This window comes from Agelaius tricolor, unplaced genomic scaffold, assembly GCF_023055355.1.
Source record: "Agelaius tricolor isolate 1412-34295 unplaced genomic scaffold, bAgeTri1.0.p SCAF_15, whole genome shotgun sequence".
Taxonomy (NCBI): Eukaryota; Metazoa; Chordata; class Aves; order Passeriformes; family Icteridae; genus Agelaius; species Agelaius tricolor.
In genome coordinates, this window is record NW_027269275.1 from 12,113,046 (window position 1) to 12,185,134 (window position 72,089).

A 72,089-nucleotide genomic window follows, 5' to 3' on the forward strand; every position below is an offset into this window, starting at 1 on the left:
GTTTTTCTTCCCCCCAGTTTTCATTTTATGCTTCACATTTACATAGGACTACACTCCACCACTTACCTCGAGAATCTAGTTGCTGTCAAACACAATAAAAGGAAAGGAAAGTGTCTGGAATCACAGAAGCTTTAGTGTTGAAAATTTTAATTTTATTTCTAGAAATGAATTTAAGCACTCAAAGCTTTCTTTGTCAGCCACAGATGAGAAACTGATAGGCTTTGAAGGCAAGCAAAAGTTTTTTTTTAATCGAATCTCTCGAGTAAATATTTATGTTAGATATAATAACAGATGTTATTTCACACCCCAAATTAAATACCAGCTAGTTATTAAACCTGGTGCCATGCCATGAGACTCCTGGGCACAGTTGCCCACAGTAGGGGCACTGTAATGAGGCTGAGCTCCAGGATGGCTCCTGAGCCCCAGTCAGGCTCTGCCATGGCCTCAGGAGTCCTTGAGCTCAAAGACAGATGTGCTCTGTGGGCAGGGAGGAGTCACCCACCCACAGCACACTGCTGCTGCTGCTGCAAAACGCCCTTGCCTTCAAAACACTGCTTTGTGTCTGGTTTGCAAGGACACAGAGCCTGGCACAGAGAGAAGGGGCCCAGCATGGGAAAGGGAAGGGACAGGACCCTCCATGCTCTGGGCAGCCCCCCCAGCTCAAAGCCACTGCATTTTGTGTGTGTGACACAGGTGACACAACCTGTGTGTGAGCACACCAGCCTGTGCTCTTTGGAGCCTTAGAGGTGCAAAGGCACAGCCCATGGATTTCATTTCTGAACACACAGCAACATTTACACACCTGAGGCACAACACAGACACATCCTGCACTGTGCAAAGGCATCCTAATCCTGGACAGGGGACACCAAGAGTGCAGCTCCAGCAGCAAAGGCTGCCAGAACCAACCCTGGGGGCTCCACCAGAGACCCCCCAGAGCAGGGCCAGGCAGGCTGGAGCTGCTCTGGAGCACACAGAGCTCAGCACCAGCTCCACCAGAGACCCCCCCAGAGCAGGGCCAGGCAGGCTGGAGCTCCTCTGGAGCTGCTCTGGAGCACAGGCACAGCACCAGCTCCACCAGCACATGGACACCCTGGTGTCAGTGGAGGTGACACCACCCTGCAGGAGGTGAGAGGGCAGGAACAGATGTCAATGCTACCTTTTTTTCTCTAAGAATCTTTTTTGGCTACTTGCACAATCACAAGAAGGCTTCAAAGCATGCCAAAGTGTGGGATGATGACACTTCATGGGTGAAAAGGCCCCACATTTCTCTTTTTCCTCTAATAACCACAGATGACAAACCTTTATCTTACCATCTTGCCCTGCTTTGTTGTGTCTTAATGCACATATTTAACAAGATTACTTAAGAGCGTGGCACAAGGGATGCCTAATAAGGCAAGAACATTAATTTTGAAAGTTCCACTTTATCTCTTATTACTGCAATATTCTTGCCTGCTGCCTTGGCAGAGCATGAGGGCTGTAAAGCAGCAGGGCTGGGTAGGGGGATTCCTTCACTCCCCTCAGAGCTGCCTCACTGCATGTCATTACAACACTCTGTTTTGGATAAGGCACTTGTGAGTCATTCCAAAATGGCAGAAGGAAAGGGAAAGTTTGGCTGCAACAGCCAAAGCAGCAGAGGGAAGGGATAAAGGAAACATTCTTGGAAATCATTTGTGCCCATAGCACAATGCAAGTACCCAGGCTGGTGAATGGAGCTGGGGCACGTTCCCTAACTGATGCCCAGGTGGGCAGAGTTTCTCTCTGGGAACACAGAGAAGTTGAAGCAATCACTCAGCACACAGAAACTCTGTCCAAGCCTGTAGCTGCTCGTGAACAATCCCACTGAACCTCAAGGTAACACCACATGCCCAGCATCAGGACAGATTCAAACACAACTTAGTAAGAGAGAATCACCACATCCATCTGTCCTGCCCACACTGGATATGGAGGGTGAGCAGCAGCCTTGCTGCAGTTCCTGCTGGAAAGGATCATGGAACCCCAGCAGCAGAAACACTGCAGGTACAGTCAGTCAGACAAGCAAGCAATGCTCACAATCCCCTCTCACTCCTGCAGTGCCATCAAGATGGGAGAATTTTCCAGCAAGATGATGCAATTCTAAAAGCACATTAGATCACAGATTGCCATGGTGCAAAATAAGGCACGCTCATGCTATTGGCAGACCATCATATTTTCCTGTGTTCATCAGGATAATAAAACAGAGTAAAGCTTCTCAAACACAAAATTAAGCCAAAACTCTTGCAAAAAGGGGATAGGAATAGTGCTGCATCTCACTATCTATCAATGAAGAATACAAGCATATATCTTCAAAGGAAAGACACATCCATAGTATGCTAAATACAATAAGTATTAATTAAATAATTATTAACAATCAAAATCTAATTTCTTTCTGTCACTTTCTGATATCTTAACTAAAGGCATATTTGCAATACTATTATAACAAGTTACAGTTCAAGCAATAGAGCTGCTTGCAATAATTCAGAAACATGTACACTTTCATATGAATATATCATGCCTAACTAATGAGATTGCTCATTTCATAACTTCAGTTCCATTTTTATTATTTCATAAAACTGGAAGTCCTTATCCATTTTATGAAAAACACCTTTGTGAAATTCATTAAATAAGCATAAAAAATTCATTAAACAAGTGAATTGCATTCATGGCTGCTTTGATGCAAATGCCCTTTAAGCAATGTAAAACTCCATATTGATTTAACCTTTCATGTTCTGATATTTCCATGTGGAGATATATATATAAATATATATATAAAAATCTTTATTCAAGGAATGAAATTAAGTGCTGATCCCTTGATCTCCAGCCAGGGTGAGGTAGATTGGTCAATTTGAATAGTCATTGCTGATCAGCAAACAGCTGAGTTTGTATTAAAACACAGCAGCAGCATTTCTGTATGTCTTTGCTGGCAAATAAATACACATAGAATATATTGGGCCAAATCAATATGATGCCTGAAATTCCCTCTGTAGCAGAAAGTCAACCCAATATTGGCTAAGTCCTGTGGGACTAGCTATAACAAGCTCAGGCTGGGGAGGCCAAGGGTGGATGAGCTGAGTCCCTGGTGAGCTGCTGGCTCTCATTGCCACTGCACACAGAGCAGGCAGCGAGCCCAGCTCTGGCTGAACCTCACCTGGGCCACGTGGGGGAACGGCCCAACCCAGGGAGCAGCTCTGTTTTCTTGGGGTCACTCTGTGCCCCTTCAGTGGTTTCAACAGTCACTTGTCTCACTAACTTTAAACTCCACTAAAACCACTAAAATCTTTTCCCAGGACTTAAGGCAGCGGGAAGAGTGAAAGAAATCACTGATCCCTTATCCAAGAGCCATTCTCTTCTCAGTGCTTCCAGTGCATTGGATAACAGAGAGGATAACAGGAAGATGCCTCTGCAACAAATACATCTGCTGCTGAAGATGTGCATCTGGTGAGACTCAGAATTGTCATGGAATAATGTACTTTTACTCCTCCAGTCATCCAAAAACTCCTGCTGATGAGAAGCAATCGTTTCCTCAAAAGACTCATGGTAGTCTAACTGCAGGAGCCTACAGGCTACCCAGGGCATTCCAAAATCACCACCCAGAGCTGGGGTTGGTGCTGGCTCTCAGCAGGGTGAGGCACTGACCTCCCACCCTGCCACAAGCCCCTTCTGGTGGGTGCTGAGCAGGAGGGCACCCTGCCCCCAAGGCTGCCAGCACTCCCAGCAGGGCACTGACTGCAGCAGGATCCCAAAATCCCTCCTGACCCAGGATCCTGAATCCACACCTGTGTGAGATGAGCAGGGACACTCACTGCTGGGCTGGTCCTTTCTGCTCTGCTTCATATCCACGAGGTTTAATGAGGAGAAATCAATCAAACAGTGCTCACATGGAGGGGGGGGGGGGGGGTAACAAAGCACCCTTAGAGCTTCCCAAGGTCCACATTGCCATGATGCCCCTCCTGAATCCTGGATGTGGCACTTGATGCCATGGTTTAGTTGTACTGTTAGGGCATGGGCTGGACTCAATGATCTTTAAGGTCTCTTCCAGCCTAGTAATTCTGGGAATCACCTTCTACAGCCCTTCCCTGCCTCATTTTCCTTCCCAAGTGCCTCTCCTGCACACTTCCTTTTCCCTCAGCTCATTTTTCCCCAGCAAACTGAGCCAGAAACAACCCCTATTTCCATTTCTAACCATTTAAATTATAAACAATAATTTTTACACACCAAAACAGGTCTTTAATTCTCATATTTCCCTCCAAAGTACACCCAGACATCCTTATTCTCAGTAAGCTGAGCCAAACAAAACAAATCAAGTCTCTAGACTAAGCTTTCCAAGGAGTTAAAAATAAGCCCCAGAGTATTAAAATAAACTTCAAAAAGGACAAAAAAAAAATCAGAAAACATTTTTAAAGTATCATCATTTTTAAAACTCCCCAATTCTTAAAAAATGTCCCAGAAGCTGCTGTTTCAAAAAGAAAAAAAGTTATGACTTTTTTCCCCAAAGAAAAAAGAAATCACATTGAAAATGAGCTTTGTAATAAAGGAGTTTCAGCCTTAAATCACAGAATTGCATAAGCCAGCACAGCATAAAGCTCCTTCCACTTCTATCATCACAACAGTGAACAAAAAAGAGAAATGAAAACATCCTCACTTCCCAACCCTCTGACACTCACTGCTCCTCAGCTGGCTGCCTCTGCACCAAAGGGCATCCATCTGCCACTGAACAAGCCCAAAATAGCATTTGAAGCCATTTAACTTAATCATTATTAGGTTTTAGTTCAGACCCTCCTTGACATCATTGGTCAACAAGAAGGCCTCCAGGTATCCTGCAGATTTTTAAGCATTGTCAAGATTTAAAGGGCACATTTCCACCTGCAGCAAGATTTAAAACTGGCTTTGTAATAATTAAAAGACAAAAAAAAAGGGGGGGAATAAAAACCTTGGGAGCTTTTTTCACAATTACTAATTTAACAGACAAACTATGTTTTATTGATAGTTCCAATAGTAAATTTGCCTTCCCTACACACTGCTGCTGATGCCTAAAATAAGATGTACAAGAAGAGAATCTTGTGCCAAAGACTTTTTTAGGATAATCCACAACAATTCAAGCAAGAATTGTTCAGAATTGCTCTTCAGCAGAGCCCCACCCTGCAAGGGCTGCCCCTTGCCCTTCTGGCTCAGAAAAGGAGCTCAGCATTTCTGCACATGTGCTGCCATCAGCCTCCCCACTCAGGCAGGCACAAACTCACACAAGTGCCAGTCCTGCAGGCTTAGTCAGAAACTAGATTTTAATTGAAGAGAGTAATTGGTCTGATAGCACCATGACTTAAAATTTTACTCTCTTGCTGCTATTGGAAATAGAGGAATAGCCTACAGAGAGCCTATAGCACAGACAGCTCATCCATCTGGAGCAAGATGAACTTGCAGGGATATCGAGTTAATCCTGTATATTTTGGGAAAAAATGTTATCTTTAAATTTTGCAGGTGAATGAGCAGATCTGAAGTGCCTGGAGGTCAGTGTGACAATTCCAGCTGCAAGTGTGCCCAGGAGCTTCCAAGAGCTCCGACCTGTGCAGTCCCTGTGCTGAAACATCACTCCCTGGTCAAACAGGCATTGCCAGAGATGCCAGCCTCCCTCCTGACACACACAACTGCAGCCCAAGTGCACATTCCCAGCTCAGCTGTCCTTGGAGAAGTTACTGCAGCTGCAATAACCAGGCTGCTGTTAATCTGCAAACGGGGCTTTCTGCAGCCTTTCCCTTGCATTTAAATCAGTTTCACTTGAGAGAAAAAAAAAAATCTGTTTTAGCTAGGCTAACTAATCAGTGATGTGTTTGGCTAGAAACCTGTTATGTTTTGCTACTTTATCATGTAGCTATTTTCATGTTCAAAAGCTAGTTAAATTATTTACGCTACACTTCATATATTGTGTACAACACTTGCCTTGACACGAACAGCAGCAACTGCAAAGCCAGTTTCCTTGAGCCAGTGCTCCAGAATAACAGAGTGCTGTGCTTTGCAGGGAACGACCCATCCAGAGCTTCAACTCGCATCCTTCCTCCCTCCCCCAGCAAAAAAAAAAAAATATAAAGATAATATAAATAAAAAATAAATTGGCTTCAAAGTCTCAAACAGCAATGTTAATTTAATTCTGGAGAATATTACAAAACACGGACTATAAAAGGAATAAGCTGAGCATTAGCTCAGTGTAAGAGCCTACCTACATCTAAAATTCACTGTGAATGATAAATTGCTTTCAGCCAATAACACCCAACATTATTTTAAGATGTATATTATAGGACATGTACTTCAAGAGGCTCTGTGAATATTTTATTATACCATCCCAATCATTTAGACTGTGTGATATACATCTCATTGTAGTTGCAATCCCTTTTAAGGTACAGTTTGATTTCCTCCCTGTCTTTTTATTTATTTAAATCACAACTGAGTTGAATTACCATTCCTTTGCTCATCAGCAACCAAATTGGGCAGAGTAAAGAAACCCTGAAACCTTGGGAAGTACTTCTGTGGCTGGAAAAACAAACCTCCTCAGGTGTCTCAGAAGCCTGAAATCACACTCTAGTGACCAAGGGAGCACACCCTGCTGCTCTGAGCCATCACCCAGCAGCATTTAAAGAAAACACAATTTTTTAAAAGTGAGTATTGCAGCAGGATGATGGGGTTCCTACAGCTCTGCTGCTACAAAAGCCAGCACCTATTTTCCTGAGATCCACTATGGGCACTGGCACACAGCAAGCCATTTCTGATGCTTTCCCCTGGCAGGGAATCAGCAGCCACCTCTGCAGACTGGAGTGGATTTTCAGAGCCACCCCACCTTGCACAGCATCCCAGCTGGTTCTGGCATCCCCCCAGTAAAGCAAGGGCTGCCCACAGTGACACGGGCAGGACCCACTCCAGCAATGCCATCTCCAGCAGATCCCATGGTGCCTTCCTGGCATGCCAGCAGAAAATGCCATGGGGCTGGACTCACACATTGCCACAGAGCTGCTGCCTAAGGAGCTCACAGCTCCATTCCCCTTCTCTGCATTTTGGTACATGGAAAACAATAACTTGCACATAAAGCAGAACAGGGGGTCACAGGCTGGGGAAGGAGATTATAACAAAGTCTTTGGGTATAATATTACTACACTTTCCACATTGATCAGTAAGCTCACAAGCTGCTGAGTGCCTTACTGTGTATTGTTATTAAAATTCAGTTAAAAGGCATTTTACTGAATCAGGTCAGGGCTGAGTGATCCCCCCAGTTCAAGCCTTGATATGGCATAGGTCTTGTGAATTGAGTCATAGATATCATGAAACATTACAAGTCAAATCAATATTTTATAGCCTCTGCACAGACCACAAGTCTGAAACTCTATCAGCATGGTGTTCTGAACAGAAGGATTTGCAGGAGCTAAAATAATTTACACTAATAAGGCACTGACCCATGCAGTCCTTAATGATCATTTAGCTTTGGCAATACATCTTAACCACTATTGAGCTGCTTGGGAGTTGTGGGGTTTTTTCAGCAGAAAACTCCTACATCAGATTAAGGACATGAGCAGTAACCCAACCACAAGGCTCAGTTTTGTTTCATGTAAATTCATTCCTATTATATAAACTGCTAAATTAAGAAATGAGGTATTTAAAACAAAGAGGTTAAAACACAGCCACAGAGACACAAACAAACATCATAGAAATCCTTAATTCCATTTCTTGCCTTGTTTGCTTATTGAAGTGCCATATGTTTCTGCAAGTGCTATGAAAATATCATAAGATCATAATTATATGGTTCGTTGAATTATAGAGTAAAGAAGCCACTTATTTACATTTTAATATGAACAGTAGTAATTGAAATGTCACATGCTTCTCTGTTCTTGACTCCAGAAAAATATTTATCTACCAACAGCTTGATGTGCTTTCAACAATGGCCTGGATTCATGAAAGGGACTGTTACTCACATCACTCTCTGCTTTAATTTATTTTTCCCTTATGAGTTACAAACTCAAGTGGGGCTCCTGAAGTCCACAGGCACTGACGTAGCCATGAAGACATTGTGATGTAAACAGGTACTAAGGATTGTTGCTCAGTTGGTGTTCAATAATTCTTTGACCTGTCAATATGTGAATTCCTGCAACAGCTTTAAGAATTCAATTTTAAATTGACCTCATTGAGCTGATGCAAAAAAACAACTGCAGAGGTATTAAAACTGATTAGCTCTTGTCAAAGTCCAATAGTGAGCACACCCAAGGCAAGATGATGTTGAGCACACACAGAGAGGGTTACAAAATTAAAATTGCAATACTTGAACCCAGTGAGGTCACTGCAGCCCTGGACACATCCTACTGTGCCAAATTCACTTATGAGACCTAAAGCTTGATCCTTACAGCACTACCAGTGTCAGCAGAAACAGGTTCAAGTCTTCTAAGCAAGCTGAAAAGAGGAGCAAAGGCCCAAACCAGGGCAAAGCAATTCACTGTGAAGAGCACATCACTCAGACCCACACAGCAGAGAGCAGCCAGCCTGGGAAGGCAAAGCCAACACCGTCAGGTCTTTTATTTTTGTTACATAAGAATAATTCTCATCATGAAAAGACTGAAGTTTGGGTCATTCTTTTGCTCATCTTTCTCCAGGAGGGCTCTTTCCCTGCACGGCCTGAGAAGCTCAGAGATTTCAGCAGCTCTGTTTAATAGCAAAAGTTAATAGTAAAGCTTTCCCTTAGCAGAAGCAATTTTAGGCTAATACTAAACCAATGAACCCAAGCCACCTGCTCTGGTCCCCTCTACCTGTCTCAAAACACTCTTTGTCTTCTAGTTTAATAATTAAATGTACCAATATCTTTCTTGAAGACTCTGAAAACAATTAGGCTGGCTGGAGTTTAGTGAGGGCAAGTAATATTTGCAGGGAAGCACTCAAGAGATGAGGAAAAAAAAAAAAGATCTGGGGGCATCAAACACTAACAAAACATCAACATCATCAAAAACCAGCACAGCCACCACTGCTGGGGCTCCAGGAACACTTGGTCATTAGTGACCAAGTCTGGCTTGTGAAGGATACTGGGGTTTAAATTTTCTGTTTCCTTGATGTCAAAGACCTGCCAGATGTCTCTCACTGCCACCCCTTATTCCCCAGGCTCCCATAAAACAGCTGCACCTCCTCACTTTGCCACACCAGGCAGGCTTGAAGGACAAATATGGGGCAAGTTAATGGCAAAAAGGAGTACAAGGGCAGACTACACTGATGCTATCCTAAAAAATAAACAAACATCCTTAGGCAGAGCAAGAACATTCCTCCCACAGCAGTTTGAAGCATTCCCTGTGGAGTTCACTCACCATGTCTACAAACAACATGGGTTTTCACTAGCTTTGAACAGTGCTTCCACACATGTGCCCATTAATACTACAGGCTGATTGTGTACAGTCCATATGTGGCATTTAGCCATTCATAAAGGAATTAATCTGACCCTAAACACTATTCATATTGTTTTCTTCCTATTCTGCTTTTTTTCAAAGGTTTAACTTCACTTGCTACTGTCCAGGGCTTTTTTAGAACCCATGACCAAATCAAAGGCACAGAGATAATAAAAAGGCAGTCATGGTGCTACCCAGTCCCAGCCTGGAACCTGGGAGAGCAACACACACCACCCTGCACAAGAATTGCCTGCAAACAGGAGCCACCTGGCCACAGAGGTGGGGGCAGCTGGACTGAGGCCATTTCCCACCTGTGCCCACAGCTGCAATGCCCAGGGCCCCGTGCAGCCCTGCCTGCCCCATCCCTCCCCAGCACAGCACACAGGGGAGGCCACCAGCCATCCCCACAGCCAAACCCCATAACAGGCTGCCACCAGCAGGAGGAGGAATGGGTAAAGATTTAGGCTGGACAGAAAAGTACAGGTAACACAATCTATGGGGCAATATTTTTACTGACTGATAAAAGACACAGAAAGCAGTGAGGACAAGCAAGCCAGGCAAGGACCTCATCATAAGGCAATTCCAACACTGCTGACTGCCCACTGCACATTTGCTCAGGCTTTTGCTAGCTCTGCATAATCAAAGAGGCACTGAGAGCTGATGCATGAGGAACAAACCAAGCAGAGGAACAAGTCTTTGTCCATCCTTCAGGGTTCAGCCTTTGGGAGCCTGAGCTGTGATGTGCAGTTGAAACTCTGGAGAGCAGCACCTCCCACGGTCACCCCACTGCCCCCAGGCAGAGCCACCACTCGCTGCCCCAGGATTTGGTGCCACTAATTCACCTTTCACTCCCAGAGAAAGAAAGATACACAAATATCTCCTCCACCACTACAGATCTCTGGTGCTAAACCCAGCCACTCAAAGACCAGCACAAATTTTACAAAGATGAGAAGACAAAACAAAATACAAAATAGCCATGGGAGCTGTAGCACTGCCTGGGTAGAGATTCAAACATCCCACAACACTATCTTAAACTCTTCCTTGAAAATAATAAACACTGCAGATCCCTATTCCATCTTTGTTACAATTTAGTATTCTTTGCTTCATTGCCCATTTACAAATCATGAAGAATTCATAGATGAATAATGGACTGAGAATAATATCTATGTATGTATATATATAAAAACATAAAACCCAGCACAAGCCAAGAACAGGATAAGCTCTTCCCAAGCTCTTTAGTCTTTAATAAATTAAAGACTAAAGCAGTAAAATTAAAATATCAAACCAATGTTGCTAGAGTGTCTAAAATCCTTTCCAGTAGCTCTGATGGGCAGTCATTACTCTATCCACAATAAAGCATGTCACTCCATTGTCCATAGAGCCCCCCTACAATATATAAATGAATTATTTTCTGGAGGTTTCCCCATTGTCTGAAGAGAATTTACAACACATTAAATTTAGCTCCTGTGTCTCCTTCAAGATGATATGCTAGTCCAGCTCCAGGCTGCTGTGTGCCTGGGGCAAGGGCAGAGGCAGCTCTCAGGAAACCCCCTCCTCTCTCTGCAGCCCCTGTGCCCATCCCTCCCTCCCCACTTGCAGGAAGGCCCTTGGGCAAGTGCTGCCTCTCCCAGGGCCAGCACAGGGGGACACCATGAGCACAGGGGGGACAGCACCACACTTCTCACCCACCTTGGCCAGTCCCGGTCCTGCAGCCATGTGCCTCGTGCTCCTCCTGCCAAGCACTCTTCACCCCAAACCACAGCCCAGCTCCTCCCTCCTGCTCCAGGTGTAACAAATCTCCTTAACAAACACCCCACAGCTGTGGTTCCTCCCTGTCCTAAAGGGGAGCTGCAAATAATCTCAGCCCTGAGTGATCTCCAGTTAAACTGTGGGGCAGCAGGGCCAGCACAGCCCCACCTGTGGCTGCAACCACCCACACCACAGCTGCACCTGGACATCTCTTCTAAAATCCACATTATTCATAAAACATGAATATGTACATGCTTCAAAGCATATACCTGAGGTTTTTACCCAACTAGGAGACAGGTCCCTGACCCTTCTCCTTCACTCCTTTCATTTTCTTCCATTTGCAGGACATTTGAAGTGACAATCTCTACCTGAGAGATGGGCACAACCGTGGAACCCAAATTCCATTTTCAAAAGTAAAGTAGGCCTCTGGCATACAAGCTGAGTGGATTTCCAGCAAACCTCATGGCCTTGAATGACTCATGGAATGAAGTCATGCCCACAACTGGTTTCCTGAAAAAATGTTTAAAAAAAAAAAGGTTGTTATCTTTATTTTAAAAATTTCACTGCTCATTACTACTTCCTAGTATTAATAATGGTGCCTTCTCATTGTAAAAGTCTATCAGTGAAGACAAATACCCTTTTATGAGTTAAACTGATTGGAATAACTTTTAAACAATTACTCAACTCCACTGAAATTTCTTTCAAGGGATTGAAGGTTTTTCCTGTATCAAATTATCTGAATTTCTCATGGATTATGCATTTTTCAAAAACTCACTCATTACAGATTAAAGAGAGAAAGGGAAGTTAGAAAGGACACAATAGAAAAAAAAAAAGATCAGTAAAGAAAAATATTTTAAATATTAATGACCAAAGGGGAAATGGAAACACATTAAAGGCAAATGTGAGAGCTTTTAAATATGTTATTAAAATTGATTTATAAATGAGACTCTTCTTTAACCACGTGCTTTAGCCTTCACTACTTATTTCATTCTGCTATCTCTCCAAGCATTGGTGCCACCAGTCAAAACTTATGGCATTAAGGAAAGATATCCAGAAAATAGTTAAGCTGGCAACAACTGTGGGCTGCTCAAACTGGAAGAGACGTCACTCTATTGAGAATCTCAGAATGAGATGAGCAAATCTTGCAGAACGTGTGTTCCAGGTGAGCCTGGGATGCAGCAGGGGCTGCCCTGCTCAGCCCCTGCAGCCCAGAGCCACCCCATGGGCAGTGGGCACAGCAAGGAGGGACTGGCCAGTGCACAAATGCAGAGACTAATGATTCACAAAGCCAGAAAAGGACATTTGCCATTTCTGATGCCCTTCTCCCTCTGCAGGGAAGGATATGAAATCCATCACTGCACACCAGCCCCGGACAGGTTCCGAGGGCTGATCCACCCCAGCAAACCAAACCATGGAAAAGTGTCTGCAGGTGGATGCTGAAGGACTGGAGAAGCTGTCCTGGGCAGCCTGGGTGTGAACCCTCACACAGCACTCAGCAGGCTGCAGGCCCCTCCTTCCATCCACACCAGAGCCCAAGTGCACAGAAATCCCCCCAGGAGCCTGCACTTTCAGGATCTATCTCCTGGCGTTTTTCAGCTTTGGAAAGAGTTCCAGTAATGCCCCACAGGGCTGGGACAGCTGCCTGCAGGTCACTGCTGCTGGCACATCAGAGTCCAAGGCACTGCAGCTCTGAGCTGCACAGGGGGCACCACACCAGCAGCAAGGAGCAGCATCTGAAGCCAAGTGACTCCTGGGTCACGACTTCATTAAAGGACAAAGCAGCAGAATGAGTATTGCCAAAATGGCCTGATTGACATAACAAAACTTGTGAAAATTATCCTTGAAAAGAACAAATTTTGTGCATGAATTTGTGTAAATGGACAGTATAAAAGTGCATATAACAGCATATGTTTAACAAATAGATTCTATTTCTTACATTTAAATTAAATATGAAAAATGTTTTCTCTTAAAGCTGCTATCTATCATAAACCCCCAAAACATTATAGGCGAAGACTCCAAACAGAAATTTAAAACATTACTGAGAACTACAGATCTTGGATTTTGTGTTGAGAATGGTCCACAAAACTCATTCTGCATGTCCTCATAAAATCCTTTTTTATAGCAGGTTATGAATCATCACATGATATCTTTAAATGGATGATCAATACAATATTTTCCCATAAAACGTTTGGTTTGAAATCCGATTTTAAGTGCATTAGAGTTTTTGTGCACTGAATTAGTAAGTGTCATAATAAATTGTCATCAAATATGAAAGAAATATAGCTTAGATTAATTGCCATATTTATTTATGAGCCTGTAAAATACACTGTGAAAGTCCTGGCACATTTTTGGGATACCAGCTTGAACTTTCAAGCAAGTTAAATGCATTAAACAAGACTGGAAGTAGATTTATTATTGGAATGTTTTTAATTGCAGTTTCAACCAGGCACAGGTATTAGAATGGCTGTGCCCTTAATGGCCATCTCACGTGTTTTTTCTTTAAAAATGATATACTTTCCATATTTTTATTGATTCCATAAGATTTATTGTAGATTAGTGCTGCTTGTGTGTGAGATTGCAAGTGGTCCCAGCTTCCCCAGAGCAGAGGGCTGCAGATGGCCCAGTGCTGTAGCCACTCCTCCCCAAAGCCCACAGCCCCCAGCACAAACTGAAATCTGCTCAAAGACCAGAGAAAAACCTGCATTACCTGAAGGAGACCAGCAGAAGAGTCCTCAGTGAACCACCCAGAGGGTCCTGTTCTGCACTCATTTCTACAAATGCATAATGGAGTTGATTCAGCCAGGATTTGGAGGGGCAGTCCAGCTGAGCCCTTTCTTTACCCAAATGTTAACTGATGAAGAGGCTCAACAGATTTGATGGGGTGGAATTGTTTTGGGTTGAGTATCTTCTGAGTTTGGAACAAATTATAAGCTCTTTATGTTTCTAACATAGTGTTTGTACAGCAAACACAACTGGGGTTTTGTAAATTGCAAATGAAAGTAAACAAGGAAGCAGTTCTGATATTCACATTTAATAGTGCACAGAAGTTGGTGAAGAATACCAACTTCTGGAAGAGAAGACACAGTTCCATGTAGCCAGCATACTAATTTTAAAATAAACCCTGGAAATGACAGCAAGGCAAAGTAGGTAATGGAATAAAACCTTTCACTGCCACAGGACAAAAATGACAAACTACACCTAAGGTGATGTTAAATTAAAACCCTACAGCTTAGCAGCCACATGACTCCTTCACACCAACTGCACACGACCTGATGCACAGGCCACAAGAGCACAGACACAGATGGGCAGTTAATGGTGAATCTTGCTCATGATGTGTCAGACCAGCTTCATCACAAAAAAAAAAAATTAATTTTTTTAAAATTGATTTTACTGGAAACTGAATCCACAGAGGGGTCAGACTGAATGAGAGCTGCCCTAAGTCTCCTGGCATAAATTAACCCACATCCCAGCAAAGCACAAACAAGTTCTCAGAGGGGAAGTTCTCACAGGTTTTGTGTAGATCTATCTTCGCTAGATGCATCCATACTTTACAGAATAATAACTACAGATAACCTGAAGAAAGCCAGTAAAGAAGTGCTCGACTACCCAGATGTAGAGCACTCTTTACAAAAGTGTTTTCTCATCAGCAAAGTAAGTTTTCAAAGATTGGGGTGATCACAAGTCAGTGATGGCCCCAGATCCAAGGAAAGTACCACCCCAGAGCCTGGGAAAGATTCATGTCCAGCTTCCACTCACTTGGCTGCCACTGGGCACAGAAGGGTTCAGAATAAAGCCCTGGGTCCCACCATCCTCCATCTCCAGTGACACTCAAACCCAGCTGTCAATTTTACAGCCATTCCCAAAATGTAATCACAGCAAACACAGTGATAATCTGAGATTCAGCAAACCCACTGATCATCATGGAAGTGATGATCATCATGGGAGCCAAGTGGAGCTGCCAGCCCTTGGAGAAGAGGCAGGAGGGTGAGGTGGCAGGGGGAGGCCACTGCAGAGGACTGAGAGGAAGAAGCAGCTCACTGTCACACAAAGGAGCCCACATAGAAATGGTGCTTAGGGACCCCTGTGAACATTATTACCTTTGTCTGTGCCTTGCTTTATTTCCAAATGATATCTTAAATTGTTCTCATTCAGCCATCCATCTCAATGAGAGGTTTTGGAGAAGAAAAGCAAAGCCCCAGCCTTGTATTTCTCTCACTCTGCACGTAACAAAAGTGTGTAGCTTCTTAGATTAATGACCCTACATACATAACTGTCCAGAAATTCACTGACAACTTTTTGGATGTCCCCTTTCAGAAGACAAGTATCCAAAGGCAAATTTATTCCTGATGTATTTCAAATGTGACAAAAACAAAATACTACTTTCAGGTTTAGCCTTCAGCCAAGAAGGTACCACCCATTACCTCAGCAATACCTCACCCCCTAAATCAGCTCTTGTCCCACACTTCACTGTGCCAGTTCTCCCCTCTCTCCTGAAAACAGTTCTTTCTATTTTCTGCTTGTATGTTAAGCAACTAAAATTTTTTATCCTCCATAAGATATTAATCCTTATATTGTCCCAATATGTTTCTACCCCTCATGCAGAAATCAGTCTTGAAAATAGCCACTGAGATAAGGATAGTACCAGCAAGCTTCACAATAAGCCATCATATACACTATTTTAGTTTGTCAAAACAATTAGTGTTCATTTTGGCTTTATTCAGTTAAATCTGCAGTGACTGATCAGTATAAATTATGTATTAGGCTGCCCAGCTGTACTTGTTTATTCATGCATGGACTTGAAGAATTTTCATTTTCTCAGTACAAAAAAGCAACAGCCAAAAAAATCCCCCTGTATTCTAAAATATAAAGACACTTTCTTCTCAGCCACATTTCTGCTCCATGTTTTTGAAGCTGCTTTCTTCTTCCCCTGCTTATTTCAATTAATCTATTATTTCATTTGCAGTTATCAGCAGCTGCATTTGCATCGGTGGGAAGCACATACTGTCACTTTCACCCCTTGCAATTACCTCCTGAGCAAAGCAGTATCAGAGCTAAACCAAATTATGTTGATGTTAAAGGCATCAAAAATCGCATTGTTGGCTGCATTTGAACTCCTGCCTCGCTCCAAGAAGAACTGCTTGTAGAAATGTTTACAGTTAAGCCTCGCAGTCCTCTCTTTCAAGAACAAAAGTTTGTGAATCAAGAGAGATCATTTTCTGGTTTTGCTCGTGTTTGTAGTCACACACTCCTCACCAGGACGACTGGGTGAAGGGAATGCACGTTGTGGGGGCGGGTGGGATGATATGCTTGCACGCAGGAGAGAGATGACACAGATTTAGAGAAAGAAAGATCTGCAGTGACCATGTACAGCATCACTTGTCTCTCTGAGACATGGTGTATGTGCAGAATGGAAATTGGGCTGCTGAAGCTGATTCCCTGCAATGACAAAAAATGGCAAATTGCACATTCCAACCCAAAGCTACCCTCTGCCAATCCGGGTTCAGGAACTTGTTAACAGGAGGTTTATGCCAATATTTACAAATCACAGAAAGATGTTTTGGCACCTTTGACATGCAGAGTAGGGTGGCTCAGTGATGGACAGGCAGAGTGAATGGTGGCAGTGCTCAGAACACAAAGAGACAGAGTTTGTGTCCTCCTAAAGAGCTGGGGAGCACAGCAGACCTTGTGTTTGTTACCGGGAATGCCATTCACTGTCCCAGGTTGTAAGGGCAATTAAAGGGGTCATCTGGACGACTCCTGAGCATGTCTAGAAAAAATGCTGCTGAAACCTCTCCATGGGGCAGAGTGCTGTAAGTGGAGAGAGCTGGCTTGGGAAAGGCCACTTCCCAAAGCTTGGCTCAGCTACAACATCCCTGACAGGTAACAGAATTGCTTTCATGTTGATTGTGCGTGATAAAGATTGGAAAATGCAATGTTTCATCTGCATGATCTCTGTTATAAAAATGCTTTTTTGTACAGTGAATTCTGTCCCAGTTTTAGTGCTTCAGCAAGGACAAGAGCCCTGCATGCAACCTGCCAGCACAAACACACTGCCAGCGACAGCTCCTTTGGGCTCTGAGCCGCAGGCAGGATGAGCACACAGCCACTCTTGTTGTTTCTTCCATCAAATAACATACAAAGCGTTCTGGTGAAAAGACTAAATTTTGCTGAATTAAGTGCTTTAGAACAAGTGGTTTTATTACTTTATAATTAGCATAATTTTCCCCATAGGGATTCTTGCAATTAAATAATTAGCAGTAATGTTACCCAAAGGTGTTCTTTAATGAATTTTAAGTTATTGCCCCTGTTAACGTCAATTGACAAGGCTCGGCTTTACAGCGCTCCGTCTCGCCGGGCTGCGGGCGAAACAGCGAGCTGTGACAGCCGGCCCTGAGCCCCGGGCCTCTCCGCTCGCCCCGGCGGGGCGGACGCGGCTCGGGCACCCCGCTCCCCTCGCGTCGTTCCGGCCCCGCGGGCAGCGGCCCCGACGGCGCGGGCAGCCGGCTCCGCACCCCTGCGGACCGCGGAGCCGCTCCGCCAGCGCGCAACTCCCGCAGGGGCCGGCGGGGCCCGTCGCGGCTGCGCTCGCTGGCTGCCGGCGGACACCGCCCGCACGGGCAGGGCAGGGCAGGGCAGGGCAGGGCAGGGCAGGGCAGGGCAGGGGCCGCCCGGCTCGGGCTGTGCAGGGGAGCGGCCCCCGGGCCGGGCCGGGCCGGGCCGGCGCGCATCGCTCGCGGATCGGCAGCGCCACCCGTCGGGGAGCGGCGCGGAGGCGGAGCGGAGCGGCTCCGGCGGGGCGGGCACGGGCACGGGCAAGGCTGCCAGGGCTGGCCGCTGGCTCCGCGGGACACGGCCCCGCCGTGCTCGGGACAAGTGCCGCCGGGCCGCCCCGGGCCGCGTTTTTCCTTGGTTTTCTTTTTCTTTATGAATTGCCACTGGCAATGCATCGCGCCCTGTCCGGCCCGGGAGCGCCTTGGCAGCTCCAGGCTCTTGCGGGGGGAAATCCCGGTTTACCTCCCGGTGATCTCGCCTCAAAGGCAAATTCGCAATATATAAGTCCCTGGTTAAACAAGGGCATTTCCATTTGTTAATTGATGCAATTACGCCGTGGCGGTAGCGGGCCGGCCGGGCTGCAGGCAGCATCCATCCATCCATCCATCACCGCCCCGCTGACCTGCCACCGCCCCGGCCCCCCCGCTCCCGGAGGGACCATCACGGGGCTAAGGGGGAACAAGGGGCCCAGCAGTCCTTGGAGAATGGGCTTCGGGCTGCTCTGCGGCCCGTGTTCTGTCCCGGCCCCGGCCCGGCCCCTGCCCAGGCAGGCAGCGCACGCTGTGCGGGGCGAGTTCTGACCCCGCTCCCGCGGCTCCGGGCCGCCGCGACGGGCAGCGACGCCGAGGCGGGGAGCAGGGCTCAGCGGCTTCGGTGCAGAACCGGGGCCGAGTTGTACAGCAGCGCCCGGCACTGAGGATGGGCGTGAGGCCAGCGAGAAGGGCCGGGGGGCTGCGTCGGCCGGGCCCCCGTCGAGAGCCGCTTCCCTGGGTGCGCCCGGCACCGCCGCTGCCACCGCCGCCCTTGCCCGGCGCTCGTCCTCCCCGCGGCCGGCCCAAAGCAGGGGCACGCTGGGGCTGGCGGGTGCCGCGATGTTCCTACTTGATATTTACTCCCCTTTGACAAATTTTGATCGTGTTTAAAAATAAAGGGAAAAGACACCAACCGCGAGGCACCCCCAGTCCCGCCTTTGACGTGCATCACACACAACACGGAACCAAGATGAAACAAGTGCGGGGAGCGGGCGCGGGGCGCTGCCTGCTCCTGCCCGCCGCTGCCTGCTGCTGCCGGCAGGGCCGTGACGTCAGCCCGCTCCTCGCCCACCGAGGAACGCTAAAGACCTATAGAGCAGAAAATAATACCGGCAAGCTCCGTATCTTGCAAGCCCTACGTGATTTTCCCCCCCTCTTTGAAAAAGCCCCCTTGCACTTAAACTCTCTATACATGTGGGGCGGCTTTTTAAACTCCCTCTATACAAACATATTTATTAAGAGCGATGGGAAGTGGGGGGTAGCCTATTTTTTTAATCCAGGCACCAACCTCCTCCCTCCCTCCCCCCCCCCCCCCGCCTCAGATGTCCGGCTGCTTTTCTTAAGTGCAATCATCTATAATTGAGAAAAAAAAAAAAGCCATACGTGGAAATGTGTGTGTGAGAAGGTGCATCTTGAAGCAGGGTTTAGTTACAATCGATCTTGGGGGGAAAATATTGCCTATGGTCCAAAAATAAGGAGCAACTATGTCCTTCTCTCAGTTCGGATACCCCTACAGCACCACTTCACAGGTAAGGCGAGTGAGCAGCACTCACTTTTGTTTAGATTCTGCTGCTGCTGTCCAGATGTCTTGTCCCCCCCTCCTTTTTTTTCTTCCCTTTCCCTTACTTAGAATATTTTTTTAAAAGGGCACATCTGGAGCCTTTTTTTAAAAAATGTGCGTGTGTGTTTATGTCTCGTTTGTGTTGTGTTAGGCTTAAACAAATAACTCGCAGTGTGCACAGCAAAGGCGTGTAGGAAACCGGTAATTCCCCCTCCTCCCCACCCTTCACCGTTCAGTTTTAAGTGCAACAAACAAATAAAAAAACATAAATCCCAGCTACGGCCGCTTCCCGAGCCCGCGGAGCGGCCGCGCTGCGCCGCGCAGCCCCCGCCGCACCGCTCCGCCCGGGCACCGCGGAGAGTGCGCGGGCAGCGGGAACCGCGCTCGGCGGGCTCGGGGCTTCACTCGCGTTTCTGCGGAACCGGGCTGTGCCGTTTCCTCCCTCCTTCCTCCACGGGTCGGTCCTTTTCCTGTGTTTTATTAGGATCTGTCGAGAGTTTTTTTTCCCCCATGCGATTTCCGAAGGACATCCCCCACTCACACCAAGGCACCCTGTATTAACTAAGTCGTTGCTATATCGTACTTCGAGTCACGATTTATTTGGGTAGAATTATTTATACACGATAATCACTGCAAGATGTGCCTCCCTCGCTTGGGAAGTTAGCTGTCCCCTTGAAGTTATTGAAATCACATGCCTTCGATTGCGTTGGCTGACATATTTACTGCTGTGTCTATTGTCAAATTAACTGTAATCGCAACTTTTTGCCTTTAAATCAATGCAGATGGACCGAGCGAGGGCGGGAAGGATGGAGCCTTACGGATCTTATACCTTTTTCGAGAGCAATTATTTCCTTAAAGTTTTGCCTGCTTGATTAATCGTGCCCCCTTCCCAAGAGCTCCTGCTTCCCATCCGGTTTATTTCCCGGTTTCTATAATTAGTTGCTCCAGCCCGCGTTTCCTATCCCCCTCCTCACCGCGCCCCCCCTCCGCGCACACACACAGGCGCGCACACGCTCCTAAATTCCCCCCGATGGGGCTGCCTCGACAGTCACTCGGCGCCGTCCCGCTCTCTCCTCTCCGCAGTTCTTCGTGCCCGCCAGCCCCAGCACGACCTGCTGCGAGGCCGCCCCCCGCTCCGGGCCGGATGCCTCCTCGGCGCCGGCCGCCGCCTCCCTGTGCTGCGCCCCGTACGAGAGCCGGCTGCTGGCGCCCGGCCGCGCCGAGCTCAATGCCGCGCTGGGCATGTACAGCGCCCCGTACGCCGCCGGCCAGGGCTACGGCAACTACCTGCCCTACGGCGCCGAGCCCGCCGCGCTCTACACCGCGCTGGTGAGTGCCCGGCAGCGCTCCGGAGGGGAGGACGGGGTGCAACAGGCGGGAGAAACTTCGTGGTTCGCGGTCGGTACCGCGGCGGGAGAGCGGGAGCGGCGCCGGCCCGTCGGGGGTGGGGGGCGCGGAGGGACGCGGCTGCCGCGGGGAGCCGGGGCTGCGGGGCTCTGCTGGACGCCAAACGCCGCCGCTTCCCTTACAGAACCCCCAGTATGAAATCAAAGACGGCGCCGGCACGTTGCACTCGGGAATCGCGCAGCCCGCTACCTACTACTCCTACGATCATTCCTTGGGGCAGTACCAGTACGACAGGTAAAACCCCTTTGATCAGCGCCCGGCAGCATTAGCATCCCCCTGCGAGGCGGCGGTCGACATCAAACGAGGGGGACGGGGGGGCTCCGACCTGACAAACGTTGTACAAAAGAAACGAGGCGCCCGGGAGCAGCAGACGGCGGAAACCAAAGTTGGGCGGCGATGTCAGGAGGGCAGGGGCAGGAAGGCAGGTGGGCAGGGGCCACACCGGCCTGCAGCGCGGCTGGGCCGGGCCGGGGGGTTCCTGCCGGACTCCCGCCCGGCCCCCTATCCCTAATCATCTCCCAGCAGGTACGGGACGGTGGATTTCGGTGGTTCAGCCAGACGCAAAAATGCAACGCGAGAGACGACGAGTACTCTCAAGACCTGGCTGTACGAGCACCGCAAAAACCCCTACCCCACCAAAGGAGAGAAAATCATGCTGGCTATCATCACTAAAATGACCCTGACGCAAGTGTCCACTTGGTTTGCTAACGCCAGACGGAGGCTTAAGAAAGAAAACAAAATGACCTGGTCTCCCAAGAACAAAGCCGGGGAAGAGAGGAAAGAAGAAACCCCAAGGGAAGAGGATGAATACAGTGCGGAAGGTGAAGGCAGAGGTAGGCGGGAGAGGCAGACGGGCGCCTCCAAGTAGGCTCGAAGTGACGGCCGCTTTCGAGGCCCCCCCAACTTCCCCGCACCCGCACTAACGCCCTGCCACCCCTTTTTTCCCCGTGTTTGTCCAAGCAGAGCAGAAGAGCTACAAGGAGGACAAGGACCTGCGGTTCAGCGACCTGGAGGAGGAGGAGGAAGAGGAGGAGGAGGAGGAGGCGGGGAAGCCGGAGAAGGGCCGGACCAGCTCCCTGCAGGAAGCCCCCAGCCTGGGCGCGGCGCTGCCCGAGGCTCCGCGGAGCGACTGCAGCCTGCCCGGCCCCTTCCACGCCTTTCCTTGTGCCAAGGCCCCCGCCGCGGACTTCGCCCCCGCCTCCTTGGCCGGCCCGCCGCCGCCCTACGCGCCCGCGGAGAAGCCGCGCATCTGGTCTCTGGCGCGCACCGCCGGGGCCAGCGCGGCGCGCAGGGGCAGCCCCGAGGGCCGCGGCGCGGAGGGAGGCGGCGGCGCGGCGGGGGAGCAGCCCCTGCCCGCCAAGGCCTTCCGGAGCTCCGCTTTCAACCTGCAGCCGCTCCCGCGGAGCTGCGCGTCCCACCGCGGCCTGGGGGAGCCGTGCCAGTTCGCGGCGGCGGGCGAAGGTACCCGCGGCGGCGGGGCCGCGGGGACGGGCGGGACCGCGGGCCGGGCCGGGACGCAGGGCGCGGCGTGAGCCCGCCCGCGCAGTGACAGCCCCGGTGTTCGGCCGTGCCCAGGTGTCAGGTGCAGACGCCGAGGCTTCCCCGCTCGAGGCGAGCGGGCAGGGGAGGGCGGCGGGAGCGGGCCGTGCCCACCGCGAGCCGCTTGTGTCTGTGCAGGCTTCGGGCGGGGCGCCAAGGGCGGCCCGGGAGGCACCGAGCTGGGTGGGACGTGCCTGGACAGGCTGCGGACGGCGTTCCGGCCCGTGCTGCGGAGGTGAGGTAGGTGACGGGCCGGCCTCCGGGGCCCCGCCTCGCACGAAGCGCACTCCAGCCCGCCTGGCCCTGGGACACCGCAGCGGCCCCGGCCTGAGAGCGCTGCGCCAAGGCCGCCGCCTTGCCCCGCTCCCGGAGCTCCCGTCCGGGCGGGGCAGCGACCCGCGGCCACTTAGCGCCAGCTCATCACCGCTTCTCCGTCCCGCAGGGCCGCCCGCCCCATCCTGGGCGCTGGCGACGGGGCTCCGGCTGCAAGGAAGCACTCGGCTTGACGGAACGAAAGAAACCTGTCCCCGGGCCGGCGGTGGCCTCGCGGCTCCGCCCTGCCCTGCCCTCGCCGGGGAAGGGCCGCCGCGGCACAACGTGCTGCGCACATGGGGCCGGGGGCCGCGGCAGGCGGAGCGGCCGCAGGACCGGCGCCTCCCCGCCGCTCGCCTGCCATGTGTTCAATATTGCCCATTGACGTCTTTGCAAAAAGGAAGAAAACGCCCTACCCTAATATTTTCTCTTTTCCCCCCACGTCGTGGTTTGTTTCTCCTTTTCCTCCCAAACCTGCGCTCTCTGCTCAGCGCCCTGCTCTGCCAAGGGGCACCAGTTCGCAGTCGCTCCGCGCCATCCCGGGGAGGAGAAGGAGGAGAAGCGGCGCAGGTTACGCCGGACTGTTTCTTTCCCGTCTCTGTACATAGATACCGCTGAAAGTATTTTTCGGAGTCTAATTAACACGGGTGAGCTGAACGCCACGAAGCCGTCAGTGACCTCGGAGCTCTCCAGCCAAGAGCCGGCACAGCCCGGGAGGAGCGGCCCCGGGCACCGCCACCCGCCCCGGGGCACGGCCGGGGCACCCCCGGGCAGCGGGTGGCGAAGTAGGACGTTGTTAGTGGGTCACCGCCGTCAGTCAGTCAAAAGAGCAGTGCTGCACTTTACAGGACAGACGAGAAAGGGAAACCGTATCTCTGCATTATTTCTGTTTAATTAAAAGTGTCATCAAACACTTTGTGTTCAGACTAATAAACCAAGCAGGGATGAGGAAAGAATGTTTCTTTGTTCCTGTCTCTAGAAGCAGTGGCAATAATTTAAATTAATAACTGTGGTAATTAAGAGGTCATCTATAGATCAACCCGATACCTGCTATTTCCAAGTTCACCGGGGTCAGCATTTACATTAAGTCATTTGTGGTCAATAGAGTCCAATGAATTCTGCCTTAATAAATCAGGGAAATCAATCTTGAATATCGAGTAGACTTCTATATGTTTACTAAAGGCTACTCAAGACGAGTGGGGCTGCATAACTGGGAGCCCCCTGGGTTTGCGACCGGAGAAGCAATTCGTAGTGGAAAGGAGGAGCTGCAGGTCAACGCAGGGAGATATGAGGGGGCTGCCCCCGGCCCTTACCGGGAGCAGAGGGCACTGTGAGAGAAGGCAAACTTAGTCGGGCTCTGGAGGATCGGGGGGGAAAGGGAGGGGGAGGTGAGTGCACACGAGGGCAGCGGGTGAGAGCGGTGCGGGGCCCGTCGGGAGCCCCGCCGCAGCTGCCCGGCCACGGGGCTTTCCCGCACTCCGGAGCAGCCCTGGACAAGAGGCGGTGCAGCAGCAGCAGTCTGTTGCAGTGACCCGAAGCTTAGAGAAGGGGAAATTAAGCTGCGAAAATATAAACATTATTTCAAGTCGGATTTGAAGGATTAGGGCTTGTAATAAAGAGTATTAGGCCCTTTCGAAGGGTTCTTGCAAGGCGACTTTTCCGCCCACCGGAGAGGACAGGTATTATCTGCCTTGGGAGCACATGTGCAGGATTCCCACGCGTGTCCGCACGGCAGAGCCAGGCCGGGCCTCCCTCCCGGCTGGGTCCCGTCCTGCCGGGGAGCGACCCGGCTTCCTCCGGTTCCGCTTCCCGGCGGCTTTGTTAGAGGCTCCCCGGGGAGGCAGCTCTGCATCGCCCTCCTGAGCTGCTCACGGGAGACGAAACCTGCACGGCCCCCTTGGCCAGGAGCTCCCCCGAGCTGCCGGCTCTGCCCCCGGCCCCGCAATCCCCCGGCTCTCTCTGCCCTGGCCGCCAAAGAGCCGCGAAGCCCGCGGGGGAGTTAATTAGGCGGATGCAGGCCTCGGGGTCCCTTATAGGCAGGCACGGAGGTAACCTGCAGGAGTCTTAAGACTTTTATTTTTTATTTATTACTTTTACTCCCCTTTTATGAAAGGTCAAGTGAGCGAGATGCAGATTATCCCGCCCGCTCAGGACTCCCCTGCAATCTGTCACGCCGGCAAGATATGTATCGCAAATCTCTCAAAATATAATCTCCGGGAATCATATTCCGAATACTGTTTTGATTAAAAACCAGAGCGGGGATTGATGGAGAACTAATACGGCCAGCAGAGCCTGCGTGCGCCCAGGCACAAAACTAAAATAACGGGCTCGCACGAACAGATTCAGCGCCTCCAATGCCATAATAAACGTATTTAAACCGTCCTTGTCTGAGCTTTGCTACGAGATGGGCTTTTTAATGCCCCTTCTCTGGGAATTGAACCCGGGTTGTCCGGCGGAGCGGGGGCAGCGGGGCTGTGCCAGGCGGGCTCGGGGAGATGGGGCGGGGGCGGGACGCGAGCCGGGCGCGCAAGGTGAAGCCCCCGCGGAGCCGGGGCACCGCAGCAGCGCTCACACACACCCCAGCCCCTGCCGGCACCCCCCTGCTCCGAAGGGCCGGGTCTCCCCCTCTCCGCAGCCCGCGGGGACGCGCTGGCAGCAGCCCCGCAGCCCCGCATCGCCCCCCAATTAGCGGCCGCGGGGGCGGGCGGGGGCGGCTCGCTGTCGCGTCCCCCGCTGGGGTGGGAAGTTTCTAAAACAAAGTCGCCGGGCTAATGGCCCCGGGCGGGAGCGGCGGGGCCGCGCACACTCCACTGCGCCCGCTCAAAGCCAGCGCGACCGCGGGGCCGCCGCCGCCTCCGCCGCGCTCGCTAATGAAGTTTTGTCAAAGACAATTACGGGCCCGGCGGGGGCAGGAGGCCGCGATGAAAAGGCGGCTTTGTGCGGCCGAGACGGCGCGGCTCCCCGGGCACCCCCGGCCCTTCCTGCGCCCCCGCGGTGACCCCCGCGCCCGGCCCCGCTCCCCGCGGGGACAGCGGCCCCGCTGCCCGGCCCCAGGTGAGCGCACGGACGGGCTGGAGCGCCCAGAGCTGCCGTCCCTCAGCCCGATCCACCAGGGACCGGAGCAAGCCCCGAAAAGCGAGGGCTGAGGCGGCGGGCAGCCGCTGCTTCCTCCACACACCCCTGGCTCAGGGTTTCTGCCCCCTCTCCCCCTCCTTTCCCACAGAGGGGCTGCTGCAGAGGATTCCTGCCTCTCAGCGTTGTTGCATTCAGCAATTGGGAGAATCCATCCCAAAACTGCCAAACGAGCTGACTAAATCTGTTTAAATATACACTGGAGAGACATGAAATTGGGGTCTTGGACTGCAGCTGCCTTCAGCTGCATCTGAGCCAGAGGAGGTGTGGGAGAGCGGGACAATAACCATCCTTCAGCACCTTCCCCAAACTGCCAGCACTGGCTGCTGTCCTCCATCTCAGGTCCTTGTCACCTCCCTTCCCTGCCATCCCCAGCCAACGTGGGTAGCACAAAACACACTGGCACTCTCCTGGAGAGGACAGGGAACCATTTCTGAGTCGTGAGAAAGTCTGGACAATACACGTGACCAGCTAGGTTGCTTCCCAACCTTTGAAGCACAGTCCTCCTTTTAGGAACACAAGAGAGGCAAACCCTTCCTTTGCTGCTGCACAAGCACATGAGGAGAATGACCCTGGCATTGAAATGGTCTACACCCCTCACCCCCAGCTGCCTGGTATTTGCCTGTTGTCCTGTTGCCTTACAGGTTCCCTATCCCACAATAAAGGGACAAATTTTACTGCCTTTGCAGCAACAAACCCCTTGAAGATCCCTTTTCAAAGGTGTCTACCACAGAAGTTTTAGCTTGATGTGGCTGTTGAGGTTATGGAGCAGTGGGTTGGAGAAATTAGTTCAAAATGATCTCAAAAACTTCACAAGCAGCTGCCCAGGCCAGGTGTCATTTCAGGATCAAAGCATCTGTTAGAGGAAAATTATTTTTGCCATTGTATTGCCTTTTTTTTTTTTTTTTACCTACTGTTCATCTGAAAATAAATTACAGGCTAGAACAGGTGGATAACATTCTGGAATGATTTATTTAATCTGGATTCTCTTTCAATCTACTTAGCAGGATGAATACTTTTTTTTTTTTAGCCTGAATCCAAAAGCCTGTCTTTTCATCTAAAGAAGAGAAAATACCCTAAAACACGGCTCTGCTGCTGTCAAGGTGTACTCCCCACTGCTGCTACTAAACCAGTGGTAATGTCTGCTGTGCTAAAGGGCCTGAGGGGAAACCTCAAGAAAACAGAGCCAATTTAATTTTTTTTTTTGATGTTGTTGTTCCTTGCCATCTTCCTAGTGCTTTAGATATTATTTCCCTTCCTGGGCAGTGTTTGGGTAATAAAAGAACTGACTGTAGTGTTCAATCACTACCCCTTACAAGGTAAGAGGACAGCTCTCTGACTTTCCCCTCCTGTTAGGACAGCTTTGTGTGGCCCTGGCTGGGAGTGGAGCTGGGATGGACACTCAGGAATCTTCTGCTGCAAACACCCATGGATCCACTGATACCAAACAAGGCCAGGAGCAATTCCTTCAGGCACATTCACACAAGGCTTCAGATCCTAGGTGAAACCTGCCTTCTTGAGAAGCCATGCTTTTGCTAAGAAGGGATTAGCAAAACCATTGCTCACTTACTTAGATGTGAATTTCTGATGTTTGGTTTGAGCTGGAAGAAGATGTTTTAAGGGGCAGATACTCTCAGGACCTACAAAATGCTGAAATTCATGGATTAATTCTCTGGATGGCTCAGTTTGGTACTCTAGTCCCACTGGATGGTAATGCACATGTGTAGAGGGGGAAAGGAGCTGGAAAAATGCTTTTAGATATGGGGAAGGTTACAGGATATTGAAGGGGTGGTAGGTAACACTGCCAGCATGTTTCCACCTCATGTGCCTGTCCACTTTAGTTTAATGGATTACATTAAGGTTTTAAACCTGCTTTAGCCCATCAGACTCAGGTATGTGCACCAGTAAAACCATTCAATTTTTGTTGGTTTGTTCCAGATTTTTTTCTTATTTTATTTTTTTTTTAATTCAGCACAGCTCCAAGTCTGAGTTTGCTGCTGGTCAAGTCCTGAGTTTGTGCTACGGCACCAACTCACTCATGGTGAGGTGTGTTTGGAAGAATTTCTGTTATAAGACAGCCAGGTTGGTGAACCTGCCAGCCCAGCCCCAGACTGCCTGGGCTGGAAGAGAAGGGGCTTGGAATGATTTTACCTGTCAGCCCTCCCAGCAAGGGTACTCTGAACCACACAGGCCCTCCAGAAAACCTGGCCCACGTGAACAGGCCTCCAGGGTAAATATGGCACATGCAAAAGCTGACTGCAGTTTTTAAATAAAAAATAATGTCACCTCCACTTGCCTAGGATGATTCATTCAAGTGGATCCACTTCTTAATTTCAAACACACAACATCGTTAATGTTCAACATCTAAAAGATGGCCTACACAGCCATCTGCTTGGTGGAACATCTTCACTTCATTGAACAGCTAGGAAACAAACAGTGATGGGAGCTCACAACCAGTCCCACTGCTGGTCACTAACAGAGACATTAAACATCCATATTGCCATGCTCAGGTTTTCCCTATGCAAACCACACGAGGCACGGGGAAAGAAATGGATTAGGGGCACAAGGAAATGAACAACAAGGAGCTCTGAGTCAGCAGCCTGCCAGGGATTCATGCTGCACACTTAAATCTTGTTTATCTGAGCACGTGCTTTGCAGCTCTGCAGCCACCATCTGCAGTTTACTCTGGGGAGCTCTGGCAGCCTGGTCACCAGCCCAGCTGGTGCAAGAACAACTGCTGCATGCCCTGCAGATGGGGAACTGCTGCATGCCCTGCAGGTGGGGAACTGCTGCATGCCCTGCAGATGGGGAACTGCTGCATGCCTGCAGATGGGGAACTGCTGCATGCACTGCAGGTGGGTCACTGCTGCATCCCTGCAGGTGAGGAACTGCTGCATGTCCTGCAGGTGGGTCACTGCTGCATGCACTGCAGGTGGGTCACTGCTGCATGCCCTGCAGGTGGGGAACTGCTGCATGTCCTGCAGGTGGGGAACTGCTGCATGCCCTGCAGGTGGGGAACTGCTGCATGCACTGCAGGTGGGGAATGCTGCATGTCCTGCAGGTGAGGAACTGCTGCATGCCCTGCAGGTGAGGAACTGCTGCATGCCCTGCAGGTGAGGAACTGATGCATGTCCTGCAGGTGGGGAACTGCTGCATGCCCTGCAGGTGGGGAACTGCTGCATGCCCTGCAGTGGGTCACTGCTGCATGCCCTGCAGGTGGGGAACTGCTGCATGCCCTGCAGTGGGTCACTGCTGCATGCCCTGCAGGTGGGTCTCTCACTGCTGGCAGACTCAGCCCTGCCAAGGCTCTCCTGCAGTGCCAGAGTAGCTGACCTTTCCTGGAGCTCAGTACTGAGTGTGGAGCACGAGTGTCCCTGACAGAGCAGCTGCAGGGCAGCTCCCCAGAGCGAGAAATGGGTCATTTATTAGACCCACAGGACCACAGGAGAAACAAAGCTCTTCTCAGAAGTGTTACTGGCATGAGAGCTGAGATCGTATTAAGAGTGGACCATTTGTGGAGCGTTTTATCAGCAACAAACCAGTTCCTAGCCCACAATCCCAACCCAGCAGTAATAAGGCAGGACAGCTGATTTTGCTTTGAATAACAAGTGAACAAGAGGAACAGAAGCAGAAACAACTGTTCCTGTGAGACATGTGGTACCAGTCCTGGCTGGGTACCAAGCCTGACCATTACCTAACCAACACCCAAGGCACCACTGTTCCAGGGCACTGTTTGATATTTATGAGATCTTTCCTTTGCATGTACAGAGAGATAACTCTAAAATGGCCCACAGCCATCTGGGGAATAAGGAGATGAATGAAGGAGTCTCTGTGAAACCCCAAAACCTGGACAGCCCACAATGGTAAAAATTGAAGTGCCAAAACTCTCCTCAGGCAGCAGCAGTTCTGCTGTCCCGCTATCCTCTGGGCATTTATTTGCCTGTTCCCTCACAAAGAAGGCCAAAACCTCTGTACAGTAGCCTTGCTGTCAGAGGGGAAGGTGGTTCCACCCACTCATAGATCCTTAGCTCCTTACTCTGCCATTACTGCTTTGACTTCAGGACCTTCAGCATAAGCAGTGTTTCTGTGCTGTTGCCATTTAAAAGCAGGCAAGGGGTGCAGTGTCCACGTTATGTCAGGCACACCAGCAGGTTCCTGCTTAGCAGAGCTTTGCACCCAACCCCAACATGCCATAACATCCATGGCTGCATGTGCAGGGACACCCTGCAGCACACACATCCACAGCAGCATGTAAAACTGATCACACACATCAAATTACTGACTTCTTGAGCAGATAACTGTATGCTAAATAGTTCTGTGAAACTTCAACATTCAGAGGAATCTAGATAATGGAGATAATGCAACAATAGCTGCCCTAGCTGAGGGAAAGGGAGCTTCTACAGGCAGGAATTCTGATTTCCAACTTCTCACCATCTGTCAGAGCAGAGCTGACACACCTTCTGCTTCTGTTTCATGATATCCTTAGTGAGTGCATCTCACTATATTCAGGGGCACATCGGCCTATCAAGAATTACAATTTACCTGTAGAAAAATCAATTGCCAGTAAAACTCTTCAAGTGTCTTCCAGAATTCAGAAATGTAACACATATTACTCTTCTTCCTGAGCTTTCCCATAAAATATCAGCTTACTCAGTATTCTGTGGCAGGAAATTAATAAAACTTGTCCTAGTTGCTCTCAATTACAGCAATAATATAACCTCATTTGCTCTTCATACACATTTAAAAATCAGGCTACAAATACAATTCAAGGTATTTCATAAATGGAGCAGATGTAATTACAGTGTGGGAGTGTAGTCTCAGGGACAATTGTACAATTCCAAAAGTTAATAACAAAGATTTCCTCTAGGTCACTTTTCACCCCAAATCCTAAGGCTCATTGTGGGCTGCACCACCTTTAGTTCACTCAGCATGCCATTGAGATCAGTTTAACTTACAAAGGTTGAAGAGTGATGTTTTAAGGGCTGAGGAGAACCAGGAGGCATCAATGACCTGGTGATCCCCATTTCCCTGCAGAACTGCAGGCTCTCTTTGTACAAAGATGCCCAAATCTGAATCCAAGGGCTCTCAGGAGCCTGATGCAGTGCTTGCCTCTCACTGCCCCCTTCTCTGCTGGCCCTCAGGTCAAACCTCTCACCTGCTGTAAGAGTGATTACAAATTAGCACCCCCTCATTATTAGTTAGGAAGTTCAGTGCACTGTAATGTGTCATGCACTCTGGTTTTCTGAGCTTCACTGATGCTGTGCTTGTCCCTGCTGAGAGAACCCCAGTGATGCCTGTGGGCTTTCCCTTGAGTGCTGTGGGGGTGTCACTGCAGTTACACTGCATAGACCTAAATTCCAGATCTGTGTTTTGCCTTGTGGCAGCCCAAACAGCCTGGTCATGGGTGCAGCAGTCTGTGAAGGGATCCTGAACATCATCTGTCACATGGTGAGTTCCCTCAGCCTCTCCCCAGAGAAAGCTCTGTGCACGCTGGGTTTTGTTCTTCAGAATAAAACTTTTGGCCTGATTTCTTATGGAAACAAAACTCCTATAATCACTGTGGGAGAAGGCAAACATCTGCCTGCCATTGCATAATTTCTTAAATTAACCAGCCTATCCCAGCAATCCCTGGCATGAGGACATGTGCACTCTGGCCTCCATCTCAAGTAAATGGAGAAAAAAGTTTCTCCCATTGACAACCAGAACAGTTTCAGAACTGTCTTTTTCTCTAGAGAAACCCAGAGCACCTATGCTCCCAAGTCAGGCCATATGCTCAAATGCCTGAAGCCCAGAGGGATTAATTCCAGCCTTGAGGTTGTATTTGTCCTCTGTGGTCACCCAAGCTGGTTAGAAATAAATGTTTGTTTCTTTTTCTCCCCAGAAACAATTGCTATGAGTGATCATGCAAAACAGCAGTGATGTGCACAATTGAAAACACAACCCAAAAGACAAAGATTTTTATACAAACTTGTGGTGGGTCAATACCAGGATAATTGTATATTTCAAAGGACTAAAATGATTTTTCAACAAGAATTGAGATCGAAAGTAGGGGAAAGACAGAGGAGAACAAGAAATGGAGTCCCTCAAAACCAGAAGGTGCAGTGAAATCTCTGCTAGAGCTCCCTTGTGTTCATTCAGCCTTCCAGCCAGGTATGCCAACATGCCCATAAAGCTCTGCTAGTGATGGCAATTAGTCCAAAGCCTGGGTCACAATTTTACCCATATAAAGCTGAGAGAAAACCTAGATATTTTCCTCCATAAGATGTCAGGAGAAGTTAGCCCAGCCTGCCAGCTCCCACCATGCTCACAGCAGGTTAGTGGCAGCCTGGCAGCTGGAGAAAGAAGCACTACAGAGAGGTCCTGCTTGGGGCATTGCAAATGGTTTGGGTTGTTTGCTCTGAGGTATGGTTTCAAGAGAGCTGCTTGGGTTTAGAAGTGATCTACCTGTTTATTATATTGATAAATGACACATTTTTCCTACTTGATTTGTTGGGGACTGAGTGACCTGGCAATAAAACTGACTTGATATTGCCACTTAACTCTTATTGATGTCTTTTCTGGTTTGCCTTTTATTTGCATAAATGAGAAACAGAAAGGGAGCATTATTCTTTAACAGAATCCCAGGGGATTCCCTGAGGAAGGCTGATGGATGTTGCAGACACACATCTCCCCAGGTATCAGAGCAGTCACAACTTCTGTCCCCTCCCTCCCACAGCCTCCTCTCAGTGACCCCTCAGCCCAAGGCAGAGCTGACAGCCAGCAGTGTTTGCTCAGCCACAGGTCTGACACTTTAACACCTGAGGTGTGTGGCCAGGAACAAGTGAGAGAACATTAAATTATAATTTTTGTAATGAACCGTTAAAAAACACGGGACCTATAAATACATAACTGCAAACCTAAATATACATCTATGCTTATAAATGGGCATTTTTATAAATTAAAATGTGATGCTTTCCTTTAATAGAAGAGGCAAGAAAATGTTTTGCTTTCAGAAAAGCAGAAAGACTGCAAGCACTCAAATATCACAGGGTTGCAACTTGGGGTTTTGTCTCACTCTTGCAAAGATTAAAACGATATTCTACAGCTGCATTTCACTTTACCATATCTTAAAATAAAACCAACCCAAAACTGAGGACCAATTTTTGTTGCTTAATTCCACAAGGAAAAAACACCAGTGAATACATTAACATCACCCTTGTGTAAGTGAGACTTACACCAGGAGGGGTCCTTGACAAGGTCAAAACAAAACCTTCAGTCTGTCTCAGAAACCCAGTCACCACCATAAAATTCTGGCAAATGACCCTTAATGCTCCAGAATTTAAACCACTTCACATTCAGATCCTAGTACTCACTCACATCTCTGCAAAAATCTTATGGAATTAAATAGAGGATGAAGATAGCAAATTAATTATCTTAATAATTGAGATCAATATTTTCCTATTCTTTGCACTGCACAGTAAATATAAATATTTACTATTTAATGTTAAATATATACACTTCTGTTTAATTTTATCAGACAGCTCCAAAGTCTTAAAAGAAATTACAAGTGTCTTTATAATTCATAAGATTTTTTCCCATAAGGCATTTCTTTTCCTTTTGTTTATGTTTGGGAAGGAAACATCAGTAGTACAAAGAAATGGTGCTGCACAGAAAAACCTACCCCAAAAGAGATCCTGCAAAACAACAGAAGAAATAAACACAACCAGGAGGAGAAAATTCTGCAAGGGGGTCCCTGGTGGACAGAAGTAAATGGGGTTTTATATAGAAAAACTCTTATATTTTTTAATAACCAGAAATCCTCTCTTTTACTGTTTCTTTCAATTTGAGTCCTCTCATCTAGGAATCCTCTTTTTGTTTTATGCCAGCATGTGAGGAAAGCTCATTGTTTGTCTTTGCCAGCTGCTGGAGTAGAATCCAGGCACACAGTCCTGCACTGCTGGTCCTGCACTCCTTGTGCTCCAAAGGTCACCTGGTTCCAAAATCAGACCCAGGATTTGAAAAAAAAGTATATAAAAACACCAAAGGAAATTAACCCCAAAGTATGTGCATGTCTTCCAAGGAAATTAACTTTTTCCCTGACCCATTTTTCTGTGTATGTGCATCATGTACTTATGGAACAGATGAGTAATGAGCATTGTGACCTATAAAAACAGCAGAAGACAGGAAGAAAAAAAAAACACCTCTGTATTTACTTTCACATTTATAAAATATTGGTATTTATGGATAAACCAGAATGGAAGGGACTGGGCCAATATGGAAGTTTTGGGTGTTTCTAACTCCCATCTTTGAAAAGTTTGCAATGAGTTCAAAAAGGTTTAGAAGACCTGAGCAGGCTCCCCCAGCCAGTTCACTGTACAAGCAGAAGCTGTCTCAGGATAGCAAGATAACCAGATTATTTTAATATTCTCCACCAATTTGCTCGATCCTTTTTGGAGACACCAAGCCCCATCAGACACTGATTTACCAAGAACAGATCCAGTGGACTCTTGCTCACCCCCACTTTTGTTTTTTCCTCCTTTTAAGAAAAAAGCCAAATCCCCAGAAGCCACTGGCTAACATGGAATAGATTTCCCCCTCACCAGGCAGCTGACACACAGCTGAACCCTCACTAACTGCGTTTTCCTGGGCACCAGAGCCCTCTGGGCTCAGAGGTGTCTCAGAACCTGCCAATCAGACAGTCTGTCTGTCCTCCACGGCAGCAGATTGTCCTGGTGACTAAACTACAGGCAGCCCATCAGCTCTCAGTCCCTCTAAGGCCTAAAATCCCTCCTAATTAATCTTCAACTGAGAAAGAGCAGCCACCCAGCAGCAGAGCAGCATGATTAGGAAACCAGCAGAATCCCTGGCTCCTTTTTGGGAACACATTTTGGAAGATTAAAGAGCACCATCCTCTCCAAAGAACCTGAGCAGAAAAGAGCAGGAGGCTATGGCTGCGCTCAGCCTGCCCTGCAGCAGGGAGGCAGGATTCTCTCTGCTGTGGCTTGGTGACACCAAGGGAGGTGTCATGAGCCTGCCCACCACGTGCAGGGCTGCATCCTGCAGCTGTCCTTTTGCTGTCCCCATGGCCTGTGTTGCTATGTGAGCTGGGTTAAAGCCAGCAAACATGCACTGCACTCCACACTGAGGGCTCCTGGAAGGACTTGGTTGGTTCAGATAAACCCAAAGGAGACAGAGGAAGCACAGTGCAGCCCAGCCAGGTACCACAGAAAATCTGGACAGGCTGCAGGTAAGGAAAATAGGAATATAAGGACTAATAATATAAGGACTAATAATATTGGAACAGAATTAAGGACTAGATCAGATGATCCACAGATAGTAAATTCTCCATTTCTCAACACCTCCAAAACAAAACTATGTCTTTCTAGAGGGCATATTCCAGCAGTTCCATCCAGCTACCACAGCATCATCTAGCCCACAATCTATACAGGGAGAAAAAGCAGAGAATCTGACTGTCCTTCCTTGCCTTGAAATGTCCATAAATGCCTTGAAATGTCTACTCTTTAGGAAATCAATTTCCCTTCATTCCAGGCTGTAAGTTTTTTTTAATTTTTTTTTTTTTGTTTCTTTGGTTTTGATGGGGTTCATATCTCAGTCAGGGACCTGAATGTATATTACAAAAAAGCAGCACCCTCTACTCATTTGAGTTCAGTAAAGACTACTCTAGGGGCAATTATTGCAGAGTATTTTCCACTGTTACCTCTGCATGCAATTTGATGGATAGTTCTGCAAGTGTTGTAGCACAAGCAAATAAATGGCAGGAATATCTGCATGAAGAGTGGTGCTCAAGCACAAAATGAAAAACCTGAAGGAAGGCAAATTCCAACTGCATAGTTTTGCCTATTTGCCCTGCAGTTATATTTAGCCATGCAGAGAAAAAAAAAAAAGATCTAAACCAATTGTTTACTGCTCAGACGACAGCCTATTAAAATCGCCCTTGTTACTACAGCAATAGTACATATTTACAGGGATTGGGGCTGATTTTGATCAGCCATACCAAGCCATGCCTCAACCCATTTCATACTGATTAGAGTCTGGTCATATTTTAAGTGTCTATGAAATTATGCAAATGGAATCTGTACCAGAAAATCAGATTGCCAGATAATTGACCATTAATCTTTGATAAAAGTTTAAAAAAATTAAAGCAATCAGAAATCAGCTTAGCGTACTGTCTCTTGGGCCTTATTTTGGTCTAGTAAGTCTGTACACTAAGCTGATTTCTGATTGCTTTAAGTTGTAAAAATTGCTTTTTAACCCACGGATATCAATGAGATTGCACCTGGTGTAAGTCGGGGCTGAATTTGATCCGCTGTGTGCCTTAATCACAGTATATTTTTGTTAAAACCCAGTATTTGTGTGGATCTGTAGATACTGATTTGTTCAAGCACACGATAATCTCCCCCTAAGCCCGTCAGAATACAGCAGGTTAATAATGCTGTAAGTAGAATCCAATTTATTCATAAAACACCGGAACGCTTTAACCAAACTGTTCTTTTGTGGCCAGCCCCCTCCCGCCTGGCTGCGGCAGACAAAGGCTCCTGCTGCAGCCGGTGGGAGCAGGGCAGGACAACAATGGCGTGGTGTCTGTCACCCCAGTGTCTGTCTGTCTGTCTGTCCGCTGGGCACAGGGTCCCTCTCCATCCTCTGCAGAGCACAGCCAAAGGCAGCTCCTTCCCAGCCCCGCAGTCCCTGGTACCTGCTTTGGGAGGAAACTCTTGTTCCACATCCATCACTGTTGTTTTGATAAGTGCCCCAACATTTTTGGTGGCAGCAGGAGTGCCTAATCCTGTGACAACATTCCAGCCCATTAACATTATCTCTTAATTAGCATATATAGCACTTGCTGGGTGTTTATCGGAATTCAATGAGCACATGCTGTAAAACTTCCTTTCCTCTGTGACCAACAAAGTAAAGAAAAATCCCACATGCTTTAGTCAAAAGTTAGATTTGCTTTGTACAGACTTGAGGAAAGCAAAGTCTTTTCTGTTTAAAGACTCCCCGTGCAAACTGTTCCCATGAACTTTGGAAAACTCCACCTATTTGATCTTCCCTTTGCCAGCATTAGGAGCCTTTGCCAGGAGTCACAGTTGTATCACATTCTGTGTCACCTCAGCACAGGGCAGAGATGATCTTACAGCCAAGGGCACCCCAGCCCAAGTATGAAAAAGGAAGAGAGAGTGACAGAGGGACAGACATCAGCCCTAATAAGGAAAAAATAAAACCATACTGGCCAAAATGACAGAACCATCCAAACCACTACAAAGGGATTCAAGCAGAAGGGGACAGCCAGGTTATCTCTGATTAAATCAGAACGAGGGTGGTTTATTATGGATCTTTGATTTTTCATTAAGCTGGATTTTAGGATATTAACTAAACGTGCATGTACAATTCTGTGCTGCTCATCTGTATGCAGAGGGCTGTTCACAAGCCAGGGGCACATCCCACCCTTCTCCCTTTTCTTACAAGGAATGGAGGCAGCTGGAAACAGCCACACAACAGAGGGGTCATTGCTCACTTCTTCAGGACATTTACTTATAAGCCCCATGACAACTCCTCTTTCTAGAACTCCTCTCTGCACTCCTGCTCATAAACAGGATTTCAGAGCTGGCAGGTTCCACAGCTGTCTGTGCTGCCATCCTCACAGGGCAGGTTCTTGATATGCATAAGTTACCCTTGCACAAACACATGCAGACTGCTGTGGAGGGCCCTCCATCATCCCTGGGGAGGGAAAGACCAGGCAGCCTGCAACACAGGCTTCAGATTCCTCCAAAATTAAAAGCCTTTGATAAAATTATTGGTTAAGATAATTAATAAAGTGAACAGATGACTGGGAAGGAGGTCCATCATTCAAGGTGCTCTGGGATTCCTAGGAAATAAACCACCCAGCATGCTTTAATTCAACTGAGAGACTGTGGGCACCACAGTGAAAACATAAACCCAAAATCTATGTCCTGCTTTACACAGGGGGCTAATCTAGATGCTCATAACATTTTCTCCCAGTATAATAAACTTTGCTGATGTGATGAAATTTTTTTAAGAAATAGAAATCCAATGACTTTCAGCTCCCAGGGATGTTGCATAAGAAGATTGCAACAAGCTGATATGGATCCAAATGTTATACTGTTGTTACAAATCTTATACTGCTGCTAGAGCTGTACCCAAGAACTCCATCACACCTAATCAGCACTGGTAAACTGTGGTGATGCATCCATACTCCTCTCCCAACCTCTTTTTAAAAGAATTTCACCATTACAGGCATTTCTGACCACATTTTCTCATGTGCACAATGAAGACTATTAGGAAAACCTCTGTCAAATACTCCTGCAACCTCAACGCCTTAGGGAGGCAACTGATTTCCAACCACTTTCTCCATTCCCATCGACATTACATTCATATCCCACTTCTGCTGGATTTCTCCTTCATGGAAATGCCTGCTCAACTTTACAGCACTTGGTCTATGCACATAATAAGAAGTGACTGTCTTGCTAATGATTTTCCAGTGCTTAGGTGACTAAAAGACAATATAAAGTGCAGAATGAGATGATCCAGTGAGAAAGAAGGCAGTTGAAAACTGAGGTTCCTTCATCCCTTCATCCTCTGGCACACAGCAAGGATCTACCGGATAGTTTCTGCTGGCCATATGAAAACTAAAGTTATGAGTACATGGGAGTGTCCATGCACAGAGCATAAAAATCCATCTCCAAATGCTCAGACATGGCAAAAATAACTCTCTAGATGTGGATGGAAGTGTTATCACACACACAGAGTCAAGGCTGTTTCTCCTCAGGCATCTCTTGTCCTGTTCCAGGGCCTGGCCTCATCTGGCTTGACACAGCAACTTGCACAAGCTGCCCTCTGTGGTCAGCCATTGTCCTCCAAGTGTTCCACTGTGCAATTCATGATTCTGCTCTTCCAGGTATTTTATCAAGGGAAAAAAGCCCTCATCTAGAACTGCTTCCTACTGACAAAGCACTGCAGGAGCACTGAGGTGCGGATTAAGACGGTTCAAAATGTGCTTCAAGATTGTCAGGGAAGCATTCCTGGATTAGCAATGTGCTTTGATCTGAATGCTTCAAACTTTAAAAATTTCCACAAGACAGCTGCTTCTTGCTTGGTTGTTTGTAGGAATATATTTGCTCATCCCTGACCTGTGCCAGTGAGCCAGAGGTGCTCAGGCCTGGAATGTCCCCCCACCTGCTACAGCAAGACCATGGAAATAGCAGAGCTATTGGAAGAAAAAGGAGGACAAACACTAGACTAAAAAGTGAAATTTGACAGTCATAGGAGAAGGTTCTCTGGATTTAGACAAATCTGTCTGGCAGTGAATATGTTAACAGTTGACCGTAACTGCTTGGAGAGAAACAAGCTGCTTGGATGCTGGCAGCAAAAATCCTGCTTTATCCAATTCCTACTGTGCCAAGCTCCTCCACCCTCTCTCAGAGCAGCACTTAGACAAATGCCAACATTTTAAAATTAAATGGCCCCATCATTATTAATTCATTTGGTATTCATTGTAATGACATTAATCATAGTAAACTGCAGCAGCTTTATTACACATGTAATGTGTACTTTCCTAGAATTTCCCTGTAAAATCTCTAACATTGCTAACAATGTAAAGACAATGAGACATTACAACCAAGGAAAACAATAATAAACACACAACTCAATAAATCATTATTCTACCCACAAGTATGTTAAAAAAATAAACTCATTTCAAAATTAGAGGAAAAAACATCATGCAATAAGTGACATCAGTGAGTTTGAGGCTTTTGGTTGCAACATAGAAACAAAACAGCATGCTAATATGACATTTACAAATAATACCTAACCACAGCCTAATTAACTTATTGTGTGCTTACTAAACTAGCATACATATTATATTAGAAGAAAAACACTTATTTGTTCTGTTGCTAAGAAACTTCAGACATTTGCATATTTAACAAATTGTTAGAGTGTTTTTAACCAGAACCCATCACTATTTATAAAAGACAAATTTAAAACATGAGATCAAAGACACAACATTAATTTTTCTTTTGTCGACTGTCTTTGTTCAATAGCTCAAAGAAGCAGTTTTATTGCTGGCTGATACATAATGAAACATCTGGTATTATTCTGAATTACAGCGGAACCCACTAATAGTCAAGGGCTTTTCTTTATTTCTCAGGCACCAGCCAAAGTCCTGTAGGGACCAATCCAGCAGCCCTTGTGGAACATGCCTTTGAAATCCTTGCAAGGTTTTTCTGAATAAGGAGTTCAGGAATACCACTAATTTTTTTTTTTTTTTTTTTCTTTTAAAGGCTCCAGATGTCAGCCAGTTTTAATTGATCTTGTAAGCTGCACAAGAGCAGGAAATGAAAGCACAATCTTAGGGAGCAAGGCAGTGAGTGAAGCCCGAGGGTTCTCCACTCACTGGGAGATGACAGTGGACACTGTGCCCATGGGCATTCATCCAGAGCAGCTCTGGGCCACTCTTCTACACCCTGGGCAGGTGTTTGCCAGCTCACCAGGGGTCAGTGCAGTGACCAGCAGAGCCTGAGCCCCCCTGTGCTGTCCAGTGAGCCCAGGAACCAGAGGGAGCCTGGCCCAGCTCACTCTGTGTGAGCTCCATATGCTCTGAGCCAACACAGCCACCTCCAGAAACACTCCTGATGTGTCCCTGCCCTGCCACCTCCAGAAACACTCCTGGCATGTCCCTGCCCTGCTCTGCCACCTCCAGAAACACTCCTGATGTGTCCCTGCCCTGCCACCTCCAGAAACGCTCCTGATGTGTCCCTGCCCTGCTCTGCCACCTCCAGAAACGCTCCTGATGTGTCCCTGCCCTGCTCTGCCACCTCCAGAAACACTCCTGGTGTGTCCTGCCCTGCTCTGCCACCTCCAGAAACACTCCTGATGTGTCCCTGCCCTGCCCTGCCACCTCCAGAAACACTCCTGGTGTGTCCCTGCCCTGCCCTGCCACCTCCAGAAACACTCCTGGTGTGTCCCTGCCCTGCCCTGCCACCTCCAGAAACACTCCTGATGTGTCCCTGCTCTGCCACCTCCAGAAACACTCCTGGTGTGTCTCTGCCCTGCTCTGCCACCTCCAGCACATTACAGGAGGAGCAGGATGAAAAAGGAAAGCAAAGAGACACTGAAAGGAAATATGAAAACTCAGAGGGGGGTAAAAAAACCCAAGGTAATCTTAAATTTGCTGTCTCTGGCTACTTAAAGTGGAGAAGGTGTTGAGCTAAAGCTCTCCTCAAAAAGCTACCTCAGGGACTGTCATCCCAGAGCTCTTTTTCCACCTACCACCTTGTCTACCATCATCTCCCTTTCAGCTTTTTTGGGTTTTTTTAAAAACCTTTTCTAAAGCTCCCATCCAGTCACAGAAATAAAGGTGTAAAAGAGCTTCATGATATTTTCACTTGTTCTCCCTCCCTTAAATAATATTTCTATGATCCAACTCCATCTGCATAATGGATTTACAGCTCTTTATTGCCAACGTGGTAAAAGAAGTTGTCCACATAAACTTGTTCATATAAACTTCTTCATACAACCAGTGTGAGTGAATGGCCTGGTGAGGGACACTGCTGGAAGGGGTGGGCAAATGGTCAGCCAAAGGTCTTGTCTGCTAATTATGTTCCCCAGTTCTCTGTATTCCCTCCCAGCCTGTACTGATTAACCCAGATCTCTTTTGCAAACTTCTATTTATTAGAGGTTAATTATTATCATAGTATATTATCATTTACATATACATATTATCACAACCATAATTCTATAGGCTTCTGATTCTCATTAGATTCTTTTTTTTCCCACTAGTTCTTGCTTGCCTTAGGTGGAATATGAGTTTAGGTATGCCAAAGCAGTGGAAGAAGGTCTGAGATATGTTGTCCTAGTGACAGCAATACAGTTTATTGCTTCTTGAAAAAGGAGTGGAATGCCAAGCTGCATTTAATCCACTTTCAAAGAAAGCCAAAAATCAAATTTCTTTAAGACTAGTATCAAATATTAGGATCCTTTCCTCCCAGGGTAAGAAAGTGTCCAGTGGAGAAAATCTTCCAGAGAAAAAGAGAAGAAATTGGAGGCAAAATGAGATGATAAATTTAAATGTATTCTGTCAATTCAGTGCTTAAGTAAGGAGTGTTCTGGGTCTGTGGAGGGTTTGTGAGCAGGTCAGACAGGGGCTCCTGCCAGACTCTCCAGAGGAGCCAGCTCCTTCACTGGCCTTGGCAGGAAACAGCACAGAGAACTCTTGCTGAGACAAAAATCCATCCCTGCATCCTGATGGGTAAAGAGGGAAAGGCCACATTAAAGCACAGGGTCTGCTGCAGATAGGTAGGACTGAGACTCCACTGAAGAGCAAAAGGAGAAATCATTAGTGACTGTGGCTGTGAGCACTGGAACAGGATTACACAGATCTCAGCACATGCTCACCCAGCCCCAGCTCTCCACCAGCTGCCTTCAACTCTCAAATGTGGAACCTAAAGCTGTCTGGGTGGTTTTAATATATCCTCTGAGTGTTAGTGCAAAATGCATTTTTAATGGGGGGCAGCGCTGCAGGGCCAGAGCAAAGTGGTGCCACCAGGTTTTTCCTAGAACTCTCCCTCTTTCCTAGAACTCCTCCAGCTCCAGGGTAAGGGCACTGTGCACAGAATTACCAGAAAAATCACAAAGTGCTATTTGAACTTTCACATTCTGATGCCATGCAAAACTGCGTCACCAAAGTCCTTCTTGCATTCAGAGGGCAACATTTATAGTGGCAGAGAGAGAGGTTTAAGGAGATGTGGACATTTTGACACTGCACACACATGTACAAAGTGAAGTACAAAAAAATCCCTTGGGAATGCGTTGAGAGAAGGAAAGGTGAAAAGCAGTTAACACAAAATCAAGTTGGTAATTGCAGGAAAATCACTGGATGATTTTACAGAGGCTCCATTTTCACACATTTTAGCTGTGTCAGTGCCCCTGCCCTGGATGATACCAAACACTGCACTGGCCCCTCAGCATCCCCCTCACAGGGGATGGGGTATTAGCCCATTTCCAGACTGCAGGCATTTCCACAGTGCCTTGCTGCCCTCAAATAAAGATTAACCTTTTCCTTTATACAGACAGTGCAGGTCTCCTGGCTGAACATTTTTCCTTAAGACCTTTGATGATAGACTTTCTGTGACTCCCCATCAACTCAAACATTTCCTGGATTTAGCCGACATTAAAAATGGAGATTATGCGACCTGAAGTATATATAAATATATATATATATATATATGTGTGTGTATTTATGTATGTATGTATGTACATATGTGTGGCACACCATCAACCCTCATCATTTGGATACACTCCACAGTACTTTTATTGCAATTGAGAAACTCACTGTTATGCAGTGCATAAAGACCTCAAGGTATTTGGTTTGTTGGTGTGTTTTGGTTTCTTTGTTTGCTTAATTATGAGTGGCTTCTAAACATTCTTTACTCAAACTGTAGGTGCTGAAGTTGGGACAATTTGATCACCTGGCTGCTTGCAGGCAGTGGACAACAAGGCACAAACAAGACAGAGACAAGCCACTTATATTTTCTCAAATAGTTGTTACCAAATTATCCCACTGATAATTTATTCCTAACCACCCTATCTTTATTTATGTAGTTTATTATTTCATTCTGGTTTTCTGAGGCTTTGCAGTAAAAATGAAGCAAATATAACTTTATATTAAATCAATATATTCAGTGGTTATTTGATCGTTTCCTTTGGCAATATCACACATATTCGATCGAAGAGCTACAAGAAAGGGGATGGCACTTCTTGTTTGGAAATGAAGAGCCATGTTGCACATTTTAAAAAATTCCTAATGAAACCTTCATTATAGAGACATATATCTCCCCATCCATCATCTCCAAACACGCAGGCTTGGAAATGAAAACCTGCCTGTGTTTAATTTGATGGGCTGAGCCTTCAGCATTCCCATCCTGCCAGGGGGAGGGGAGCAGCATTTATTTATTCACATCTGAAAAGAGACAGGTAAATTTTGGAGCATCATCTGACCTCAAAATCCTGGAAGCACTTATTTGAGAGCAGCCCCAACTCACGCGTCCTCATTTCCCGTCGCACCACGGGCTCCATTGTTTGCTCCCATCCACGGCAGGGGCTTTGCCCTGTGCTCCCCTCCCAAGCTGTGCAACATCTGCTGGGGGAGTTATTTCCTTCTTTATTTATTTATTTCCCCGATTTTCTTTCTAATCTCTGTTTCTTTGTGGTTTCCTGGAGTCATCCTGACAAAGCCACATACTCTGTTCCTGTCCTTTATAGCACTGGAGGGCACTGCAGAACACATGAAATTTGTTTCTAATTTTACCTCTGCCAGAAAACATTCCTGGGTTACAAATACACGCCAGCAAAACTGGTAGGGCCTATCCTGCTAACACCACTAGACAAACAAGTCAAAAGGAAATAAAAAAGACTAAAATACAGCACAAATATTTTTGCACTTCTTTTATCTTGTGAAGCCTTTTTCCTCACCTCCTCCCACATTTCACCCTAGTTCAGCATTTTGGTATTACATAGTTATCTGTTTATATTTAGAAAAAATAACTAAAATACAAGAAGATGAGAAGCAGCAATTCACTTTTCCTCTTCTTCAAGTCCCATACATGAGGAGATGGCTAGAAACACCTTCAGGCATGTGGAGCATGGCTCCCTCCCCACCCTGTGACAGAAACACTGGCAACTGGCCAAAATCCTGGGGCTCCAAAACCAGTTTAAACTCAAAGACTGATCACAGCTGCATTGCTGCCATTTTCTTCTCATCATCATGGTTTCTAAACAATATTCTAGCTAAATTATCTTCAACTTTGTAATCATGGCAGGGCAAGTCCTGAAGTGGCCTCCAAGGAAGGTAGAGCAGCGCCCCGGCACAGATGGAGCTGCCAGGTCAGCAAGGACCTTGGGCAGGGCTTGTCAGGGATGGGCAGCACCAGCCCCTGCCCCTTTGATTTCTGCATGGGCTGGAGGCTCAGGATGTGCTCTGGAGTCTCCTTGTGCTCTGTGGCTGATGCACTGCAGCTTCACCTACACAAAAGCAGCAGCTCCCAGTCTGGCTCAGACTTGATGACTGCAAATGTCAACAGACCAAGGAACACAAGTCCAGGTTTATTTTCATTAGCAGCAGCACAGTGTCATGGTATTTCAATGCTCTGCAAGTTCTAATTAAAGACCTTGTCACAAGGAACCTGAGAGGATGTCCCAGAGCTGGATCCAGCTCTGCAGCCTGGGTCTATCAGATTAAATGTAACCACAGAGATATCCCAGCACTTCCTACACACCACAGAGGGGACCCTTGCCTTGCCCCACTTGCAGAGCCTTTCCCTTGGCAAAGGGATTCAGCTCCTGATGGAGAATCCCAGAGCTGCTCTGGCAGTGCTCACAGGCACTGGCTGTGCAGTGGAGCTTTAGGGGTCAGGGCAGCACCCAGAGGGGTCTTTCCTCCAACAGGGAGAATGCTTGTGGTCAGATGCTTATGGATGAGAGACTCAGCAGCTCTCTCCTCCTGATCAACAAAATGCATACCACAAAGTTAGACTCAGTTCCTTCCACTAAAACAGCCTGGGCTACAGAAAATTCATCAACCTGTGCACTATTCTTATTTAAAAGTTCTGCCATTCCCACAGAATTTCCCTGGACAGCACTATAGGTGATCCAACATCTCCATTTAGGACTGTGTCTGAAGAGCGTGGTGCTGCTTTATGGATTGCATTACAGAAATTTTACAGGGCTGAACTGAAAAACCCAATTTTTTCAGTTGTGTTTGGCCCTTCATGTTCTAACTTCCCCAGTGATCACTCTTGGTGAGAAATTTCAGCCCTGCAGGCTTGCTGGAGACTAATCTGCCTGTGTCCACACAGGCACAGCCTATCTGCACTGCACTGACGTCTGTTCCAATATGGATTATGGACTAATAAACTGAATGGTTCTGCAAATCTTCCTGGCCTTTACTTTTTAGCTGTTATAAGAGTCATATTTCCTAAAAGGAGAAACATATGGATTGTATCTATGCAGCACAAATGATCACAGCTGAAATGTACTTGGAGAAAAAATAAAGCCATCTATAGAAGAACTGTGAGAAGATTCAATTTTTGTACGGTTGGAGGGGGTTTTCCTGTCTGGAGTGAAAAATATTAAAAGGGAAAAAAATTGAAAAGAGTTTGTGTTTGAATAAGCTCACCCAACACATTCACTCTTTCTGGCTTTATACCCCTTTTAAAATATTTTCATTGAACATATAAGATTCAGAAGTGAAAATGCTATTTCAAAATTCCTTGTTTTGAAAATACTTCAGACTTTTGGGAAAAGGAAATTTTTTGCTTGAAACAGTTCAACACATTTCACTAAAAGCCTTTCTTTCTTTTCCTTCAGCCACCTTCAGCATTTTCAGTTATTTTACACAGTATTTACTATGAATACCAGTGGGGAAAAAAAAAACAACAAAAAGCCCACAACCAAGTCTAGCTCTAGTCTCCAAAAGACAATTTTAAAAAATGCAAACAACAAGACTTAATTTTTAATAGTAACTACCCACTATATCCAATGGTTCACTGGTTTAAACTTTTTATCCTAACTTTGATATAAATATATGCCCTTCTGCTAACTATTCATCTCAATTTCTTATTCCTAACACAGGGATAATAATGCTGGCTATACTTGCCTCAGTGGAGGGGATTAGTTGGTATCTACATGGATCCTGCCCATATAAAGCACAATCATTATTGCCTGAATGGCAGTATCTGCTCTGCTAGCCTTGAGAAGTATCATATGCCTTCTGGCCTCAAAATTAAAAAATGCCTTCAGTATTTAAAATATTCCAATTTTGGCTACATCAGGAAGAAAAACCTACAGACAGCTGGAAGTTTGCAGAGTGGCCAGTGCAGAAGGAGGCAGCATCCTAAGGACACCAGCACAGACTATGAGGTACACAGGTTGCTTTGTGTCTCAAGTGATCAGTGCCAGACCACCAGCACACAAAGCCCACCACATTTCAGCCACATTTGTCACAATGTCCACTCCTGTCTGTCCAGAAAAAAAACAAGTGAAAGAACCCCAAACAAATAAGTCACACATTTCCACCCGTACATGTCCACTCATCCTATTTCTGGTAATGCTACCTTACCAATTTTCTTACAATTTTTATATATATATATATATATATATATATATATATGTATATATAAAATAACATGTAAGTTATCCCAGTATGTACTTTTACATTTGCAGCTGGAGTTCCAGCCTGAATTCTGGGCACCCAGCTTTTTTTCAGTTTATTGCAGGAGTGAGATGGGAAATATATGTATTTTTTATTGATAAAGATAAACATGATTTGTAAGATGAGTCAAATTAACAATCGATTACACACTAATGGGCTCTAATCAATACATTAATTCAACTAAAAGGAGGGGAACAAGAGGAAAGATGGAAGAGTAATTTAGAATAGCAGGACTATTCTGCTGGTTTAAAAAAAAAAAAGCAAAAACGAGTGTATAAAATAAAACTGAGCCACCCTTTGCGGAAGAATGCAATATCCTCTCCCTCATTCTCTCACCTTGTTTCTCTGTATGCTGTGGCGTGTGTTTATTAAAGAATAAAAGAGCAATTATTACATTTCCAGCCGATTGCAGGGCTGAGCAGCAGTAGAGCAGTGTCAGCCTGCTCTCTAGTGTTGCTGGAGGTGAGCAGCATCCGGCCATGCTCCAGCTGCACCCACTTACAGCACAGCCCCAAGCCCGAGGAGTTTCCTTGCTGTCTTCTGGGTGGTAAGGAAATCTCAATTATGCACACAAGGGATGTGGTTAGGGGGGAAAAAAAAGGAGAAAGAATGTTTAAATTGTATACGTAAACTGTTTTGTTTTACAAGCTGGAGTAAATCAGCACATTTGTAGGCCATATTTATTTGATCCACTCAATAATAATCGTTCTCAATGAACACTATTGATGTGGCATTTATGCCATTGCAGAACATAACCAATCCCTTAAATTCAAATAAAGCATTAGTGAAAAAATAAGAATTTTTGCTTCTGGGCAAGTCACCACTACACAAATTTCTTCCATGTTGCTGTCAGGAACTGAGGTGGGAAAATATGCCAGGAACGGAAGTAAAGGCAGAATTCCTCCTGCTCTCTCTGCCTCACTAATTCAGTCCTCATTTGCAGCCCCATACAATTAATAGAGGTGTCATGATATGAAAACAAACCAACCAAATTCCCTGACAAAGGGACCAGGAAAGGAAAGCAGCTTGAGCAGCAGTTTCCTGATGGGAGGTACAGCCCTGCAGGCTGGGGCCAAGGGAGCCTCCCAGGAGCCTGGGGAGGTTCTGGGGCTGAAGCAGGGGCAGCCCTGTACCCAACTGCATGGAGAGTTCAAGGCTGTGTCCAGCCCTCCTCAGCTCCTGTAACACAGGGCCTTTGTCCTCTCCAGTGTGTGTATTCTGGTTACTCACACCCAGAATGGAAAGGGAGATGATCACAGCTCATGCCAAGTAAATTCCAAGAAAATCCAAACACAAGCAATGGAGCTGTTACAACAGCACAGAAAGGGGCCATCTCCTACAGGAACTGAGAGGGAAAGGCAGCATGTTACACACTATGCTTTGGTAGAGAAAGCACTTTCAAGGCACAGCTAATCTCTGAAATTGATACTGAGCTCAGTTACACAATGTAAATCAGGAGAAATGCAAGTGGGGCTACTCCTGTTTACTGACACCAAAATCTCCTGTCCAAAACTTCAGCACCATCTCAGTAATTCACTGTATTCTCCACAGGCTTGCAGATTAGGAAACAAGACTGGATCAGAAGAGCCCTTCAATCTCTTTGAAATTTATTTCACTGATCTCTGAAATGCCTTCTTTTGAATAAAGTCAATAGCAGCCTTAAAAGAAATTATCATCATGCCTCTAAAAAAAGCATTTTGTCAGCTTGAGGCAAAGACATGGGTGTGGGTTTCAGGCCAGCAAAGGCCACTGAGAGAGCAGGGAGGTCATGTCCTGCCTAGGATGCCCTGCAGAACCTGTGGTGCTTCTGTGAGCAGCACTTCTCAGACCCTTCTTAAATATAAAGTTTCTGGCCAGTTGATGACCAGTGCTCAAACACCACTCTCCTCTTGGAGAATGGAACCATCAAGTAGATTCCAGCTGGTATTACAGAGGAAACAGCTACACCTACATGGGTTTCATTAGATGTAATCAAATATTCAGCTAATATCCAGTGTATCTCTAAAATCAACTCAGTCTTAGGAAGCTTCCCACAATATATGCACAGCTGCTGAAAATGGATGACTTCTTTCATTAATATTTGCTTCAGAAAATATCTAATTCACTTTGGTGGTGTTTATGTGCTTTCTACAACTACAGCAATAAATCAGTGTGCTGGGAAGAACATTTCACAGAAAAGGGAAATCTTAGGCAGGTATTAAACAACACTCTTCCAGAATGAACTCTGAACTTGTGAAATGAAAATTTGAAGATTTTATGAAAAAATCTACTAATCTAGGTGATAAGAACAATATGATGTTAGAACTACAGATATTGAAGTTACTAGTTTTGATTAAGTGCAGCCACTAAATTTACACAGGGAAATATTCACAGTCAGTTTGCTAACCAGAATAACCTAAAATAATTTTGCTCTGCAGTAAGAACTGCCCAATATACAAATATACCGTTTTTATTAATCTCATCAATTTTTTGTTGACAGTGGGTGATCAAATAAACAAATTAAAATTATCTGGTGGGTTTAGCTTAAATTAATTTCCCTTGTTAGTAAGTTTAAGTTATTATAAAGGGTGCTGAAACCCACACAGACTTAAAACCATGCAGGCAAAACAGCTTCTGCTGTCATCGTGTTTATGGTAGCCCAGCCTCTGGCTGTGCTGGGTAATACCCTGCCTCACTCCAGCTCTGCTCTCTGGGCACATTTTACATACTTCTCATAACAAAAAATACGACTTTTATAAGCAGAAGCCTCTTGTTTTGTTTGTATTACTGCTAGACTTATGGAGCGTTACTTTGATTTCTCTGGCACTGGATAAACCTTATTGATGTCAGTGAACTCTGAACCTGTAGTTCTGAGTATTTTCAAAATAATCTCTCTGTGTGGAAAGTGAGACCAGGCTAGGATACAGCAGAACACTGCAGCATAAACCTAATGTGTTTATTGAAACCATCTCCAATTAGCAGGAGAAAGCATTTACAATCTGCTGCTTGAAAACAATTTACCAGTGTAAATTAAAGAGAATTAACTCCTTCTTGAATACTATTTTATTTACTAATCTACATTTATTAGTGAATGTATTAAGATTTTTTTTTAATTTACCCAAAAGGCTTTCTTCACAACAGCTCAGCCCTACAAGCAAACAAACCCTGGCAGCAGCCATGGTCTAAGAAAGCCCCACACACAGAAACCCTCCAGGTTTGTTTTCAGGTAGGGAAGGCCAAAACCAGCCTCATGTATATAAACTACTTTGATGGCAGTACAGTTAAGTTAAATGGTAGTATAGTAAAGTTAAATAACCAAGAGCAATTTCTGCCCACACATCTTGCTGGGTACCTGGCATATACTGATTATTTTTCTCAAATCAATTAGCACTGTGCAGCTTTTATCATTACTTCACTTTTGTCATTAATTCCTCCTGCCATGTGTTTTGTGGCTTGTGTACCCTGACCAGCTCTGTGCCCTGCAAGCCTTGTCTGAAGCCTGCTCAGCCTCTCCAGTCTCAGGAGCATCTTTTCCTGCTGTTTATAATGAAGATTTCTCCAGTTTTATATATCAAGCAGAGCAGGGCTGAGCTTGGGGCCAGCAGCGAGGGAGGAGCGCAGAGCTCAGAGCAGCAGCAGAGCCCACGGAGGAGGCTGGAGCTGAAGCAGAGCAGGTGCTTTATTCTGCAGCTCCCTCTACCTGCTGCATCCCATCATGGCAGCGTGGCAACTCGCCTCTGGAACCTCCCCATCGCTCTGTCACAGGGCAGATCGTCAGATCAATACAAACAAGAAAAAAAGAGGCATGTAGTCATGTAAGAAAAGCCAGGAAGTTCAAAGTTATAGCTGACAGTCTGAATTTAACTCTGACTGATCTGGGAAACAAAAGTAGAGCAGTGACATGAATGAAGGATGAAGTGGCAGGCTGTAAAGTATTTGGTTTTTATCAATTTAAGGAAAGCCCTTAAAAAGACTGCCCCCAGATTTCTCACATTACACAGAAAACAAAAGAGAAGAAACAGTTTTTTCTAAATGTTTACATATGAGAGAGGCTCACAGCTCTCAAATCAATATCTTGGTAATTCAGCCTTTAAAAAAAATTAGTTCACTGCATTCTGTGCACAAGACATTTCCCTGAGTGCATGGCAGTCCCCAGACTGTGCTGCAGATCAGTGCCTCCCTTCCAGCTCTGCATCACCTGCCTGCAAGTACAGCAAGAACAACAATAACCACAGCACACAGGGCACTTCACAAGTGTCACCAAACAGTAACAGCTGTGGAGAAAAGACCAAAACCCACTCTGCAGAAGCACCATGGCAGAGAAAGGCTGGCTCTTTAGGCACTGAAATGAGCAGCAGTGACAAATGGTCCCAGCAGGCACACAGGGCTCTCCCTGGTGCTGCCACCCAGCCTGCTGAACCTGCCAGCAGAGAACACTTCCCTCACTGTTGTTGCTCTGCGAAGGGGGCGGTGGATCAGTGGTTTGGGATTGAATTACTGCCCTGGGAGCAGGCAGGAGGCTGGCTGGGATCCCTGGGTTTGGAGTCAGGTCCCTCAGTGATTGCCTGCAGCTCCCAGCACAGCTCTGGCTCTCTGTGCTCCTGCAGCAATGCCATCAGGGGTGAGGGCTCTCACTGTGTCCAACTTGTTGTGTTCAGATACCAAAACCACATCCTCAAACTTCTCTGAAAAGGCAGCACAGATCCCTACAGCTGAAGTTTTTCATTCTCCAGAGGTAGTTTCTGGGCATTTAAAAAATATTTGGATCATATACTCATTACTTAGCAAATAAATTCCTCTAATATATTGCTGTAAAGAGACAAAATAATACAAGTTTTTATTGCAGCTGCCTCCATTGCACATGGTTAAAGCAATATCCTGAAAGAAACCATTGAGTTTCATAATTCAATGAATATTTATATTGTTTCAGAGAAAAAGAAAACTTAAGAGCCTTGTTTTGCAAGATTAAGCAACAAATGTCTTATATTTCAAATGAATTGCTGAGACTTAATCCTGCAATTCTTTTCTAATCCAGGCAGTCCTAAGGACTACCATGAGATCAAGGACTCCTGACAGGAGAGAGTTTGCAGGGTCAGGGCTTTCATCTGTGTAGAATGCATGCAGCCAGTCACCAGGTGAACTCATTTCACTGAATTTCTAATCCACTTGAGTATCGTGGGTTTGAAAGTTCAGATAAAAATAAAATCTAAGAAAAAAAAATAATCAAACCTTATTGAATTTCCTTTCCACTTAGACAATGAAATAGCAAGGCAGAAGATGAAAAATGTGTTCAGTGAGAATGTGATGAAATATGTAATAGGACCCAGAAATGGAGGTGCTGCTCCTGAGAATGAAAAAGGTACAAATTGACCCTCTCCTACATTTCCTCCTTAACCAGAACATGTGTCTCCATGTCCAGTCACACACACGTGTGTGAAATGCCTCTGACCCACACTGAACTGTCAGGAGGCTCCTTCTCTGCCTCCCCACCTGCCATGGCACCAGCAATTCTCCCTGCTCCTGCAGCAGCCCTTGCAGAAAAGGAGCAATGCAGTGATGAGGGACAGTGCAGGGACATCCCTGCACTTGGGATTCCTTCACAGGCAAGGAAGGTGAAAGTAAAGGAAGAAATCAAGTAGCTGTTCCTGTTTCTACCTTAGTTTTTACTACCAACAGCAATCATGCAGCCTTGAATAAAGGCCCTGAGCACAGCCCACACTCATGAGCCCTCCAAGGAGGACCAGAGCACCTCATAAGAAACTGGGAGCACTTTGTTTGTGCACTGAGCCCCTGTGGAAACAGGCACACGATCCCATCATCAGGCACTGAGGTGCCCCCACAGTCAGCAGCTCAGCAAAAGGCTCTGCCACACCGGCCCTGAAGGGGCTGGGCTGTCCCCATTTCCCCCTCCCAGTGCTCCCAGGTGGATTTATTCATGAGCACAGAAGCACAAGCATCTCTGAGAATGGGCTTGTGCAGAAATAAAGATTTTGAACAGGTCTGCAAAGCCTTACCTGGGGCAGGTGAAGGCAGGAGGAGCATGTAGGGGCACTTGGGCATGGCTGATGGGGATGGCCCCTTGCAGCTCTGAGCTGCCCCTGCTCCAGGTGTGAAAGTTTATTGCAGCTCATCAGGATATTAGTTTTTTGCCCATTTCATATTAAGCTTGTTGCTCAGCTACAATATTTTATTTTAAAGGCATCATTTTGATATTCCTATCAGTTCAGCTACTTGCTTCTTGACTGAAATAAAAAGTATGCAGTGGTCAAATATGACAAAGATGCTTTTACAGATTTTAATAATTTTTAGAAAACTTGATTATTTGAAATGTTTGCTCCCAATTTAAATATTTACAACTCCTATGAAATCAACAAAACTCTTATAATTTCTGAGGTTTTTGTCTTCCTTGGTCTTTTGAAATACAAGAATTCATAGGCTGTTTAGTATGAAGATAGCACCTGAATTTGTGAGTACTCCTCAGTCTGCAGGCTTACACTGAACACAGCTGTGATTGCAGCTGGGTCACAGGCTAAATTAATTAATTAGAGTACCTAATAAATTGTTATTGATATTGTTCAGTTGTTTGTCACCACCCAAAATGCTCAATAATGTCAACAACAGAAAACAGAATGTAGCAAAAGCCAAGCTAAGCTAACATAAATTAACTGAGGGAAAAGCACAGATGAAGATAGAGGCAAAGGTGGAGTGAGTGAAGGGGAAGCAAAGAGGTGGCCAGAGATTTGTGTGTCCTGAAATGCATTCAGTAAAACTCTCAAAGGGCACCTCACAGGCTCCTGGTCTGCATCGGCAGGAGGGAACAAACACTGGTTTTTCTCCTTAGCCTCCTGCCATACCCTCAGTAGGCTACACTCTTCTTTGCTTGAGTAAAATGAAGAACTTGGTGTAGCTGGAAGATATTTTTCCATTTGATTTTGTAGATGTGGCTGGAGGGAGTGCTCCTTTGGAACATCAAAGCCTTTCAGAAATATATGTTATTTTGGTAATGATCCTTCTGCAACCTAACAAGTCAAAAACAACCATTTTGTGGAGACTTCATTTTTCTTTTACTTTTCTTGACAAGCATTTTCTATAAGAGAATACAGACCTTTACACTGAAATGAAACATTTGTTTTAATGTGATATATTCATAGATCAAAAAATTATTTCCCCCCATAACCCACTTCACCTTTTTTAGACCCAAGGGTTTCTCACTGTGAACCAGAACTGCCCAATTCTTTAGACTGTGCTGAGCCAGACAAACCCTGGTTTCAGCCAACAGCAGCAGCAACTCACAGTTCAAACTTCCCTTTTCCAACATAGTCTGGAGAGCTGGGGCCTGAGCAGAGCTGCTGCTGCAGCAGGATTTTCCAAATCTATGGAACAGACAGTATCACTGCCTCATCTCGTGAGATTTACAGTTACCACAACTAACATTAGGATCAAAAAGTTGATTTATGCATTTTAAGCTCACCAAAAAGAGGGTTTTTTCCCTCATCAGTTGAATTCCTTACAGCTCCCAGAGAGAAACAGTCTTTCACAGGCAGAACTGGAACAGCCTGGCTTAATCACTCATACCTAATGATGGATATTTATTGCTGTCATCAGAGACTTAAGGTCTTAAAATCCTATCTTATAAAAATAATTTTAGAAAATGAATGTAATGACTTCACTGAACCACTGCTGCTAAATCTGAAGTACAGGGAGAATTCGGATTAATGCACACACTACAAATGATATAATATGTTGGACTGACCTCAGTGGCTGCAGTCTGGAATATTTGGAATAACGGATGTATACATAAGCATGCACTTGTTAACTTTGTAACTTGCTGCAAATCTGCTCAGTCTCCACTAAACTGATGCAAGGTTCATAACTCTGTTAAATGGGAAAATCATTGTGCATCCCTGTGTGAATACCTGTATTTTCTTAAAAGCTTTAATCCAGATGTACTTGTAGACATGCATATAAAGGCTAGGATTTTTTTATCCTCTAAAATTTCAGGATATTCTGTAAGACTTTCACACTCTTGTCTAGGTTAACTGCTTTGGGGAGTTATGATTCACAGAAATCAAAGGACTTTGGATCAGGACAATAATTTACTGTACAACTCAGTGACATTGGTGGACTTGCACTCAATTTTCTGTTGGTCCAGTGAGGCCCTGAAATACAGACATAGCTCTCAACTCCCTTTCTATTCTTCAGGAGCAGAGCCATGCATGAACTCTTTTCATGCTTTTACCACACTGTCATTCCCCTTTCTTTCTAGGAAAATAGTTTCCTGTTATTTTTAGCTCAAATCACAGCTTCATTTAAAAATATATATATATATAATCTACAGTTTCTTAGTAGCCCCCCAAACTTAATTTCCTGGACTGCAAAAGAAAGCTGGAAAAGGTGAAAACACCATTGACTTTTGATCTGTTTTGCTAAGAGCATGACAGGCTTCTCAGATCCAGTTCATAGTCCTCTTTTAAGTACCTTAAGGTAAAGGATGCAAGTCTCAGCTATGTCAGAACATGCTCTGCTCACCTCCTCTCCCCCTCTCAAACCATTTCTGACCCTGCTTTGGGGGACAATATTGAAAACAGTGAAAATATAACCCTGTTAAAAACATGAATCAAAAAGTCACTGCTTGTGGACATGTTTTTAAAATTGCTTAGCTGCATGGAAGTCCCTTTAGTGCTTGAAGGACTTTAATAAAATTGATTTTCTGAGTACAGCCTTTTAGCAGCTACTGTATAAGCTTGAAATATGAACCCTTCATTGTTGGAAGTGTTTCATTTTTGCCCTGTAACTAATGATCAAGGGAAAGAATGTGTTCAGAATTCTCCATGGTTGCCATTTTCATAATTAAATTGTGCTAATAATAAAGCTTTGCAGACTTTAAACAAACTGGCACTGGAGTGGAATGTGGTTTGCAGTGTTTCATTTAGAGACCTCTGCAATTAGCCCTTAATGAATAAGCACACCACAGTGATAAGTAAGACATCTCTGTGAACAGGTTATTTACCAAAGCACAAAACTGTGACATTTTCATTCCAATAAATGAAATCTGTTCTCCAGATTTCTTCTGAAGGCTCTTAAGTAATTTGGGAAGTTAAAACCCATTAATTGCCTTTAATGCCTGGTGTGTAATACCAGTAATGCAGCATCACTAAGTAGAATGGCTCAGGAATAAGCAGCTGAGTCAGTAAGACAATTACTGAATATCAGCTGCACAAACAGTGCAGATCTACTGGCTTTAGTAAACTGCACAGAACTTTAAAATACTAGAATGCCATTCACTGCAGAGCCAGAGCTCCAGGTTATACCTTTCCCTCCCACACTGCCTGCCTACCTACCTACACTAAGACTCATTAAAAGATTCCTTCTTGTATTTGGTCATTAATAAAATATTAAAAAAAAAACAAAAACCCACACCCAATACATCTCAGGACACTTTGTGGTAGGGTAAATCTTGCAACAGTGCTGATATATATGAGCAAGAAAGGCAGCCCTCAGTGAGTGAATGCACAGAATGAGGAGGTTGGGGTGGGTTCACTGACTGTGCCTCTCAGACAACTGAAATGCACTGCCTGGAGGAGGGAGTCATGACTTCCTGGCAAAACTCATTTCAGCATCTAATGAACCAGATGTAGTGGACTCTCAAACTCGTGCTTTGGCTCATACAGCACAGCAGGGTACAGGATCCTGGTATTTTTTCCATGGCCTTCAGTGGGTATTGGATCTGGCCCTAGGAAGAGAATTCTGGTAACAGGGAGTTAACACAGAGAAAACACAGACTCGACAGACTGTCAGCACACTGATGTCCCACACAGCTACCACAGAGCAGCAGGGAGATAACACAGTACCTCCAAAAGTAACTGTGCTTCAGCCTATGCTATCAAACCCAACTTTTTCTAAGTTGCCTTTTCCTGACAGGATCACAGGCACTACCCATCATCCAAGTGTGTTTCCTGTCTCTCAAGTAGCTGGGTAGACAACTCTGTACTATCACATTTCAATTTTACTCAAGAACTTCTTTTCTCCTTTGCACAGTCATCTTTCTTTGCTTTTGTAAAAAAAAAAAAAGACAAGAATAGAGGAAAAATAGTTGGTGTACACAAAACCACCAGAGCCTCTGATACGTTTTAGGTTCCCTTCCATAATGATCTGTCACAAATCTTTTCAAAAAAAAAAAAAAATACAAGATAAAGAGATGGGGGAATAAGAAATATGGAAAAGATCTAGGCATGCAATTTCCAGAATGACAAATAACAGACAAGAGTTTTATGTAGTTTGCAGCATTTCTTGTTGCAGGACTGGGTACAGAAACACTGCAAACACCAACCTGGACCCTCCCAGAAGGCTCCCACAGACCCAGTGCCCCCTGGCTGCTCCAGCTGCCCAGCCTGCACAGGTACAGCCCTCACTGGCCAACACAGGAACGCAATCACCTGTCCAGAGACCTTCCATTTAGGAACTGTGCCACTACAGGATCTCTACAGTCACTGCTGCCTTTACAAAATACTTTAGGACCTGCTTTCAAAAGCTGATCAGGCTCTATTATCCATGCAAACAAGGGATATATTGTCCAATGGGAAAAACTGGAAAAAACAGTTATTGAAGAGCACACAGCAGCTGATGGTGCAGAGCCACCCCAGTGCCTCAGTATAAATGAGGTGAGGTCCAGCAGGGCTTAATTAGCTCTGGCTCACCACTGGCAGCAGGTCAGTCATGATGAATGTCCAGCTCAGCTGGACATGACCTGGCTCTTTAGAGAGCCTGCTCAGATGTCTCTGTGTCTGTAGCCCTGTTGAGCTGAAAGTCAGACAGTTAACTCATGGATTACTGCATTTGGGCTACAGCTGAACTCTTTGTCTCACCTAATGCTCTTGGAGTTCCCAAACTTCATGCCTCAGATAGGCAAAAGGAGGCTTTATGCTTAAATCTGCACCTGGTCATCTTATACCCATGTATCATCCTGCTAGAGTTGCCACTTAAATAACTATCACTCTTTTCTCTTGTGTTTAAATTCCCAATATGTTTGAGTACAGAAAACTTAAATCAAATCTGTTAAATGCAGATCCATGCTCTGAAGCACACTTTCATGTTATCCACTGCATTAAAAAAATCCTTCCAGTTAAAATTCTGGCTATTTTTATTTTCAAAAATTATGTCCTACTCTCACTGTTGGGGCAACAAGCGCCACAGGCTTCTTTTGGGAAAGTGTGCAAAATTATTTGCTGTTGTCCTTTTTTTTCTCAAAAGCGTTCAGTTTTAGATTCTCTACCTAGAAACACCTGGAAATGACGTGCTATAGCCCACACCAAGCAATGGATTGTCTTTGTAATAACATTGCAGTAGATTATTTTATGCCAAGGGGTAACAGGGACATGTCCCAGCTCCCAACATGATTTTCCAGCCATGAGAAGCTGGTACGTGGCTGTGAGGACACAAGATGTGAGGCCAGGTGAGAAGCATGATGCCAAAGTCACACCCAACCTTCATTGTGAGCAACCTTCTCAAATGAGAGGCAGCAGATGGATGAGAACAACTCTTCCATGGGCATCTCAATCCTACATCTTGCCAGCTCAGTGGAGACTGGGTGTTGGTGGGCCTGACACAGACTGTCTGGGGCTGGCACTTACAATCCTGGTGCAGCTACTCCCCAGACTAGCACCACAAAATGGATTGAGTCATTATGTCTCCAGGTACTGCCATTTAAAAACTTATGTAAAAAATAGATCTTGGAAGGTAATGAAAATTTAGAACTTGAAAATAACATCTCCATCATAAAACAAGCAGAGCACAGACAAAAAATTTTACACAGACAGAAACTTTTACATAGACAGAAACTTTTTGCCAAAATCCAGCCCCTGTAACCAGCCAGCCTGCATGGGACAGCCCACTGAGCTTTCAGGTGTCACCTGGGCAAAACTGGCAGCCCTAAACTGGAACCTCAAAAGTGAGTGAGGTGGTGACGTGTTTTATTTACACCAACACTGTACCCTGGTACCAGGATTGCTATTCTACTTATTTTTATTCACAGAGGAGCCCCATCAATTCCCAGAAATATTCCTGCAAACAGTTCCATGACTCACTGAGCAAAGCAACAAGAGGAAGTAACCTCTGAAGTAACTTTTTCATCTCTGTTATAATGTTCAGTCTCTTTTCCATTTAGACTTTATACATCAGACTAAAATATTTAGCACATAGAAATGGGACAAGCAGAAGTGCTTTTCTTAAACAGAAATCTCATACAGTTATTCATAAAGCAAATCAATTGAGGCAGGCAAAGAGAATACACCTCAGATGGGCCTGAGTGGAAAAAGGAGAAGTAATACATTGTGTTCATTAAAGCAATATCAAAATTAAATTTAATACAAAGTACCTGAGACTAAAACCCAAAACTATTAACCCCAAAGCCACTAACTATTCATTAGCCAAGTCAATTTTGCATCCCATTATGATTCACAATGTGTAAATTCCCATTGAAATTGATTTAGTAAACCAGCTCTTTGATGGCCCTGAAATTAAAAGGATAGAAGAAAAGATACAACTAATTGAAGAACATAATTTGATGCTTGTAAAGGGTGAGAAATTTACTGAGAGCAGACTGGAGCTTTAATTAAAGACAACGGGCCAAATTCACACCTGGGATAATGATTGAGGAATTTTGCTGAGGTCAGAAGAACTGCAGCCACTCGTGGCTGAATTAAGCTCTGGTAGTGTCCATTTTTAAAGAGAACTAATGAAACCAGCCTTGGGAGTAGGGGGGAAGAGAGAGTGAGAAATAGAGTGGAAAATAAAATACATATTTCCCTGTCTGGAGGTTACCCTGACAGGCCTGCATTGAACAACAGTGGGAATTTCTTTCTGTTTGTAGCAGATATGGGGGGGACAAACTATAAAATTATGATACTTCTGCTCCCAGATTAAGAGTGATGAGAAGAGCTAAAGTTTTGCAGAACTGCCAGGCAAGAGCAGAGAAATGAACCCATGTGGCAAATATTCCCCTCTCAGGGATGTTCAGGCTGTTTGAAACAATATTGTAACTTCTTTTTGTCTTCTTTCAGAATTGCTTTGTGATGAACCATAATTAGTATATTTGTATTTGGGAACCTGATACTCTATCAATTTTACATCATTTGGTTTCGTTCTTTGAAAAGTCTCACTTTTATGAAAGAAATGGCTGAAGAAATTATGATATTCTGCACAATTTTGTAGAAGAGTACACATCAGGTCATGAAGAAATTTTACATCATTTTCCAAGGAACTTTAACTAACAATTTGAGAATGTGAAGGCCAGGATTAAAAATTTCTTTTTGTCTCCTTCCTTTGTAAGATATAGAGACTTAAGCCATGCAATAATTTCAGTGTATAGCTGCTTAACCTATTAATTGTAGATCTAGATGATGAAGTGCACTTATTTTTGTACTGCAGACACTGTATATAAGGTACCCTTATCTCCTAACTTATCTATGATTTATAATTTATTTCTATATTATTATAATTTATAATTTATTTCTATATTATTATAATTTATAGGAGAGAATCTACGGCTGACAAAGTCTTTAGTAGAGTAATGCAAAATAACAGCATTTTTAAACCTAAACAGAAAAGATTAACACTTTCTATTTCTTATGCTCCTCAGTATGAAGCTGAGGAGTGTCTAGAATAGAACAAGGAGAGCAAGAAGAGAAGCTCTAAATTCTGTTTTACCAGCAGCATTATTTTGTGTTGGTTCTTATGCTCCATTTTTGGACTTAACTGATTTAACACTGAGTTTTCTCTTGCTACAAGGTTGATTACCCATTTCCAAGCTGGGTCTGTCTTGCTCAACAGACTGGAATGCTCCAGTACAGACCTATGAGATAATTTGCCCAAGAAGAAGGTTCTTTTTCTGAATAACCATAAGTAAAAAAAGGATTACAATGCCTAGCCTTGAAATCTCAAGAATATTCCATGTCTGATATATTATCTACAGCCATATCTTGGAGATTGCTGTAAAGGGGCTGATGTACACAAAATAATGTGGGGAGGAAACACACATGGTTTAAAATCTCAACCTACCATGAAATGTATGTGAAATTTAGATTCTTGGTGTCCAGCACTCAGACAGACAGACAGACAGACTGGGATGAACCAGCAAAGTGATCTAAGCCCTCCACTGCCCACATTCCCTATGTAGGAGTGGGCTGAGCTGATATTGATTGCTTTGCCCACGTTATTTGAGGACTGACAACTGAGTTTGTAACAAGCCTTAATCAGGTGGATGGCAAACAGGAATCTGTGACAGCACAGAAATGCTCTTGAACTGTTCTGTACAGCTTTAAAATACACAGCAAAGTCTACAGAGACAACAGTTTAAAAGTTGGGGCATTTGGAGCAGGGCTCACTGGCCCACGGCCTTTGTGGCACAAATCTGTGCTGACATGGATGTGTTCCTCCCTTTAGCTGCTGGGGACGAGTCTCATCTCCACACTGAAAGGAGCCATTCTTATCCAGAAAGTATCACCAAACTTAGGAAGGGCTGAAAGGCAGTCAGATTTCAGTACTGAGCAGTGTCTGTTTGAGCTCCATCAACAACACCCACATAAAAGCAGTTGTGCAGGAGCAAATAAGAAAAGTTGAATTCTTTTCCTGGTGTAATTCACTTCATTTATTGACTTTTTTCCCCTTTCGTTTGTCAGTGGTTCTGAGATGCCTGGCATTCAGGATGATTTGTAATGTAAATTATATAATTGTACTTTCACATATTTTAACATCAAATGGAATGATTGACTACAGAATTTGAGCTGTCTACAGGTGGGGGTCAATTATCATCTGAATAATCACACTGCCACACAAGAATAGCATGGCCATGGAGTGTGACATATTTTTATCTCTATGCATTTCAATGAAGTCAGGCTGGTACATAAAAGGTTATCACCTAGGAAACATATTTTCCTAAGCACAAGTTAAACATGCAAGCAAGATCAGCATAGATATTCAATTTAGCCAGTCAACCCTAACCTATTAATATTTTAACAAAATCCAGTGAGGATAATTTTTTTCTTTGATCCCATCTCATTTGAGCAGCCTGGAAAGGGAAGAAAAATTAAAAACAAAATAGTCAAGCATACAGAATGAGGTTATGTATTAAGTGGGCTATTTAATGTTTTTGGCATATTATAGCCCTAGGGAAAGTATGGATGGATTTAACAATCAAGATCTGTGTTCCCTGGGCCCACAAAGTTCGAGAAACATAAAATAATCTATACTTCCGAGCTGACAAATCTTACCTGACACTCTGCTTCATCTCACTGGGACTCTCTAGCTCAGCATTAATCATATGTTACAGGGAGTAAAAAGAAAAGTAAATCACACTAAGCTGGAAAGTGAGATGGAAGGTCTTTGGGCAAAGCTTTTAATCAATAATATGTGGGATAATAACCAGGAGCTATTGTTTGAATCTTCAGATATGAAAAGGCAGCAATGCAAAACACAAAGCAACTACAAACTGCTGCCACTTCAAAGGGGTCTGATGCAAACCAAATCAGGTTGGTTTGCCCTAAATCCCACCTTCTCCCCTTCCCAGTCCATTAGCAACATTCTGTATTCACAGTCCGCGGGCATTTTGATCTAACTCCAAAACTGCAATTAAAAGTGTCTATCTGATCCTATAGATCAGGGGACACAGCAGTATCATGTGCATTAATTTTTGGGTGTCTAATCTGAGATCCTTTGTTATTCATTGACATTCAGAGAATGCTCAAAAAAAGGTCTTATTTCTCATGTCAGACAATTCCCCTCTTTCCCTACTAGCTTCTCTTCACAGGATTACTGCTAAAACACAAAATTGGTATTATTTTGCACTGAATTCTGCCTCATTTCCAAATACTACACACCCACCTTCATGTCCATTTCTTCCCTTCCTTCCACTCCTCCCCATACACTAATAAAAGTGAAAAAGTAATGTACTAGTTATTTGTCTACTAAACACTGAAGAATCCTTTAGTTGACATATTTTTCTAGCTGTTAAATTTGTGGTTTAAATTAGACTATGTGCTCAGTGGCTAGAAGGCAGTTTGACTAACCCAGCCTCTCTGGGCTGAAGCCTCAGCCATGAAACACAGGGCTGTGATTGATCTGACCTCCAGCTATTCATCCAGCTCAGTTCGTGACCTCTCACTTTCCTCACCCCTTCAATAATGTGTGCAATAATATTTGGTTTGCTGGGTTATGAACAGGAGGTGGAGACGCTGGTCCTGTCTCATACTTTTGTAATTATTATTATTATTTTAGGGGGTGGAGAGAGAGAGCTGCAGCTCAGAGTGAAACCTAACCCAAATCCAGTTCAGGCTGTCCATTAATGCAAAACAGTTTTGAAACTGTGAATGGAGCTCCAGTAATTCCTCCACTGTTGCTCAGCAGGAGCTTGGCAACACACAGCTTGCATGACTATAGTAAAAAAAGTGTCTCACAACCATGAAAACATTCATGGACCATTTTCACAAGCAAGCCTATCACTGAAGCAATATTTTTTTACCGCTGAGTGTGTGGCCAGCCTCTCTTCCTTATACTTTGTTGCTTTTTTGGAAGACAAATACAATTTTTTCCTTCCTTTACTTTTTTTGGTTGGTGTTTTTTGCCTATAACTCAAATTTAGGATACTTAATAACGGTCCTAGCCTGTAACAACAAAAAATATATTTTTCTGCTTTAAACACAGTGATACCTGCTGTTTGTTTTTCAAACAGTTCTTTTGTTGAAGTCCAAAAAATCTTTCAGTGTTATCACTTCAATACATGTTAAACTTTTCAACATTCTGAGAACATCTCCCTCAAAATGAATAAAACCATAACCTGATTTTTTATCAAGTTGAAATTAATAAAAATATTTTTGAAAGGTTAAGATGGACTACTGGAAAAAACCTGTCTCAGCTTTTAAGGAGATTTGGCTGGCTCATCAGCAACACCTTCTATCTTTATTTCAAAACTCCCCTATCAGTTTCCTCTCAGCAAACCCAGGGAAAACAGAGACAGTCCCAGTGAACTCACACATTCTTAAAATGAAAACACTTTAATGGCCTAATAAACCCAAAATGTATTAATTAGCAGTTGAAAATAACTTATAACAAATTGTGTTGATGGCTCTGGACTTCTCTGCTATCATAAATTTATAAAAAAAAATTCACCTTAGCTACAGCACTGTTTTACCATAGCAGCACCTGCTGACTCACTGCAAACGCTCCTGCAGAGCGTTGGTCACTCCCAGCGTGCCCGTCCATGACAGACTGTGGTGGCAGTGACACTGCAGGGCCTGGGGCCGGAGCAGATCGCGCTCACCTCGCACAGGGAACGGGGCTCCCTCTCTCTCCACCCTCTGGGGACCCCTGACGTGCTGCCAGCTCGGCTTCCCTTGGCCAGGTAGGTGAACCATGGCTCCAGATTCCCCAGTGCAGACACACAGGGTCCTGGAGGGGGATTTCCAGGTGATACAGAAGCACAAAGAGCAGCGAGTCCCTGTGCGGAGCCATGGCTGGGCTTGGCTGGAGCCCGGCTTTCTCCAGGTGCCCTCACCACCCCAGGCACAGACTCTGCTGTGCTTCAGCTCCTGCAGCACCTGACCAAATCTCCAGGTCTCTTGCATGCAGCTGACATGGCTCTTACTGACACCCAAGTTCAGGAAGCATTTGGTTGCTATGGATTTTATTGTCCTCCCAATACAGGAGAACCATCTCCTATAAATGTTTTTCTACTCATGGCAAGCAAAGAGAATTGGTATGTACCTGAAAATTACCACAGGAAACATAAAATTTATAAATTTGGGTAAAATATAACAAGATATGGGGATGTAAAAGATGTTGTGGCAAATGAGAAGCCTCAATTTTTTCAACAGAACTTGCACAGGATAACCCACAGCTATTACTTATGTGTCTGCTCTTACCCCAAATGGTGACCCACCTTTTTAATTTCCTGGAGCTTTAACTGCAAAATAAATGACAGGCAACGACAGGTGATGTGGGGATGCTGGGGGGTGACATCAGAGCAGGCACTGTCCTGCACATGGCTCTTCCAACATCTGCCCAGGAGGCAGGGGGACAGGCTTTGCTGGGCTGCAGTCAGCCTCTCTGAGCATCACTGCTGCTAATAGGTTTTTTTAAGACTGTGCAAAAAGGATACAGTTTTGAAAACAAGTAGGAAGTTCTTGGCACCTTCTGCCTCTCTTGTATTTGTTCATGTTCTACAGTAGTTCCTACCATAGAGTCAGCATTGGTTAACAGCACTTACAGAAATCTCCTTTCAAAAAGGAGCCATTGTTCTTTGATGCTACATTACAGTAAGAGTTGGCATTTTCATGATGACTACTATATATTGAAAGCTACCACTTCCTAATTTGCTAATAGAAATCCCTCCCCTGCAGCCTTGGTCTCATTTGTAAGAGCTCTGGTCTGCAATGAACCGGTCAGGAAAGCGTACATGGGCTGTGGATGCAGTCAGAAAACTCATCAAGGTTTTCTGCTGCTTTTTATTCTACATAAAGGAATATCTAAACCCACTAATGTCTCTGAAACCAGAATGAACTGCTTATAATGACTTGATATGAAAAAAAATCAGTTTCTTTATCATACAATAGGCTTTTGTACATCCTTTGAGGAAAGTGGTAGTGCTGTCTGAACTTAGGCTCAGTGAAACCCTGTAACGTTTAATTTAATGGTGTTTCCTGTTCTAAGCTCCTCTGAACTGGACTTAGCAAAGACTAATGACCAACCCTTTGAACCTCCAAGTCTCCTAAGATTTAATTTGTTATTTCTGAGAAAAAAAAAAGCATGAATAAATAATGAGAATAAGGGACACAGTGACCGGAGACAATTCACCAGTGTCATTTACATATTACAGCAGGGTTCCCAATTCCTAGAATTACTCATTATTACAATACCACAGAAAAAAATTAACACAAATTCAGGATGACAGCCAGAAGCAAGGGCTGCTCTATTCCAAAGGTACCTTGAAAGGTTCACAATATTTTCTGATTGTGTTTAAACTCTGGACCATTTGGAACATGGAGAGTTAACACAGGCTGGAGAAACCAATGCAAGCATTTAAGCCTCTGGTGTGTTATGAGTCAAAATTCACTTGGCCAAAGGAAAGGAAAATAAATAGCTCAGCAAAATACTCTACAATATTTTTTCAGAAGATATCTATTTGCAGGAAATATAATTTTCATATCAGTTCTGACAATCCCCTTCACAGGAGAGTTTTCTTAGGTATTCAACTGAATTTCTTTTGTCAAACCTAAAAAGCACATGACTATTGATAGTTGTTCAAAGTGTGACAAACCAGGGTTTAAATCCTTGATTCAGACCAGGGACTTCAACCTAGATCTTTCCCAACTTACACAACTGCACTGGTAATTAAGTTTTTGCTCATTCTGTGCTGGATCTATGCATCTAATTCACATGTTATTTTGCTTTTATTATCTCAGTTTGTTTCATCCTTATAAGAAATTTTTGCTTGAACAAAATTGCTTGGAAATGGAAAAAGCATTTTGCAGAAAGAGGGAACATTACAGTAAATTCAGTGCTAGAGCTTATTTTGCTTTTATTTAAATGCTTTGTGAAGCAGTGAAAAACCAGAAAATTGCAGTCATGTTTTAGGAAAAAGGCTTTGCTCACAAAACAAATTTTCTTCCTGAAAAGCAGTTTATTGCAATGTAGAAAGCTCACTAATTGGATTTATGACAGGCAAGCAGTAATGGTAAAAAGGAATAATGTGAACAGAGGAAAAATAAATGCATATTAAATTTTACAGACACCTACACATTTTCTCTGCTTTCCTGAACCAAGTACTCAGTGTTTCCAGATTTCTTAGTCGATTCTTAGTTTAGCTGGCAGAGAAGGAGTGTGGTTACATGTGAGGTAAATAACCACACAGAATGAACTGCAATCAGCAGAAAGGCTTCGTGCAGCTGATAGGGAGATCAGCTCCCGTGTGAAGTTGTGGAATCCCCAGCCTTGAGAAATGCTTCGTGCTGGGGTGCTCTCCTCAGACACTATTCAGCAAGTCTGGTATTTATTTGCCTCACATGCAAAGTCACCTATACATTTTACCCTCCTTTTATACCCTCTGACAGAAATGCATCAGCTTCTAAAATTTAGCTTTCCATTTAGAGGATTTCTATATTTTTCCTGCTCAATGTAGGACTGAATGCACAGCCCAGCCCGGGTAGTTCTGTGTTATCCTGAGTTGCAGTGTAACCTATCTAATCTTGGCAGACATAAATGTTTTAAAGCACAGTTGAAATTCTGCAAAGAGTGTGACTGCAAAAGTCACCTCGAAATGTTGCACTTATTTCTCACTTTCATTTGGTGTCATAAAAGACCTCAGCATCAATCATTAACAAGCTATTAACACATGCAGCTGATAAAAGCGTTCAAAGTCTGGTCAGTAACAATGACAGAAAATCCTGGTTTGCAGCTGGTTTAAACTAAGCCTACGGAGCCCAGAGCAGTTTTTTCCTTGGCTAAAAGGTGCTTCTGGGTTGTTTTGCTTTCATCTCTGCCCGTGTAACATACACAGGGGTTTCCTTTTCTCATCTCTGCTCTGCAAAACTTCTCCCTTCCCTCCCCTGCCTCTCCCACTCCTCCTTAAAAGCAGCTTGCAAACACACAGGGTCAGGAATTTTTTTCATTCAAATGTCATTTGATTTTAATGTTATTACCTGGTAGTGAAGGTGCTATCAAAGGAGTGAGAAATCTCAACTCAATTTACAATTTGTAAACACAATAAAATAGTGCATTAACAATAATGAACAAACAGGCTGTAATTTAGAAAACGTCCTTCAAAGTTATCTCCGTCTAGTTTTCTAAATTGTACCAAAACTCAGCCATGCTCCTAGAATTAATAAAGACAAAACCAGCTTTGGTTACCTGAATAAATATACATTTAGCATTTTTTAATTCACTTGTTTTGATCATTCATTTTGTTAAATAAAATCTCTGATGTCAGGAAACCTGAACAGCTGCTCAATTAGCTTATTGCTTGTGTGTTACAAATGTCACTCAGGCTTGGGGGGTGTGCAGTGTGTTACTGATCATTTTCTCATTGTCCCTGTTCCTAGTAACACTTGTCAATAATTGCATTTATGTGGTGATAATTTCTTGCCCCTATGCAAAGGAATTTAAGGTTAGATTATAGAGAAAATGGCATCACAAATAAAACAGGCTCAGAAAAACATGAAAACACCTAGCCTCCATCTGCTCAAGTGTGATACACTTCAGAGCTCCCATTTCACATGTAAAACAGAGCATGATTTATAATTTATATCTAGTTGGTGCAATCCTTCTCAAATAAAAAAATTCTTTGATGAAACACTGGCTTTATGTTATCATAAAACTATCGAGAAAATCACAGAATATTTGGCAATTTACCTCTCCTACAGCATCTTTGAAGTTTGGGTATTTATATTTTATGCACTTTTCAAATGAACTGTGTTGCTGAACACAAACACAAAAAAGCCTAAGTGTGAGTCAATGCTGAAATGTAATTACAGCATTAGCAGCAGCAAACCACTGCAGGTATTTACAGACCTCCAGGTGATACCTAAGGCCCAGTTCTAAAAAGATTTTAAATATTCTGTGTAGCATGGAATTTATACAGTATTTTTAATTTATTTAAAATCTATAAAACATTTTAAAAAAATCAAAGCACAAAGGCAGAAGCAATGCAGCTCCCAGATTCTGCAGAACCACCAGTCCTGCCTGTAGCTGTGGGGCTTCTTACTAACAAACTTAGAGGTTTTTGAGAGCATATTTGGGAGGTGACTCTGCACCCCTCATGCCTGAATCACCTCAATGATTAGCACTGGTCACGTGTAATAAGGTGAAACTCACTTCTGAATAAAATCACCTTTAAAAGGTTTAAATCAGACTTTTGCTAATTGGCAGGCACAGAAATTATTTACTTGTGTAAAAAGCCATTTCAAATCTACAGGATTATTTATTAACATAAAAGACACACAATCAAGGAGCAAAGAGGGATGTAGGGTGTTGAAATCTGCAAGGACCAACCTCTTGATTATACAGGAAAGCCACATGATCCTTCCCTTAAATTCTGTAATTTGCAAAGCACCTGTCCTGTGATGTCTCAGTTACATCCCTGGCTGCTGTGCTCCAACAGGCAGAGAAGTCAGAGTGGTTTTTCTTTGCTCTGACACGCTCATCAACATATTACAACCCAAACTGCACTCCCACTTTATTTTCAGTCCATTTACTAGAGGAATGCATCATTCTGGTGTGATACATTTCTCACCACTGGCTAACTTCTAAGGCTGTGCTGAGCAGACTTTAAGAAGGATCAGACTAGAGGGAAAAAGGAATCTTTCCTTTTACTTGTGACAATACTAACCAAAAAAGCTATTTGAAAAGTGAAAAAATACTATGGATTGGTTGGCTTGAGGAAAACTGTTATTTTCATATAAATGGCATTTTTTAAATACATCAATTAAATCTCCTTTAGCAAATCAGTAGATTTGTGACATCACCTCTTGAAATACTTATAGAAGGAAGAGATTTGAATTTGTTTCCTGTCCTAACTGCCCAAAATAAATTGTATATCTGCAGTATAAAAAAATAGAAAATTTAAAAGGTCAAAAGTAAAATAAAAAAGGTCAAAAACAAAATCCAAAAGCTTTTAAAATGTGATTTTGCAGAATTTTTTTTTTAATACTCTCTTCAGACCAGGGGGGAAATATTTAAAAAGCAGATCTTACACAACTTAACTCAATTGGGTGGAGTTGCTCTGCCCTCCTTGTTTATCAAGAGGCACAATTCAGTGCAAAGTGGGGGTGAGGACAAGGGGCTCTCCCTTGCCCAGCCAGCTGTGCTCCCAAAGGTGTCACCTCCACGGCTGCTTGAGGCTCTGGGCTCTGTGCCATCAGCACAATCGAGCTGAAAATTACCACATTCCACTGGAACTGTACTTGGTTCCTATTTTACAAAAACATCTCTTTATTGATACAAGGAGTCAGGGTAGTAGCACACAAAATCCTGCTACATCTGGCTGGACTTTGATTTCACCACATGGATCCCAACCCCCCTGGATGGAATGAGACTTCCAAAGGGTCCTGGAGGACCCAGCACTCAAACACTGGTGATGCCCAGTGGTGTCTGTGAACAGGTCATGACAAGCAATCAAATTAGGGTCCTTGAGAATTTTTTTACCCTTCATTTGAAAGCTGCCACCTGCTCATCAGGGAGACTGCTTCCCAGGCTCTCCTACTCCATTGCTACATGAAATAAAACAGATTCACAAGTGATTTCATCATGCTTTGAAACCTCATCCACAGTGCAAACTACTACGGTCCCTGCAAAGTTGGTGGAACTCCTCAGAGTTGCAATAACCTGGCAGTATTGTCAGTGTGGAAAACAGGCAGGTGAATAACTCCCATAACCAAGGATTTTATATGAAACCTGTGTTAGGGTTTCAGCTTTTGCTTTGTGAGCCAGCACATTCACTTACACAAAGATTGAGGGAGACTTACATAAACAGGAGCCTTGCTGTCCAGATAAGAAGTCTTTGCAGCAAGATACAGATGCAATTGATTGCCCGGTGAAATTGTAATGTTCAAAAACAAGCAAAAGCAGTGCCTAATTTGTTAATTTCAGCATTACAAGAGGAAAGAGGCTGCTTATGAAAATGCTGTAGCTTCCCCTCCTTTCTAAAGTTTTTAAATATTAAACCCCTCATTCAGGCACTTGCAGCTGTTGCACTGAGTGTTCCAGCCTTAGAGAGCAGCAGATTCTGGAGCACAGGGGGATGCCTTGGCCACTGCACCTGTACCTGGGCAGGCCAGCACCTCCTGCAGGGCGATGACAGCCCGGGAGGCTGCTGTCTTCACGGAGATCAAAGGGATTCTTGAGGGGTCAGGACAGGATGACACAGGGCTGGACAGCCCTGCTGCTTGGGAGCCTTTCAGGCAGGTGATCCACTTACACTGTCATTTCTGGTCTGTGTCAAGCAAGGGTTTTTTCCTTTATAAAGTGTCTCTGGCTCAAAAAATGCCTTCGTGTTACACTGGCCCCTCCTAGCCGAGTTCTGGGTGGCTGGATTTTTATGTAAATGGGATCTGCAAGAAGTGTGAAAGGAGCCAAGGTGCTTCCATTGGCTGGCAATGGTTTCAGAAGCTTTGCAAGGGGGAATATTTGTTTCCATGTGATTATTCCTCTATAAAGAAAGATTTTATTGATTGATTTAAAGGACCTGAGTGCTGGATGACTTCTCTGAAATTACTCATTCCAGCAGAAACTGCAAGGATTTTCTCATCCTTATGCATTTCATACTGAAGATTTAATTTCAGTGACCAATCTCCAAGGCCTTTTTTTTCCTTACCCCTCTATAAAAAGTCAGTCTTGGCTGAGTATGACATCTCCACCAAAAAAATGTTGCCAGTCCACTGCCTTCTAATGCAAGTGAACCTTGGCCAAGTCAAGGTGATGGAAACCTGTCATACAGCATGAGACTTCACTGAATGCAAAATCTGGGCCTGTCCAGCCTCTGCTACTTCCCTTCTGGTGAAGGGAGTTTCCTAATTGCTCTTAAATTAACCTTTTAAATATACCTGCAATCATGCTTGAGATCTAGGGGGTTTTAGTAAGTTGCTGAAAAGCCAAATGAAAACACAATTAATTTTAAAACACTAAGGCAGCAGGAACAAATAAGACAATGTTTAGAGGGAACAAGGTCATTATTTAAGCACTGTTTATAATTATATTTCATGAAGAATTTAGCCTTCAATATTAGAAAAATTATAGGGTGAGAAGTGGGAGTCAGGAGTGGGCATTAAAATCCTCCTCAGAGCTTTCATGGTTTAAGCTTCCTGAGAACTTGGCAATTGCTATGCAGAGATGTACAAAACTTTCATAAGGAAACTCTAAACCAGGAAAAGCTCATTTAGTTCAATTTAGATGCAATTTTAATTGAACCTGGGCTGATTTATGCTTTTAAG

General features: G+C 45.0%; 1 protein-coding gene across 1 annotated transcript; it reads left to right on the forward strand.

The window, feature by feature from the left end:
* Positions 1 to 19,452: 19,452 nt before the first annotated feature.
* IRX6 (iroquois homeobox 6) lies at positions 19,453 to 23,623 on the forward strand. The gene is made up of 7 exons (XM_071440154.1): positions 19,453 to 19,497; positions 20,613 to 20,858; positions 21,061 to 21,170; positions 21,462 to 21,769; positions 21,900 to 22,397; positions 22,614 to 22,710; positions 22,918 to 23,623. The coding sequence occupies exons 1-7, from the start codon at positions 19,453 to 19,455 to the stop codon at positions 22,979 to 22,981; spliced, it is 1,368 nt and encodes a 455-aa protein (XP_071296255.1). The 3' UTR covers positions 22,982 to 23,623.
* The last annotated feature ends 48,466 nt before the right edge of the window (positions 23,624 to 72,089 follow it).

Excerpts from the sequence above, each read along its gene's own strand:
- IRX6 (XM_071440154.1), top strand. The coding sequence starts at position 19,453 with ATGTCCTTCTCTCAGTTCGGATACCCCTACAGCACCACTTCACAG. Across the intron at positions 19,498-20,612 it reads CCTACAGCACCACTTCACAG|TTCTTCGTGCCCGCCAGCCC; the intron begins GTAAGGCGAGTG and ends TCCTCTCCGCAG. Across the intron at positions 20,859-21,060 it reads CCGCGCTCTACACCGCGCTG|AACCCCCAGTATGAAATCAA; the intron begins GTGAGTGCCCGG and ends CTTCCCTTACAG.